The 69608-nt window shown below is 54.7% G+C and overlaps 3 protein-coding genes across 7 annotated transcripts; all 3 read right to left on the bottom strand.

Annotated features, from left to right (window-relative positions):
* Positions 1-16240: 16240 nt before the first annotated feature.
* Positions 16241-17029, bottom strand: LOC103692726 (keratin-associated protein 5-9-like). Its single transcript, XM_008764996.1, has one exon. It carries the CDS (start codon positions 17027-17029, stop codon positions 16241-16243), a length of 789 nt encoding a protein of 262 aa, XP_008763218.1.
* Positions 17030-34919: 17890 nt separating this feature from the next.
* Jag2 (jagged canonical Notch ligand 2) lies at positions 34920-57525 on the bottom strand. 5 transcript variants are annotated; one of them, NM_001414899.1, is made up of 26 exons: positions 57124-57525; positions 56589-56939; positions 49575-49632; positions 47852-48103; positions 47694-47754; positions 44301-44431; positions 44100-44219; positions 43831-43944; positions 43479-43592; positions 43215-43328; positions 43078-43124; positions 42792-42965; positions 41918-42068; positions 41687-41839; positions 41497-41610; positions 41179-41292; positions 40966-41079; positions 40760-40876; positions 40308-40335; positions 40144-40229; positions 39533-39646; positions 39327-39442; positions 38689-38937; positions 38017-38148; positions 36707-36863; positions 34920-36548 (listed from the first exon to the last, which is right to left on the bottom strand). In NM_001414899.1, exons 1-26 carry the CDS (start codon positions 57187-57189, stop codon positions 36052-36054), a joined length of 3744 nt encoding a protein of 1247 aa, NP_001401828.1. In that variant the 5' UTR covers positions 57190-57525; the 3' UTR covers positions 34920-36051. The 5 variants fall into 5 exon arrangements, with proteins under 5 accessions (NP_001401828.1, NP_001362232.1, XP_063117643.1 ...); XM_063261573.1 differs by having other exon boundaries at positions 34936-36548; positions 41933-42068; positions 57124-57320; NM_001375303.2 differs by lacking the exon at positions 57124-57525 and having other exon boundaries at positions 56589-57123.
* A 4643-nt stretch (positions 57526-62168) lies between these two features.
* On the bottom strand, positions 62169-69157 carry Nudt14 (nudix hydrolase 14). The gene is made up of 5 exons (NM_001106760.1): positions 69005-69157; positions 66275-66318; positions 65796-65860; positions 65347-65584; positions 62169-62484 (listed from the first exon to the last, which is right to left on the bottom strand). Exons 1-5 carry the CDS (start codon positions 69083-69085, stop codon positions 62244-62246), a joined length of 669 nt encoding a protein of 222 aa, NP_001100230.1. The 5' UTR covers positions 69086-69157; the 3' UTR covers positions 62169-62243.
* Between the last annotated feature and the right edge of the window lie 451 nt (positions 69158-69608).

Raw genomic sequence — 69608 nt, forward strand, 5'->3', positions numbered from 1 at the left:
GGACCAAACACCTCAGCCCGACCCACACCTCCTTCAGCGTGGCCATCGGAAGGTTCGAGCTGAATACGTTCTCCCAGAGTAGCAGCCATGAGACCAGCTGGCCTCCTCTGGCACGGGGACAAATGCTGGGGAAGCTAGCCTAAAACCTAAGTCAACACTGTGGCCACAAGGGGGCACCCAGCTCCATAGATAAGGTTGGGGACCATGTCCCTGGAGCGGGAGAGGGCTCCCGAGGTATTGACTCTGACCCCACAGCGCCATGACAACTCAGGGAGGTTGTATTGTGATACCATTCTCACACTGAGGATACATGCCCGAGAAAGGGGCAGCATCATTGCCCCCTGACACTTAGGAGTGGAAGATTTGGGCCTCAGAATTTTCCATGTCTACCCTGAACCAGCTTGCGTCCAGTTTGCTGCGTGACTCCAGGAATGTCACTTGATCTTGGGGTGACGGTGGTGTGAGGAAGCAATAATTGGACCCTGGGACCAGGGGTCTATCCTCAGCCAGCACAGGGGTTTCAAAGCTGCTGTCTACAGGCGGTGCCTAGGTCCTTCTAGGGGCTGTAAGGCTGCCTTCAGGAGATTAACTTCATGCTGGCAACAGCTCGTTGCAGGATGTTGGCGCGTCTGAGCGGGTTCTAGTGTGCCAGGGTCTTCTGCCCCATGCAACTGTAGAATACCCACCTAACAGTGCCCTCTCCCCACTGTGGCCTGCCAGCCTAGAGTCAGTACAGCAATCTGGAAAGCCTACTTCTTCAGGCTCCAGGGGGCCAAGTTTTCCTTAGAGTGGACTGGTAGTGTGGACACCCTTTGACCCTCTTGCCTAATGCCACCCAGGGCAGCCAGAGGGGGCAAGGCCTGGACCTGGCAAGTTTGCCGCCTGCCTCCCAGGCTGCTGGAGCTGAGTGCTCGTAACGCGGTCTTTCCCACGCTCCGTGATGCCAGTCTTGGCACTCCAGCTCCGCCCCACCCTTGCCTTGCTGGGCCCCGGGCACCCGGAATGTGGCTGAAGATTCTGTCCCCCGGGGCCACGGATTCCTGTCTCAGTGGGTGTGGGCGGAGGCCCGTTTTCCGCCCTTTGATCCCCGCCAACTCTGGCTAGCGGGCCACGCCCAAAGCCTGCCAACCCGGCCCAGGCGCGAGATGGGGGCGGGGCTAGTCTCAGCTTCCCAGGCTCTCGAACTCTGGTTCCTAAGCCTGCGGGTTCTGGCTTTACCCAACTACCAGTAGTGATTGGCTCCTTACTACCGGATGTGCAGCCTGATGCCCAGCAGGGCTGCAGCTGGACAAATGAATTCGAGACTCGTCTAGCACGGCTCCTCGCGTAGTCCCTGTGAGCTGGGTGATAGTTTGCCTATCTCCAATCTCTCTCAACAGCTAATCCTGGGACATGGGGTTGACTAGAGGGAAGGAGAGGCACCCTCTAAGCCCAGGAAGACAAGGGCAGCATCTCAGGACCCAAGTGGATGGGCTAGTTTCGGAGTCCACCAGCGGTGTCCAGAGGTTATGGAAGCTCCTGAGATGCGCAGCCCTATGGAGAGCCCACTTGCCTCAGTTTCCCCATTTAGTGGATAGGACGACAGTCATGAACATCCTGTTTCCATACTTGTGGTGGTTGGAGTGGGCTTTGGACTTGCTCCACCCTTTCAAGTGGCCTGACTACGCATTTCCAGTCGAGCCACGGAAGCCATCTGGCATTAGACTACCTAGAGCCTTGGAGGGCCGAGTCTAGGTGGGCCTCCCTTCTTCTGTGGGCTACCTACAACGGGTTGGCATCAGTCAATTCTGCCAACCAGTATCTACCTGGCCACCGAGTGCGAGAGTCTTGCCACGTCCGTCCAAATAGATTGTTGATGTGGAAAATCAGAGTAGGAACTCCGCAGGGTCCTTGCCTCCCAGGTTGGTGGTGAGAAAGGACACAAGGAAGGAACTCTCAGCCAGGGAGAAGGGGCCCTAAAAGGGTCCACTGGGTGCAGGAAGTTTCCCAGGGAACGGAAAGACTGTGTGGTGGGACCCTTGAGCCACCCAGGTCCCGCGTGGCCGCTGACTCCCTCGGGACAGAATGGAGGTGGGGGGACGGGGCCGCAGGCAGATTCCAGCACGGGGGTCAGACAAGTCCGCGCCTGCGCGCCGCCCGCCGGGTAGGGCGCCGGGGTTGGGGGTAGGGCGGGGAGGAGAGGACCCTGATCGCGACACACCCCCAGCGAGGGCGGGGAGGGACCCAAGAGAAGCAGGCGGGAAGCGGACAGCGTGGGGCAGAGAGCAGGGGTGCGGCGGAATGCGCCTTTGTGCGCGCCGTCCTTAAGCTTGTTCTGGCGGGCCCAGTCGACCGCGCTCCAGCGTCCGCCCCCGGCCCGGTGCATACCTGGCGAGGCTGGGGTGCTGTTGGGCGGGGTTCATAGGCTGTCTCAGGTCTGTGCTGCGCCGCTGCTGCGGGCTGGAGAGATAGAGGATCCCTTCAGCAAGAAGTGGGCCCTGCCAGGAGCCCTTCCGATGGCTGTAACCCCTAAGCCCTAGCCAGCACAGGCATGACCACCTATCCTGTGATGCAATGGACTGACAGGCCCTCAGAAAAGTGGGTAGGCTAGCCTAGGGCAAGGCTTCCGCGACTGGTCGCCAAAGTCATGGGTGTCCAGAGCCAGGTGGCTTCTGCAGCTCATGGCTGTAGAGGGTGACCAACTGAGATCACTGTTGAGTAGAGAATTTAGTGGAGGTCTCTGTCGTTCTGAGGGACGAGGAGCTGGAGGCAGCCGGTAGAGCCCAGGAACTCGCGGGTGATGCAGGCTGTGGGGAGGGAGGCCAGCGGTGGGTGCTGGGAGCACTTAGAAAGCTTGATCATTAACGGAGCATTTTTGGGATTGTGTGTTTCATCCCCCATGCAAACCTTGCTAGGGCCTCAGTCATTGACTTAAGTTGTAGCAACCCTGCGGTGACCTAGGGTAAACACCTCCCCCCCCCCCCCCCGCCTCAATGGGCTTGAGGGCTCAGCTGTAGGAAAACCGGTGGTCTGGGCTCCCAGCTGTGCCCCTCCCTCCCACGTGCGGACCACTGTATGACCCATCCGTGTGCAGACTCCGGCTTAGCACTGGATGAATCAATACCCCTCAGAGAGATCCTTTCACAGGAATTTTGGGTGGCATCGTGGGTATAGTAGGGCACAGAGGAGGGAGAGGCAGGAAGTGCACATAGGGTGCGGCCTCTGGGCTGAGTTAAAAGGCAGAGAGTAGAGAGGTACAAGGGTGGACCAGGAAAAAAATGTGTGGAATCCTCAGGTGGAAAATGGGGTGCAGGGTGGGGCCCGGGCTTTAGCAGCTGGGAGCCACAAGAGGTATTTGAACAGAGGAGCAAGGTCAGAGCTGAAGCATGGAATGGTCACCCTGAGCAACACTGGAGCATTCGCGTAGTCTGAGCTGCCCTCTAGTCTTCAGGAGGGACCTTTGTGCCCAGGAACGGCCCCTGCATAGTGGATGTTTCCAGATCCCTACAATGGTCCCCCGCAAGGCTCACCCACTGTCCATTGCACACCAAGCCACGGAAGCCAGTCTCCAGAATAAGGATTGTTTGGTTGCAAGGCAGCCCAGACTGGCTTTAAACTCACTGTGAATTCAGGACTGACTGTGAACTCTTGACCCTCCTGTTTCCATCTCCTGAATCCTGAGATTATGGGTGTGCCACACCATTTCCGGCTGTAGAGTTTCTTGAAGGGCATCTCCTGCTGGTGGAAGGTGAACCTTCACACACACACACACACACACACACACACACACACACACACACGGCCATCACAGATACCCTCTTGGTTTGTTGACTGACTTTTACACCGATGCTTTGACTTTTTTAAACGTGATTTTCTTGGGAGAGTAAAAAGCACAAATTCCTTCCCTCTGTGCTTCTCTGTGAGTTTGTGTCAGTACTGGTGAGTAGTCTACCCGACTGAACATTGGAGTGCCATGGTGGTCAGCTGTGTGTGCCCGCGCAGCCAGCAGCCACCAAGGGTCTCACCCACAAGAAGAGCAACAGCTCAGAGCCATAGCTGTCTCCTCCATTGGCACCGAGTGTGCAGGTGACAGTTTGAGAAGGAAGAACCCTGGGCCTCAGACCTCTGTGGTTGGAGCTGCTTTCTAGAACCCCGGTTCTGGACCTTCCCCAGTAAGCTCATATGTACTGAGTGTTCACACTCCCAGCAGATGTGTGCATAGCTGCAACCCTCTGACAGGCAACGGTGTCTTTCCTGCCACGGGCTGAGTTCCCATGTGCCTTCCTGCCTGATTCTTGGTTCTCCCTCTTGCGTCCAGTCTTCTGCACGGATTTAAACAGATGTGGAACCTGCAATCAACGTGGATGGCAGAAGCGGTGCCATCACGGCTATGCCAGACCTGTGCTAGCATTCAGTGCCATCACGGCTGTGCCAGGCCTGTGCTAGCATTCAGTGCTATGGAGAGTTGCTTAGAGAGTCTTCGGGAAGCTGGCTTGACACCGCAGCTGTGTCTCTGAGAGCTGGCCCTATGTGGGGACAGTCCCCATATCCATGTCTCCGTGGCCTTCTGACTTCCAGGGAATCATCCTTGCCCCCTGCCCCCAGACCATCCCCCAGCTTTCTCTCCAGTCACTTCCCCTAGAGGCTCTCCCCTCTGGCCCCTACCTTGGTGCTATACTCTTATCACCAGCCCTGCCCCCTTCTGACCAGTGAGTCTCCAGGTGACTGGGTCTCATCCCCACCTCTTCCAGGCCTCCCCATCTGAGGCATCATTCCCAGACATCGGGCCAGAGCCGTCTACCCTCTCTTCCCTATCACATCAGCCGTCTAGATATGCCCACTGAGCACATGGCCCAGCCTTAACCTGTCACCGTCCTACCCTGACGGATTCTAGGCTCCCATTCAGCGCTCCCATAACCTGTTGCTGAGTTTTTCCTCAGCTTTGGAGCAAGCCTCACTGGGGCATTGACCACATCCCACAGCGTGATGCCCTCCAAGGGTCTGCCTCACACCGGACTTCAAGCTTAAGACTCTTGCCCTAAATGACGCTGACCTTCCTCCAAGTGCCCCTGTGTGCCTTGAACCCCATGCTCCAGCTCTACAACTCGGGTCACTGCCCCCTGCCCCGGGGTGAAGATCAGCATAGCAACCCTTGCTTCACTGTCCTGCCCTTGCCCTCTGACTCCTCACTCTTGTTATGCTCCGCCTTCAAACTCATAAAAAATATCGTTTGCCCCCAAAATGTGGCCCTCGCTGAGGGCCTACAGAATGAAAGCTGTGTCCTGTGGGTGGGACACAGCACCCTCCAGAAAGGTTAAATGACTAGCATGGTGTCACACAGCGTATCGCACAGAGCAAACGACCCAGTGAAAAGAAGGAACCCTCTGGAAGCTGAAGACAGGCCCCTGCCTTCCTGCTCAGGGAAGAGCTGGCTCTTACTGACTGTCCCCCTACACACACACACATACACACACACACACACACACACACAGGGCTGAGCACCTTGCCTGAATCAGGCAGGGGACATGCTCCAGCATGCCTTGAATTCCCGCCTAATGGGCTGGGAAGAACTCAGGTAGGCCTGGTCACCACCTGATGTCTCAGGAACTCAGGCTGCAGAGGGGTGGACAGAGACTCCAACACAGCCATTGGCCTGTGACCCAGTATGCGCTGAGGGGACTAGGACATGCCATTTGCGTAGTCTTAGTCCCAAGAACACGTGGCAGGGCAGCCTAGGAAGGACCTGGGAGTGGCTAGGTCTGAGCACCTCAGGTGGGACGGGCCTGAGCCCAGCCCCCGGCTCACCAGGCACTAGGACAAATCTCTCCAATGAGGCATCTTGGGTCAAAGGTAGACCCCCATGGGGCCAGTGGTTTTCTTGTTCTCAAGCCTGCTACTCAATGCTTCTTCCAAGCCTCTAAAGCCACAGGAATTTGGGCAGAGAAGCCAGCACACTTGGCGAACGCACCATAGCCTGGAGTGTACCCTGGCAACCTGGCCCCATCCACTGAGGAGGCAGAAAGGTGCTGTCTGTTCTAGCCCTGCCAGGGGCCTGGACAGAGATTTTTTTTTTAATTGTTTGTTTTGGTTTTACATTAAGGAGGTCTGGGTTTTAAGTTTAATTCCTTAACATTTTACATTTTCTTTCTTTCTGAAAACAGTATCACTTACACGTGTTTTAGTCACACGTGCATTTTAGTGCGTTGAAGCGCGGTCGACATTTCTTTTTTTAATGGACAACCTTGCTGAGACCTGATGGGTGCTGATGGGTAATCTCCTGGTTGCTCGGGGCTTTCTGTGGAAGTTATCACATTTACTAAAAAAAAAAAAAGATCGGTAAATATGAAACTCGATTTTGTTTCCTTTCCTCTGATTTCCTAAACTCCTGAAGACTTTTTCTCTGCTTGCTGCATTGGCCGGGACACCCAGAGCATTGCTGAACACTGAGGGCCAGCATCCGTGCACACCTGCGATGCTGGCCCAAGTTCGTCCCACGGGAACATTCATTCTCTCCATTGTTTATTCTCTAGGGTCCCTTTCAAAGTGCCACCTATGGAGTGTACAGACACTTTAATTCTGCACAGGTGAAGCAGTTTTGCTACTTTCCTTCTTGAACCTGGACAGTCTCCATGTTATTTTTTTTAGGACTTATTATGTTTAATTATGTGCACGTGTCTGTATGTGGGCATGTGCACATGAGTGCAGGGGCCCATGGAACCCAGAGTTGTCAGATCCCCCAGAGCTGGGACGACAGATGGTTGTGAGGCACCTGGTGTGAGTGCTGGGAACGGAACCCAGGTCCTCTGGAAGAGCCTCAAGGACTGCTAACAGCTGAGCTGTCTCTCCAGCTTGACTTTGAGATTTAATATATATATATATATATATATATATATTTACATTTTGTTTTGAGACAGGGGTTTTCTGTGCAGGCTTTTCTGTCCTGGAACTCGCTCTGCAGACCAGACTGGTCTTGAACTCACAGATCTGCCTGCCTGCTTCTGTTAGGATTAAAAGCATGCACCACCACTGCCCGGCATCTTTGAAATTTTTAAACCGTCAGCAGGACTGGCTGATAGCATTGTGTTTCCCTTCTCAGCTCTGTAGTGGCTTAGTAAGGTGGGTTGGCCTGCTCTACTGTGTATATACATTACCTGTCCAGAGGGTTTGGGAAACGTACCTTGTAACTCCTGCAGGGCTGGGGCTATAGAAAACATTTCATCTCAGTTCAAGGTTTCTAGCCCACCTTTGATCACTCAGTTCCCAGACAAAAGGCACAAAACCTTTATATTTATGAGAAACCTTAATGCACTAGAGCTGGGCAGATATCTACCCTCTAAGCTATTAAAATCTATTTCCCCACCAATAATCAATAACCCGAGTTATAACTTGCCACGTTCCATATGGGCAGCTCTTAACTCCAATTGGCCAACCCTCACAGCCATGTTTCCAAGACTCCCCCAGCCCATGATGTCTTCTCTTCCCTCTTTTGTGGTCTCTTCTCAGACCACAAAGTCCCACCTCTTTATTTAACTGATGGTTTTAAACTAAGGAGCAAGGTCACATGGTATCACTGCGTGTGTGAGGATTCTCTCCTCCCTGGGGGCGAGTAGACCTTGGGGGCCAGTATTTAGCATTACCGTACATAGCAAATGACCAAACCACAACGTACGTAGGTTTGCATGTCTACAAGTATCTGTGTGTGCATACCTGTGTTGTAGGAGGGAATTCACTCCTTAAATGATTGTTAAGCCATGTATATTTAGAAGTCTTTTCCTAATTCTGGCACCTCTTTTACCCTGAATGTTTTTGAAACGGGGTTGTTACAATGTAGCCTTGAAGTTACCGTGGGACCTTAAACTCAAGGCAATCCTCCTGCCTTAGTCTCTCAAGTGTCAGGATTATAAGTGTGTGCCACCACGCTTAAGCACTTTTTCAGTTTTCTATGTCCCTGTGCAATCTGCCTCAGTTTTCAAACGTATTTGCATGTGGCCGTTTCTAACGAGTCACCTGCAGCTCCTGATCTCGTGACTGTACCTGTTTCCTCTCCACCCTGCGTTTTCTGGTTTCTTTTTTTTTCTCCTGAGACTTGAAGTAAGCCTTTATGACCCTCAGCTGTGCGCCATTTCTCTTTTTTTCCTCAATGTGTATTATTATTATTATTATTATTATTATTATTATCATTATTAGCGTCTGTGTGTTTGTGCATGTGGAGCCCGGAGGTCAACATCAGGTGTCTTCCATCTCTATTCACCTTATCCTGTGAGACAGGGTCTCTCGCTGAACATGTTGACCAGAAAACCTCGGGCTCCACCTGTCTCCACATCCCACTCATGTGGGTTCGCTGATGTGCATATCGCATCCACCTTTTCTATGTAGGTGCTGGGGACTTGAACTCAGGGTCTTTTTCTGCTTTGCTGTGGTAAAAGGGATCCTTTTCGTGTCGTCGTTCTAGCTACCGAATCCCCTTGTGTGATTATTAATGATTACATCGCTCTTGCCCTGGTGCAGCACTGAGGTTGTATTTGTAATAGAAATTCTTCTTGCACTTGGCAGGGGTTTGACTGGATCCTCTGAGAGAGTGATGGTGTGTTTACTCCTGGTTTGTCTGTTTTTTTTTTTTTTTTTTTTTTTGTTTAATACAGGGTCTCTCTACATAGTCCTGACTGTCCTGGAGTTCACTATGTAAACCAGGCTGGCCTCCAATCATAGAAATTACTCCTGCCTAACTCTGCTCCTGACTTCTGAGATTAGAGGGTGGGCCACCATGCCCAGCCCCTCCCTGCGGTCTGTGAGGATGTTTCTTTTCCTTTTCCAGCTGCATGAATGTTAAGTAACAGGGACAATAGCAGGCGCTTTCCCCCCTGTCCCTGGCTGGTATTACGGTGTGAGAGAGGATTCTGTGGAGAGTGCACGTGAGTGCTGACCATCACAGAGTGCCTGGCTTCATGCTGACCATCCTGCCTTAGGAACCAGGAGTTCACTTATAGGCTAGACAGTGGCACATGAGTTCTGTGTCATCACAAGACTTTGCTGCTGATGTCCTAATAGAAGACAGTGGCAGTCAGAGCAGAATTCCGAGGTGGCCATAATGGGTAAAGAAGAGCTTTCTAGAACAAGCAAGAGCTTTGAGGGAGCGCACAAGTAGGAAACCCCAATAGGGAAAGGAAAGGACAAAAAAAAAAAAAAAGACTAAATAGAAACCAGGCACGGTGGCGCACACCTTTAATACCAGCACTGAGGAAGTAGCAGATGTCTCTAGTCTACATAGAGAGTTCCAGGACAGCCAGGGCTACTCACTGAGATCTTGTCTTAAATCAAAACAAGACAAAACACAACACAACACAACATAAACAACACACTGAATAGAGCTGGGCATGGTGGTACATGCTGTGATCTGACTCATCATCATGGAGGTTGAGGCAGGGGGATGGTGAGTCCAAGGCCAGCCTGGGCCTCACATACGCAGAGAATCACCCTTCTCTTCCTCCAGAGTGCGGAAATCCTAGGCACCATCAGCAAGACCAGACCTAAGAACTAGAATTCATCCCATAAAAATCGCTCGTGTCCTTTCTGACCGGAATAGGTTGGAGAACTGGTATTCCCGCAGTGTGAAAAGATCTTAAAAAAAATCCTGGGCAAGTGAGAGAGGGGCACGCGGCAATCATGTCCCATAAGGTATACCAGCTCGCCACGGGAGATGACTGAAGGAGGATGTCTGCCCTGGATCTACCGGTGAGAAAGCTTTAGACCAAGCCAAACTGTAAACACTCTAGGAAGCAACTGGCAATTTCAAGTATTGATATAAAAGTCAAGTAAATACACGAAAATTGTCCCGAGGCTGGAGAGATGGCTCGGCGGTTAATGGCGCTGACTGCTCTCGAAGAGGACCCAAGTTCTTTTCCCAGCACCCATAACAGTGGCTCATGGCTGCCTGGAATCCCCGTTTTAGGGGATCTGATACCCTCCTCTGGCCTCCAATGGGACCAGGCACACATATGAGGAACAGACACGCAGTCAAGGCAAAACATTCATCCACTTGAAGTAAATAAAGATATAAAATTAAAAAAAAAGAATTTGTCCAGAGAGAAGGCAGTGACGGGGAAGGAAGAAGTGGCAGAGGAAGGATGCCAGTGGGTCCCTGCCTGTACTCGGTGTCACTGGGGAATCCGATACCCTTGTGTGGGATTTGAAGACCAGAACAGTCGCACGCCGGGCTGGTTTCCAGTTAGACAGCTTCATTCTGATAAAATGTTGAAGATTCGAACGTGGAAAGTGCATCCCGAATGTTTACTGTTGGTGGTCATTGGTTTACCAATGCACTCTTAAGTGCGCACACACACACACACACACACATGAGCACACACACATGAACACACACACACACACATGAGCACACACACATGAACACACACACACACACACACACACACAGGAATGCTTAGAAACATGGCCGTTTGTCCGTTCAGCCTTATGTAAATTTTCAGCTGAATGAAACAACACATCCGACATTTATGTGAGGTTTTCAAACATCCCTTTAAGCGCATTTTCTCTTAGCAGATTTCGAGAGATGTTCCCAGCCCACACTCTCGGGAGTGAGTTTTCTCTCACACGTTGCTTGACCCTGCTTATACCTCCACACTGAAGTTAATCAGTGCAAAATTTTACGATATTGTTCTGCACTTTAAAAGTTTTGCTCAACTTTTATCGAGAAATACTTTTAAACCGGAGTGTGATGGCACACGCCTTTAACCAAGGCACTGTGGAGACAGAGGAAGATGAACTCTGTGAGTTCAAAGCCAACCTGGTCTGCATAGTGAGTTCCAAGGCAGCCAGGGCAATGTAGAGACCCCGCATAAACAAACAAACCTTAAAACATGCAGAACTCCTTACTATTGTGTATTCCGGACAGCAATGCTTCATGTTGTGACAAGGTTAGACACTTTAAAATGTACAGTATTCTGGAAGCTGGAAAGACAGCTCAGTGCTTATGAGCTGGTTTCTGTTCTCATTAAGGATGCAAGCCCATTTCTATCGCCCATGACAGATGGCTCATGACCACCTGTAATTCTAGCTTCAGAGGCATCCAATGTGCTCTTCTGGCCTCCTTGGGTGCCTACGCTCTCAGGCACACTCCCACACATGAACACACACACACACATGAGCACACACACACATGAACACACACACACATACACGAGCATACACATATGAGCACACACACACATGAGCACACACACATGAACACACACACACATGAACACACACACATGAGCACACACACACATGAACACACACATGAACACACATGAGCATGCACACACACGTGCACAATTTTAAAATAAAAGTCAATCTCATAAAAATATGCAACATTCATGTGAAATTGTCTGGGTCTGACAAGCTCTGGGATTGCTCTCGGCAACTGGCCTCCTTAATTGGTATGCTTAAATTTTTAGGTATCTTCAGGCATCTGTTGTAATATAATTATGATTTTTTAATTATAACATGTTTCTAGAAGATCATCTGTTTGAACCAGGCTTTATTTATTTGGTTGACATTCAAAATGTTCTCTTTCAATTAACCTTTTCTCTCTCCTTCTCTCTCTCTCTGTGCCTGTCTCTGTCTCTCTGTCTCTCTGTGTCTCTCTCTCTCTCTCTCCTCCCTGTGATTATTTTCTTCTTTTGTGCATGTGTTTTAACGTTTCTCTTTCTTTCCTTGGGTTTTTCTATTTCCCTATTTTGATTTTTGTTCCAAAGAACTAGCTCTTAGATCTGTTTAACAGAATTCTAGTCATTTTTTTCCTCTTCAGATCCATGCGTTTTTCTTTTATCTCTACTATCTGACCTTTAAAAAGCTGCCCAGTATCACCATTGTCTACTTTGGTACCAGCATCCCATCTGTATTAGTCCAATGTCCGTGATGATAACCCAGCCCCTGAGGCTGAATGCTTTAGAAAGAAAAAAGGTTTACTTAGCTCACAGTCCTAGAGGCTATGGTTAGTTTTTGTTTGTTTGGTTTGATTTCTAAATAAATTTGTTGTTTAAATTTTTAAAATTAATTTATTCATGCGTATGGGTGTTTTGTTGACTGGTATGTATGATGTATGCCTGTTCACCATGTGTGTGCCTGGTGCCTACGAAGGCCTGAAGAGAGGTTAGATCTCCTGGGACTGGAGTTACAGTTGTGAGACTTGTGGGTCCCGGGACTCACACCTGAGCCCTAAGGAAGAGCAGCCAATGTTGACTGCTGAGCCATCCGTCTAGTCTCCTTAGACGGCTGGTTTTAATTGTCAGAATGACAAGATCTCCAATCACCTGGGAAGAGAGTCTCAGTGCCGGGTGTCTAGACCAGGTTCACGGGAATTGTCTTGACTGTGTAAGTTGCTACAGGAAGAATCAGCCTGAAAGCAGGTAGCACCATTCCTGGTTTGGATGTGGGTTATACAACAGTGGAAAAGGTGAGGTGAGCTACCTACTGAAGAGAGCTCGCATCTCTTGACCCTTGACTGCCGATGTGACGAACGGCCTTGACTTCCCTGTGACCGTAGGCTGTAACGAGGGGTTATATGTTGAATGAATAATCTCTCTCCTGGGTTATTTTTATCACAGCAACAGAAATGAAGCTAGGACAGAAACAAAAAGTCCAGGGCTAGGCAGTCTCATGGACTGTGGCGAGGGTTTGCTTGGTTCATGTCACGGTGTGCTTTGTATGCCATGGGAGCAGTGGGAGGTGGGATGGGGCTGGAGAGGAGATCACAGACAGAGAGCCAGAGAGATAAAGAGCCCTACAAGAACTGAGACAAGGTACCTAGGAAGCGCAAGGCCCTGGGTTCGGTCCCCAGCTCCGAAAAAAAGAACCAAAAAAAAAAAAAAAAAAAAAAGAACTGAGACAAGGGGTTGGGGATTTAGCTCAGTGGTAGAGCGCTTGCCTCAAAAGCGCAAGGCCCTGGGTTCGGTTCTCAGCTCCGGGAAAGAAAGAAAGAAAGAAAGAAAGAAAGAAAGAAAGAAAGAAAGAAAGAAAGAAAGAAAGGAAGGAAGAAAGGAAGGATGAAAGGAAGGAGGAAAGAAAGAAAGAAAGAAAGAAAGAAAGGAAGAAAGGAAGGAGGAAAGGAAGAGGAAAGAAAGAAAGAAAGAAAGAAAGAAAGAAAGAAAGAAAGAAAGAGAAAAAAATAACTGAGACAATCCCTTCATGGGGGCATACCCCAAATGAACTAAGGACCTCCCACTGAGCCCCACATCTTAAAGGTACCACTACCTCTTAACATGGCCACTGAGTACCAATCTCTCAATCCATGAACCTTTTGGGAAAAGACCACACCCAAGCTCTGGCAACTCCTATTTGCCCCCATTGGAGGGACAGCTACCCACACCTGAGGGACAGCTACCTAGGTGTCAGAATGTCAAGTGTTCCCTTGTCCCTCAGTGTCTCTGGCATCCTCTTGGAGCATAGTAGGGGTGATGACTCCTCTTCTCTGGTTGGAGCGTCCTTCTCCAATATTCTACAGTATCCCCAGCAACTCAGTCTCAGCCCTGGAGGTCCCTGGCAACCAAGAAGAAGGGAGGCAACACCTCCTCTGCTAACTCCAGCTAGCAACACGGGGTGTGGGGAGGGGAGCGAGAGAGAGAGACCCCGGGCCCACGCGCCCCGTCTTCCCTCCCACGCAGCCCCATCTTCTAGCCCTATAAATGGCAAGCCGTGCAAAGCGTTTGATGTGGAAGCCTTCTTTTCCCAAACTAGGTTTGTACTTATCCCTCTGGGACGTGCTGGGATCTGATGCTAATTGCAGGTTTGCAAGCAGTGAGGGTGGCAGTGAGGAAGTGTGAGGAGCATCAGCACCTGCTTGCAGGGTAACTGCATCAGGTGAGGTCAGGGTGAGGTCGCCTGACAAGCCAAGGCAGGCTGGGGGCTGGGGAGAAGGGCACCTCCCTCTCTGTCTCTCTCTGTCTCTCTGTCTGTCTCTCTCTGTCTCTGTCTCTCTCTGTCTCTGTCTCTCTCTGTCTGTCTCTCTCTGTCTCTCTCTCTGTCTCTCTCTGTCTCTCTCTCTCTGTCTCTGTCTCTCTCTGTCTCTCTGTCTCTCTGTCTCTCTGTATCTCTCTCTGTCTCTCTCTGTCTCTGTCTCTCTCTGTCTCTCTCAGTCTGTCTCTGTCTCTCTCTCTGTCTGTCTCTCTCTGTCTCTCTGTCTCTCTCTGTCTCTCTGTCTCTCTCTGTCTCTCTGTCTCTCTGTCTGTCTCTCTCTGTCTCTGTCTCTGTCTCTCTGTCTCTCTCTGTCTCTCTGTCTCTCTGTCTCTCTCTCTATCTCTCTCTCTGTCTCTCTCTCTGTCTCTCTCTCTCTCTCTCTGTCTCTCTCTGTCTCTCTCTCTCTCTCTCTCTCTCTCTCACACACACACACACACACACACACACACACAGAAAAAATTCTGGAATCCTTCTCTGCCAACCAATACTCCAACTCTCCTGGGAACTAGGGAAGGGGTGTGTGTGGGATTCCATCTGCATCAACCCTGCATCCTTCCTGCATATGCCCAGGAGCTCAGCAGCCTTGAGCTGCAGTGACTATAGGACCCCCACCCCCACCCACAGTCAGCCAATCCTCACCCTGGCTCCAAGTGCCACTGACCTGGGTTCTCTTTGTGTGTCAGGTACACTAGATGATCGGTTTGATCGTTTAGGTCACTGTCTCACCATTGTAGGCTGTAGGTTCCAGGAGAGCTGTCATCTGCAACCAAAACCAGCTGGAACCTAGCCACTTCTGGCTCTGCACATTGAAGGACTTAGGCTTCCCTAGGGTCTAACAGCTGGCCTCCCAGCATCCTGTGACTTCCACATAGGGCATAGGGTCCAGGCTAAGACGGGCTCGGGAGTGTGGATAGGAGGGGGCAGAAAAAGAAGAGCACCGTGCTCTTTCTACAAGAAAAGGGCCTTGGCTGTCCCTCAGAAATGGCTAATCACAAGCCATTTCACCACCCATGAATGGGAACCAGTCTTGTGACCAGTCTTGTGAAAAAGACACATTCGAAGGATGGCGAGGCAGCTGCTGCTTTGGTGCTCCCAGGGGATGGAGGCACGTGAACAAGCAACAGCCAGCCCCAGACAGAAGCCCGAGGCACTCCAGAGCTAAAGCTAGGCACCTGGCCAACAAGAACCAATCAGACCCCATAAACATTCTGACAGCAGAGCCAACAGTGAGCCTCGGGTGAACCCTTGAGCATTGGAAGGCCGAGGCCCTCAATCACCGTTCCTGTCTGCGCTAAGGTTTCAGAGACAGGTACGATCTTATCACACCCAGACCCTCTTTACATAATGTGCATTGTCTCCCACTCTCAGGTGCAGCCCAGTGCCTCACTTCTTTTTTTTTTTTTTTTTTTTTTTTTTTTTTTTGGTTCTTTTTTTCGGAGCTGGGGACCGAACCCAGGGCCTTGTGCTTCCTAGGTAAGCGCTCTACCACTGAGCTAAATCCCCAGCCCCAAGTGCCTCACTTCTTGAATCCAGTGTATGTACCCCAGAATTTCATAACAAAATTCAGTGGTGCCTGGGCACTTTAAACAGAAACACACACAGAAAGTTACATGTTGATGGAAGGGGCTGCTGTTGTGTTCCTGCAGGAAGCTCCTAAAGCTGGAAGGCAAACAATACTAATAGCTTCAGGAAGTCCCTGAAACTGACCAGATTCACTAGGGACTACCTTGCTAGAGTAACCAAGAAAAGCTGAGGGTCCCATTCAGACTAGAAGTAAAGACTCAGACAAACCTAGAAGCTCAGAAGATTCAGACTCAGTCCTGGGAAGCAGAAACTAGCGAAGCTGCCTGGAAAATGTTTCAATCAGTGGAGGCTCCTGGAAAGTTTACTCTTCAACCTGTTGAACAGCCTTCAGGCTGTGCAGTGTGCTTCATGTTCCCAGCTTTGTGAATCTTCACCCTTACTGGGGTGGCCTTTGGTGATGCAACTGTGTCATTTCTGCTCCTGTAAGTGACCCCTAACCCATACTCCTGAAAGTAACCCCAATAAAACTCATGGTTCACCAGTTTAGGCTTTGGTTGTATCTGTAATTTGATCTGTCATGGTTCCTGATCTGGGGTGAGTAGAGTGTGCTTGGTGTCTTCCCAGGAAAGGTTTTGTCATTCAGCAGAGGCAAAGGAGACTGAGTGGAAAGGGACCTGATGTTCATCGATTGACAGCTCCATACTGGCGAAGTGGGAAGAACCCCCACATCCATCTGCACTGCATCACAGCAACCTCAGCTCATCTGCACTGCATCACAGCAACCTCAGCTCATCTGCACTGCATCACAGCAGCCACAGCTCATCTGCACTGCATCACAGCAGCCACAGCTCATGTGCACTGCATCACAGCAGCCACAGCTAATGTGCACTGCATCACAGCAGCCACAGCTCATCTGCACTGCATCACAGCAGCCACAGCTCATCTGCACTGCATCACAGCAGCCACAGCTCATCTGCACTGCAACACAGCAGCCACAGCTCATGTGCACTGCATCACAGCAGCCACAGCTCATCTGCACTGCATCACAGCAGCCACAGCTAATGTGCACTGCATCACAGCAGCCCCAGCTCATCTGCACTGCATCACAGCAGCCACAGCTCATCTGCACTGCATCACAGCAGCCACAGCTCATCTGCACTGCAACACAGCAGCCACAGCTCATGTGCACTGCATCACAGCAGCCACAGCTAATGTGCACTGCATCACAGCAGCCACAGCTCATCTGCACTGCATCACAGCAGCCACAGCTCATCTGCACTGCATCACAGCAGCCACAGCTAATGTGCACTGCATCACAGCAGCCACAGCTCATCTGCACTACAGCACAGCAACCACAGCTCATCTGCATTGCATCACAGCAGCCACAGCTCATGTGCACTGCATCACAGCAGCCATAGCTCATCTGCATTGCATCACAGCAGCCACAGCTCATCTGCACTGCATCACAGCAGCCACAGCTCATCTGCACTGCATCACAGCAGCCACAGCTCATCTGCACTGCATCACAGCAGCCACAGCTCACTGGCAGTGCATCACAACAGTCCCAGCTCATCCGCACTGCTCAACCCCAGCTGGCTTTTTTATTCATTTGTTTCCTACAGAAATTAGCAATTGATCCTAAAATTCATCTGAAAGTGCCCAGACACTCAAAAGGAAAAATAAAACAGCTCTTGACTTTAAAACGTACTACAGAGGGGTTGGGGGGATGGCTCCGCTGGTGAAGTGCCACCACGCAGGCGTGAACACCTGAGTTTGGATAGCAAGCACCCATGTAAAAGTCTAGGCACGGCAGCATGCAACCGCCATCCCAACAGTGAGAGGCAAGTGGGTCCCAGCTCAACGGCTATTAGCTTAGCCTACCCGAGAGCTCCCAGTTCAATTAGAGACATTGTGTTAAACTGTAAGTGGAGAGCAATCGAGGAAGACATGAAATGTCTTACTCTGGCCTCCATATGCATGTGCAAACGTGTACACGAGCACACACACACATACACACACACACACACACATACACACACACACGAACATATAGATTCAGACCACACACAAAAATTTTACTATGGTAAATTACAGTAATAGACACAGTGTGATCCTCCCCCATTACACACACACACACACACACACACACACACACACACACACACACACACCCCAAATAGACATACAGATCAATGGAATAGAACTGAGAGTCTGGAAATAATCCTTCACATGTATGGTCAGTTGGTTTTCGCTGAAGAATGCCAACACACAAAATGTAGAACTCAATGCTAAAAATAAAAGGCCAGGAGATGGAGAGGCAGCTGAGCACAGTACATACTGTTCTTGCAGAGGATCTGAGTTCAGTCCTCAGTGCCTACATTCACACCCATGTATAATCCCAGTTTGAGGGGATCCAACATCCTCTTCTGGCCTCCTTGGGCACCTACACTCTCAGGCAGGCGCGTGCACACACACACACACACACACACACACACACACACACACACTCACACTGTACAGACACATACATTAGGCAAACATTCGTATGTATCAGATAAAAATAAATAATCCTGCTTCCAAATGGCTAAGCACTTGGGAGGCAGAGGCAGGTGGATCTCTGTAAGTTCAAGGCCAGCCTGGTCTACAGAGAGATTCTAGACCAGCCAGGGCGACTTAGTGAGACTTGAACACACAGGCAGATACTTTTAAATGGCTGCATTGGTAGAGAAATTCAAATCAAAGCAGGAGATGCCGCATCACGCACGGGGGAGTGGCTTTGGGAAGAAGACGACAGCGAGGACTAGGGAGGCCGTACAGAGGCTCGTGTGCTGCTGGAGAGGAAGCCATGGCACAGAAGATACTCTGAAGCCATTTGCAGATCCTTCCGATGTGAAACACAGATTCCCCACAGGACCCAGCAGTTGCACTCCTAGATGTTGAGACAGGAGGGATGAAACATCTAGGCCTGCATAGTCTTGTTCGTGAACGTTCATAACTGTGTTACCAATGATCACCGAAACTGGAAAGTCCTCAAGAGTGTTTCTCCTGGTGACAGACAACGTCTGGCCCACCCCACAGAGGCATCCGACAAGGTTCTGGTCCTGGTCTGCATATCATTATGCCAAATGAAATAGAAAAGACAATGATTCCATTTATACAAAATGCCCAAAAAAGGCACATCGGAGACAGGAAAGCTGTTTGGTGCTTCTGGATCTGAAAGTGGACACAGGAGTGATGGCCCATGAGCAGGCATTTGCCTCTGACTTGTGGAGATGATCTGAGGTCAGACGGTTGTTACCGGGTACAACCCTCAATGTGTGAAAGGTAATTTAATTGGACGTCTAAAACAAATTGATTTTACAGCATGTGAAACATACTTCAGAAAAACTGAGGAGGTAAACAAGGGAAGAAGCAGAAGAGAGAGGACGAGAGGGAGGGATAAAGAACTGCCTAATAACCCTTAACGCTTCCCTCTCCTTACCTTGGTCAGTTCACAAGAACAAATTCAAGGCAATCACCTGGTGGGTGGTTAAGGCCTACCTGGCACCTAGCTCAAGGCCAACCAACTTCCTGAATTGAGGTGCAGTCATTGTCTTAGTGAGGGTTTTACTGTTGTGAACAGTCACTATGACCACGGCAACTCTTTTTTTTCTTTTTGGATATTTTTTATTTACATTTCAAATGTTACCCCTTTCCCCAGTTTCCCGTCCACAAACCCACTATCCCATCCCTCTCCCCTTCTTCTATAAGGGTGTTCCCCCTCCCAAACCACCCCCCCATTCCTGCCTCCCCCGCTATGTACACATTTCCCTGCACTGGGGGCGTCCAGCCTTGGCAAAACCAAGGGCTTCTCCTCCCAGTGGTGCCCAACAAGGCCATCCTCTGCTACATATGCAGCTGGAGCCACGGGTCTGTCCCTGTGTACAAGGCAACTCTTATAAGGACAACATTTAATTGGGGCTGGCTCACAGGTTCAGAGGTTTAGTCCATTATCATCAGGGTGGGAGCAGGGCAGCATCCAGGCAGATGTGGTGCAGCAGGAGCTGAAAGTTCTACATCTTCATCTGAAGGCAGAAGTGAGCTGCCAGGCAGCTAGGATGAAGGTCTTAAAGCCCACACCCACAGTGACACACCTACTCTAACAAGGCCACACTTCCTAATAGGGCCACTCCCTGACCCAAGCACATACAAACCATCACAGTCATCCCACTTAAGGTCACAAGGGCCAGCCAGGCCTGCAGATAGCAGCGCCGAGCCAAGCCTTGCCGAATGCTCAGGCAAATATGCTCAACTACCATGCCAAGGTGAGGCTGTATTCAGTGACATGGCAATGTGGCCACTAACAGTTGATTGAGACTCTTTAACTCCCGGCACTTGTTTTGGGGACTGTTTGCATCATGCTATGGGGTATTGAGGCTGTAACGTACACGTAAGTCTATTGATGAGAGCCACTCCCAAGCGGAATAGAGTCTGACTCCGCTTCCCAAGTCTCTGACCACATCTGGTCCCTCTCTTCCCCTTTTGGTCTGGGTAAGTTAATGAAAACTCCCAACTGCTGGGCCTGCAGCAGGAAGTTAGAGCCACAGTAACTCCAGTCCGAGGGAACTCACCCTATTCCATAAACATCTCCCCACCCCACCCACCAAAAACGTCACCCACCTCTCTATGGGAGCCATCTTGGACTTGGGTCTGCCTGCTCCCCAGTAAAAGGCATCGTGAAGGTAACCGACCGCTGCAGCAGCTGGATTCTGTTCTATACAATCTACAGCCGTGCTCCTTCCTGCTCAGCCTGGTGCAGGGGAATCAGTATTGGCTGGTTCTGAGGGGTTAGAGAACTCAGGAGGCCTGGACATGCTGCCCAGGGACTTTCAACTGTTGCTATAGGATTAATGTGGGATCCTGTGTCCGCTCCGCCACGGGGCTTGGGCTACTAGGGGACGTTGGACTAGGGAGGTTTGACCATGCTTACCCCATGCCACTGCTGGGCGGGTGTTGAGGTTTAAGAAGCCGTGGGACACTACTGGCATGGGGGGTGGAGGGGGAGCACAGTCTGAGGCACCGGACAGCTGGAGCTGGCTCAGGGGTCCCCAGGCCTGCAAGGAGGCTGGGGCTGTCAGGTTCTCAGGCTCTTGAGCATCCAGGCACCGCTGGGATGCCAGGGAAGAGTTGAGAATGGAGTGGGGGCCTGCGAGGCTGGATCTAGCAGGGGGGCGGGGAGGCGAGGGGGAAAGAGGGGAGCTCCAGCTGGTCCTGCTGGGCTGGATGGTGGTGGTGGACTGTAGGCTTGGTGGCTGCTGCAGCTGGGAAAACAGGGAACAGGGACTGTGTGGTGAGGAGCGCTTAGGTGTAACTTGCAGATTCCCAGACACTGGGTGCAGGTGACTGAATAGAAAGTTGTGCAGGCTGAGCAGAGACAGTTCTGGAGTCAACCTGGGAGCCATACAGGCAGAGGAGGGAGGACACCTGATCACAGACTTCTCCACAGCAATCAATACTCAGAGCTCAAGCGCTTGCTGCCAAGCAAGAACCTTACGTCACTCTTTTAAAACAGGCTATGGTTGGCAGCAGGGGCGGGGGCCCTACACATAAACTTAACAGCAGAGCCGAGTGAAGCTCTGGGAAACCCCCTGTTGCTCTGACACAAACAGAGCTGACAAGCTACGTTGGACAGTTACTCTTTCGCATGTGTGTGAGAGTAAGTTTTGTGAGTCTGGGCCGGAGTCTGGGCCCACTTCTCGTCTGGGCAGAGCACGCAAACCCAGCCTGGCTCTACAGTTTGGACCATGGTTGCAGACAAAGGGAAGCCAACAGGAAGGAACATCAAGCCTGGAGGCTCCTTGGCTATAGCCAGGGAGGGTGGGGAGTGAAGAATGGGATGGAGCCGCCTTTACATGGCCTGGGTCAGGCTGTGCCAGAAGCTCCAGGAGCTAGGGAGAGCAGAGATAAGATCCTCAGGCTAACACAGGACTCCTGCAGGACTTGTCTTAGAGTGGAGAGTCACTGGAGAATGTTATTATTTCTGGAGGAGGTGAGAAGGTGAGGGTAGGGGCAGAGGAAGAGGAGGAGGAGGAGGAAGAGAAGAAAGAGGGGGAGGGGGAGGAAGAGGAGGAGGAAGAGGAGGAAGAGGAAGAGGAGGAGGAGGAGGATGAAGAGGAGGAGGATGAAGAGGAGGAGGATGAAGAGGAGGAGAAGGATGAGGAGGAAGAGGAGGAAGAGGAGGAGGAAGAGAAGGAGGAGGAAGAGGAGGAGGAGGAGAAGGAGGAGGAGGAGAAGGAGGAGGAGGAGAAGGAGAAGGGGGAAGAGGAGGAGGAGGGAGAAGAGGAGGAGGAGAAGGAGGAGGAAGAGGAGGAGGAGGAGGAGGAGGGAGTGATATCATCAAATCAGAATAGACATCCTGAAGGCAGGGCCAGGCTGATTCCTCAGCCGTGGTGAACTTCTAAATGGTGGGCCAACCTCTTTCTCTCTTGTACCCCTAGGGGCTGAGGGGAACTGGGTCATCCCAGACTAGTCTGACTGAACTCCAGCTATTCCTAAGTAGAAGGAGTCACACAGAATTACCACTGTATGGCTATTCAGACTGAAGGGGAAAAAAAAAAGCAGTTTCGCATGGTTCGTCTTGACAGAACCAAAGGCCACCTAGCTGGGCAGGCCAGCAGTGTGAGCGGGGTGGGAGTCCGTGGTCCTCCTTTCTTTCCATCCCTCCACAGGTGGGAAGCTCTTGGTCAGACAATCCTGGTGCTCTTGTGCCCGCCTACTACCTGCTACACTCAGGCCGTGCATAGACGGACTCTCTCCTGGCACTTCCCAGCCCTGCTGATGCCCAGGGCTGCTGGGGTGGGGGTGCGGGAGGAGGATTCTATCATCTCCCAACTCCCCTGTGACAGGCTCCAACTGGTTGGCGTAAGAGCCGGGTTCTCCTGTGTATAAATCAAAAAGCAGTTTTGGAGGAGACTTGGCAGCACGGATTCTAAATGCTTTGTGACCTGAAAACCCAGCAATTTAATGTCTAGGAATTTAAACAGCAAATTGGCCAGATGACTCAATCTTCACCTCCACCAACGAGGCTCGGGCTGTTTCTCAAAAGCAGAGACAAGCAAGAGACGCCAGCAAGGCTGCAGAACACAAGGTTAGTGGGGGGAGAAGGGGTCAATGGCAGGGAAAGAGGTGGCATCAGGGAGAGATCCTATGCCAGTAGCAGCAGGAGACTCAACATGCCCAGGATGAGTGTGACAGACGTCCTCTGCCTGTCAGTGGAAAACCACAAAGTGTGAGCTGAGCGTGACGAAGGATGAGACTGTATGACCTACGTCGTGTAGCCTTGCATGGTGACAAACAGCACGTAAGGAGGACAGAGGACCATGCATGGGGGACTGCTCTTGCTTCTGCACAGTGGGATGAGATTTCTGCCCCCAAACCCAGTCTCTGTACTTTTCTGTCCATTAGCAGCTTTCCCCAGATGAGCGAGTGCTACTTTTTTTTTTTTTTCCGGAGCTGAGGACCGAACTCAGGGCCTTGCGCTTGCTAGGCAAGCGCTCTACCACTGAGCTAAATCCCCAACCCCGAGTGCTACTTTATAATTGGAAATGAGTGAGCTGATTTCAAAACTGACGACAATGACTGCACTGCTTGTGGGAAAGCCACAGAGCCTGAGCGAAGAAGGGAGGACCAAAGCTCGCTGGCAGCTCAGAAGACTAGGCTTGTTACAACAGTGCCAGCTCAGAAGTTGATCTGTGCAGAACACCAGATCTGAGCAGGGGCTGCAGCCACTCAGGAAACCAACCAGACACTTCTCATAAGCCAAACAGGAACTTCCTCCACCAGCAGCAAGGCACTGACCAGGAAGAAGCAAAAACACTGTCCTGGAGCTGGAGAGAGGAACCCTGAACGTCAGGACTCCACAGAGCAGAGGCTTCAGAATGTGGGAGTGGGAAGCAAGTTGTTGGTGGCTTCTCAGCCAGGACTCTCCTGGAGCCTGTCAGGAGGATACCCCTCTTTCATGAACTTTTGTCATCTGAGATTCACCAGGTTAGCACAACTTGTAATGCTAGGGGCTGGGGATCATCACATCCGAGACCCCCTGGGGAGAGGGACGTCCAGAGCGTTGAGCCTTCCTGAGAATCTGCCCTCAGGAAGAGCTGCCAATCAGAAAAGTACCCGATCCCACGCCCAATCCAGGATAATAGGCTAAAGTGATGTTCACCAAGGCCAAGGCCACTTGCTGGGCAGCAGGACATGTGCCACGTGTCACCGCCACAAGCACCGATGGCTTGCTAACTGCGGTTCTCTTGCACGAAGTCCCGCAGAGGCAGAGGCAGCCTGAGAGCCAAGGAGGACAGAGGCCGGGGAGAATCCGACAGGAGCTCCTGCGGTTGGAACCCAGCTGGGACACACATGCTAAGGTTCTCTCCATTAGGGAATGAGCCCAGTGGTCAATGAGAGTGTAGAGTCCTAGGAAAGGGTCCAAAGGAGCACCAAGACCCAAGCCACCCAAGGAAGAGTGAGTACCCGTGACCGGCTGTGCCGTAACTGCGCACAGCTGAGGAAAGGCTCTCTGAGCTCAGGGTCATGACAGTAGGAACTGAGAACTGTGTTTGGCGGTGCCAGATATCCTAGTGCTTGAAACACTGAGGTGGGGGAATCCAGAGGTCTGGCAAGCCAGGGCTATACAGCAGGATGGGGGGCGGTGCTGGAGGAGGGAAAGGGGAAGAGAAGCAAAGATAAGAGAGGGGAGGAGGGGCTGGGGATTTAGCTCAGTGGTAGAGCGCTTACCTAGGAAGCACAAGGCCCTGGGTTCGGTCCCCAGCTCCGAAAAAAAGAACCAAAAAAAAAAAAAAAAAAAAAAAAGAGAGGGGAGGGGAGGGGAGGGGAGGGGAGGGGAGGGGAGGGGAGGGAGAGGTCCCATGATATGGCTGAATGAAGGAGCTCACCCCCAATTCTGATGACCTAAGTTCCATCCTTGGGACTCACAAAGTAGAGATAAGAAAATGATTTCCACAAGCTGTCCTCTGACTTCCTCACACACACCATGGTGTTCGAATTTGTGCCCACACCTACACACACACACACACACACACACACACACACACACACACACACACACGGGGGGGGGTGGGCAGGGAGGGGCAGGGAGGTGGAGGGAGAGGGGAGAAGGGAGGAGGGGGGAGAGGAAAAGAACACAATAAAACAGTTCATCCAGGAACTTTAACCACTCCCAAAGGGTAACACTCACTCATGAGATACAGAACAGAGGGATAAAGAAGGGAGCAGAGGAAATGTCAATGCACCAGCAACCAAGTGTCCTCCCTAACCATGTCAAACAGCAAGCCACGCCATCAAGAAGCTCAGAAAACGCCAGTCAGGACAAGTGCTGTCGTAGTCACGTTTCTATTGTCGTGACAAAACTCCGCAACTAACACAGCTTATGGAGGGAAGCATTTAACTGGCATCAGAGTCCATGATGACGGAGCAAAGGCCCCGCAGGAACAACTGAAGGGTCACATCCTGATCTGTAAGTAGGAGGCAGAGAGAAGTCCACGGGGAGTGGCGTGAGTCTTTTGAAGCCTGGAAACCTAGGACACACCTCCTAATCCTCTCCAAACTGTTCCACCAACTGAAGACCAAGTCTTCAAACCTATGAGCCTACAAGGGCCACTCCCACTCACACTGCTAAGAAAAACACCTTCCTTCAACTCTGAGCCTCCTGCTTACAACGCCCAGAGTGTGGGGAGACGAGGCCGACTGCAGGAGGGTGCCTGCAGAAGCCGTGCCCGGTAAAGCAGTTACCTGAAAAGGACTCCCACACTCAGCAAAAACGGTGAGCGAGAAAGAAACTGTCCAAAGATCTGGACAGACGCCTTGATGAAGAGGACAGATTGCAGACAGCAAGCAGAAGGATGCTGGGCTCCCATCACTGCTGTTTAGTGAAACCCGGGGGATGTCAATGTTTGTAGCCGCTGGGTTTATAATTACTGGAACCCGGAAGCAACTGGGGTATTCTTAAAGAGTAATGGGAGAATAGGTGTAGTCCATCCAGGGGGTAGACCACTACTCCTTAGCAGGAAGAAATGAGACATTATTCCTGGAAAACATGGGGGAACTGAAACGTATGTGACTACGTAGCCAGACAGTCTGAAGAGACTAGACCCTGTGTGATCCCAACACTAGGATATTCTGACAAAGACAGAAAACATCCCCAAGATCAGTGACTTCTGGGGGCTCAGCACAAAGGGTTAAATAGGGGCTCCCTGGGGAGAAGATACAGAAGATACAGGTCCCTGGGAACCTCTACTTCAGCCTGATTTTATTGTAAACCTAAAAGTATCCCCAAAATAAAGTTTACTAATTTAAAGAAAAACGTATAAAATACACTCAGCCTACAGTGTTTACACTCTTGGACATTTGTTCCAGAGCAGTGAGAAAATACCTTCTCACAGACATGTGCACAGTCTAATAGACAGGTGCTTTATTGGTAATTGTCTGCAAGAGGAAATAATTCATGCCCTTTAATAGCTGAACAAACCTCGGTTAGTCCACATAATGGCGTAATACTCAGGAGCAGGGAAGGGACATGCTGTCCACGTGTGCAGTAATCTGTGTGATTATTAATGACTCGAGGAAGAGAGCCAGCCTCAAAGGTTATTTACTATATAATTCAACGTATCTCTAAAGTGACAAGATTATAGAAGCAGTCAGTCAGCTTTCTGTCGCTGTGACTTTTAGAAAGAATCTGGCTCAGGACTCCTGAGGTTTCGACCCAGTCATGGTTCCGTTGCTTTTAAGCTGTGACAAAGCAAGGACATGTGGCAGAGGAAAACCACTTCTCTCTCGTGTCAGCCAGGAAGCCGAGGGGGCGGGAAGGTCTCTAAGATGCACACCCCTGTGACTCACGTCCTCCAGCCAAGCCCCAGCTCCTGATGGCTCCTCCCGTTAGGACCTCTTCATTGACTCCATGGTGAAGTTGCTGCCCTGTGAGTCAAGCGGCTCAGAGCTATACCCTCACCTCCTGCTAGAGATGAAGCCAGGGGCTTTGGGGGATACTTTTGACCAATCCATAGCAGATGAAGAATGAGTTATCAGTTGTCAGGGCCTGGTGAAGGGGTGGAGATTGTGACCCGTGACTGTAAGGGACAACAGTGGTGTTCTCCTGTCAGCAGCTGTGATCACATCCTGACACAGGGTTGGCTGTCCGACTGACTCCACACTCATGACGAAATGTCATAGAAACCTGTTATTTTGAGAACAGGAGGATGTTAACAGGTAGTTTATAATTGTGTTTCTTTCTAAGGGGGAAAAAGCCAAGGCTGACACACAAAGTTGCACAGGGTCTGGAACAAGTTTCTAGAAACAATTGTCTGCCTGTGCCATAAATGAAGCCTTCCTAGCCATTCTCATTGGCTAAAACCCACTAGGAAAGTACTCATTTGATTCTGGACTTCAGCTCTGGTCGCCACACTGTCTTCTAGTTTTTAAAGTCCTTTTATGTGTACCCAATTAAAAAAAAAAAAGGTCATAGAAATACACAAATGGAGGCCAGGAGACAAGTTGTGAGGCCCTGAGGAAGCCTGAGGAGGCCTGAGAGCTGGGCAGGACGCCCCCACAGAGGACGGCAGGCATACATGCACTTCTGCACCTTCTTACAAGACACGGAAGAAGAGACAGAGCGATGGCTCAGTGGTGAAGAGCACTTCCTGCTCTTGTAGAGGATCGGGGTTCAATTCCCAGCACCTACATGGTGGTTCACAAGCATGCTCATCTGCCGTGCCAGGGATCCCACACTCTCTCTTTTGACCTCAGTGTATGATGCGTGAAGTCAGTTTGAAGGAAACCAGATCTTCAACGCAGTGGTAGTCACAGTCGAGCAGCTGTTTGTCACAGACAAAACTAACTCAGGTGGGCAGTTGACTTAGGGGTTAACCAAAATCTGACCCCCCCAAATCTAATTATAAAAAAGGGGGAAGGGGTTGGGGATTTAGCTCAGTGGTAGAGTGCTTGCCTAGGAAGCGCAAGGCCCTGGTCCCCAGCTCCGGGGGGGGGGGGGGCGGGGGGGGAAGAACCAAAAAAAAAAAAAAGGGGGGAAGCTGGGAGTGGTGACACATGCCTTTAATCGCAACCTAAGGAGGCAAAAGCAGGGGATCTCTGAGTTCAAGGTCAGAGTTCCCGGACAGCCAGAGCCACACAGAGAAACCCTGTCTCAAAACAATAAATAAACAAAACAAAATAAAAGGGGGCAGTGATGTGGCTCGGTGGGTAAAGGTGACCACCAAGTCTGGCAACCTGAGTTTGATCCCTGGGGCATACTCAGTAGAAGGAGACAACTGTCCTCACCTTCTCCTTAGGCACTGTGTATGTACACTGTTGTGTCTGTATGTGCGTGTGCGTGTGTGTGTGCATGTGCGCGTGCGTGTGATTATGTGTGTGTGTGTGCGCGCGTGTGAGACAGAGCATACTTGAATAAATAAGTGTAACTTTTAAATAATAATTCAGGGCTGGAGAAGGGACTCCATGGTTAAGAGCACTGGCTGCTCTTCCGGGGGACTTGAGTTCAACTCCCAGCACCCACAGGGGAGCTCCCAATTACCTGTAACTTCAGTCCCAAGGGTTTCAATGTCCTCTTCTGGCCTCTGCAGACACACACTTGGTGCACAGACACACATGCAGGCAAGACATACATACATATAAAATCTTAAAAGAACATAATAGTTCTAGACAAAAGAACTGGTAATGGTGATTTGTGTGTGTGTATGTGTGTGTTTGTGTATGTGCATGTATATGCGTGTATGTGTATATGTGTGTGTCTGTGTGTCTATGTTTGTCTGTATCTGTGTGTGTATATGTGTGCATGTGTATGTGTGTATGTATGTCTATGTATGTGTGTATATGTGTGTATGTGTGTATGTGTATATGTGTTTGTATGTATATGTATGTGTGTGTGTCTGTGAGCATGTTGTGTGCCTGTGCATGCCAGAGATGTTTATGTTCCCAGGCCCATGGATTGTTGGGATGATTGACTTCAGGTTACACAGCTACACACAGCTCACTCTCTATAGGCTGAATGATGTGAGAAAGGGATCCTTCACTGCCCAGCACAGTGTAAAGTGTCACTGTCTCAGAGACCCGCAGGCTGTTCAAACCCCCCCCCCCAAAAAAAACAAAAAAAACATCAAACAGTGGGAGGGGGCAGACTCCAGAGTTCCAGGGACAGACAGACAGACAGACAGACAGACACACACACACACACACACACACACACACACACACACACACGAGCACCTCTAGGCTGCCATGTGGTACTTGGGGACTTCAGAGCTCTGGCCCCTCCTTGGCTATCGGTACCCCTATTCTTTGTCTGAAGGCAATGACATAGTGCTCTCTGTGTGATTCAAGTGCCCCTACTTTTGCTAGATGACTTAAGCCCTGCTATACAGGTCGGTTGCCTGGAACTAAAAGAAAATTATGTGTGGGTAGTTTGTAAAAAGAAAATAATTTTAATGGTCTGAATGTGGTTTTCCACATTTCAGGTTTCATCTTCGAAACTTACGGAAGTCAGCCCAGTGATCAAATCCCTTGTTATGGTTTGGAGCCAGGTTGGGGGTGGGGTGTTTGTTTGGGCCTGAAATTCACTAAGTAGCTCATGCTGGCCTTGGATTTGCAGCAATCCTCCTGCCTACCCTCCTGCCTACGCATCCAGAGTGCTGAGATCACAGGTGTGAGCCAACAACACCCGGCTCAGATAACTTCACAGGAAGCTGTGCTGTGAGCGTGATTGTAACAGCTTTGGGGATATGCATATGCCAGCCTTTTGCCTGTTTAAAGTAAAAGCTGGCTTGCTTTGTCATGCACTGGGAGAGTTAAGCAATGCTCTCAATTGTAGTGTAGTTCTATCCACCCCTTGCCTGAGAAGGAAGTCCTGTGCTCCGTTACTGTTACTGAGTGGACCCTGGCCACCTGCTAGCTGCTCTATGCTTCCTGTCCTGAGTATCCACTCCAAACTGCTCCTGAAGGATGGTGCAGTGGTAAGACGGTGACTAAACCAGCCTTGGGGAGGAAAGGCTTTATTTGGCTTTCAGACTGTAGTTCGTCATCAGGGAAGGCCAGGATGAGACAGTAACTTGGAGGCAGGAACTGGAGCAGAGAGCACAGAGGAGTTCTCCTCATGGTTGCTCAGCCTGCTTTCTTGTACAGCCCAAGACAACCTACCCAGGGGCAACAGTGTCCACACTGGCCTGGGGCCTTCAATCAAGAAAATACCCCACATACCTCCCCACAGGCCAATCTGATGGAGACAGGCCAATCTGATGGAGGCAATACCTCAACCTGGTGGAGACTGATTCTGGTTTGTGTGGGTTCATTTTGTGTCAAGCAAAGTGGCCTTCGGCCCCTGGCGGCTCTCCCTAAGCCCAGTTTTCAGCTGTTTATTCCAGAGCTTTCCACTTACTATTTTCAGGCCACAGGGGACCCTGGGTACCAGGAACTATCTATCCATGGAGAAGAGGGTTCGAGCCATCTGAAATCGGGTGACATGGCCCTGCTTACTTAATTGGCACCAACCAGGAGTGCACACTTAGGCACCCATTTTCCTCACAGATTACTAACTAGGTTCTTCCAGGCCACCCAGTGTGCCTTGTGTGTACATCAGCCAAAGACTTTGTTTCCTTGTCTTTTAAATATCACTTCGTAACCAGGCACAGTTGGTGCACACCTTTAATCCCAGCCCTCTGGAGGCAGAGACAAGTGGATCTCCATGAGTTCGAGACTAGCCTGGTCTAGATAGTAAGTTCTAGGCCAGCAAAGGCTACATAGTGAGATCCCGTGTCTGTCTGTCTGTCTGTCTGTCTGCCTCTCTCTCTCTCTCTCTCTCTCTCTCTCTCTCTTATAGAGAGATATGATATAGACTTATGTGTGTGTATATCACTTTACCAAACCCTTTTCCATGCTTCATAGAAGCCATGATCACCAGCTGGGAGCATCTTAGAGGTCAGGTAGGCCTCAGCCTAGCCAATGGGTTCCTCCTTTCTGCTTGGTGGGATATCAGCTACCGAGGCTGCTCATTGGCTTGTCCACTATGTAATTATCTTTGATAATTAGGTTGGACAGTCCTCTCCTTTGCAGATCTGTCACCTGCAGTAGTCACAGTGCCTCCTCACCCGGTCACTCTCTGGCCAAGCACCTAAAGACCCTTGTCATCCCAATCTAACTCTGAGGAGCCCAGAGACTGCAGAGGTGTGAAATGCACCATCCCCCTGAACAGAAATTCACCTGCCTCTGCTTCTCAAGAGCTGGGATTAAAGGTATGAAACGCCATGCCCAGCCTCTGGGCTTGTTTGAAATTAGCCTCTCCATCCAGAGTTCTTTCTTCTGTGAAATAGAACTAGGCAGACACTTCTCTTCTGGGTTAACACCAGTTAAAAGCCAAAACCCTGCACCTGAACAGATAGGCCCATGTGACCTTTCCAGCCCCAAGCAGGTTCTCTTCCCTGGTGCCCCTCTCCCACAGAAATAGCTTAACCTGGGGTTTCTCTAGCCTAGAGCCCCCTGCAACACCCCCTGCTTAGTACTGCTCACTCCCTGCCTGCTGCTGCCTTCCTCTGAGAGCGTACCCCATGGGGTATCTCTTTCCCAAGCTGTACCCTAGTCTCGCCTCTGCCACAAGCTTCTGAGTCCTCTGGGGTAGGAATCAGAAAGAATCCTGTAGGGCAGACCCCTTCCTCACAGGACCTCACTTTCCCCTTTGCACACTGGTATAACCCAAACCCCAGATGCCATCAACCTGAGATCTCCAGCCCCTACAGACCTGGACTTCTTGGATGATCTAAGCCAGGGACTGATGGAGAAAGGTAAGCCCAGCTGCATTTAGGAGCGATGACGTCCATCCTGAAGTCACTACAGGGCCAAGCCAGCTTGCTTACAGCTTAGCCTGCAGGGGTTAATGGGCCCAGCTACCCTGGGACCAGGTTCCCATGTAGACTCTCCTCACTGCTCCCTGAGGCTGGTTTCTTCGGGGATTCTGCAGTCAGAGCTGTCGCCAAGCAGAATGAACTGGTGCGGTCCCTTGGGCCAAGTGCCAGAGAAGCAGCCAGGAGGGGGGCCCACTTGCTGCTCACGGCAGTGTGAGAGTAAGAGAAGCATGGACTCGTGCCCTCAGGCCTGTCCTATGCCCACATCAGACTGCCAGCCAGGACTTGGTTCCCTGGGTCAGGATGGCAGCTGGGACTCAGACTGTGCAGACTCCAGATACGTGGGAGCAGAAGGGCAATTTGACCTCAGCTCTGAGGAGGATTGTGTTTCCGTGCTGGGCTAGAGGCTCTCTATCCTGCCATCTAGACTGCAGTGCTGGCCACTGAGCGTGGGTCACCTTACCTAGAAACAGTCGTGGGAAAGGACGAGGCTGTACGTTTTGCTGGAGGAGTGAGAAAGCACCCTCGGTCTACACCCTAGTCAGGCACCCCGCAGAATCCAGACCCTCAACTCTGGAGGCACACAGCCCATACCTGCTGGGATACAGGAAGTCCCCGTGGGTGCAGGAAGCCCCTCAAAGCAGTCCTGTTCAGTGGCCTGCCCCCACACCTATCTCTCCACTATGCGTGGCTCAAATGTCCTTTCCTGGTGGCTATTCTGACCACAGTCGTCATCTCGTACAACACAGCATTTGATGTTTAAGGGCGAGAGTGTCAGACCGTGCTAGGATGCATGGCCTCCAGACCCCAACTGGAAGCAGATCTAAAAGGCAAAGGGCAGACTCCTGAGTCAGTTCCAGAGGTTTGGCTTGATGTGAGGACTGGGGAGCACGGCTTCCTCCAACTTGCCCACGAATTCAAGCAATCTCTCTCTTAGGTTCCCAGGGATAACAAGTAGGACAGGAGGAGGGGCCTGTGGTCAGTTTCCCGGTGGTACATACCACAGTAGGTTCCTGGCAACAAGACGGCTCTAGGGCAGGGAGCAGGTACATCTGCAGCTGGGCCACAGTTCATTCCCAAATTTTGCTCTTCTTCGTCTGGGCAGCAGGATTTGTAGATAGAGGAAGAGGAGCAGTGTCTCCAGTCAGACGGTCACCTTGGAGACTGCAGCGTTCCAGGGACGACACGGATTTCTCTTCACTAAGCCAGGGCAAACCCAAGGCCAGTAACAGCCTCAGGGTGACAGTGCAGGCAGACAGCTCAGCATCTAAGTGAGCTTTCCTCTGGTTGGCCTTCCTGAGGGATGAGCCTCTGTGGAGCTGACTGCCTGGCTCTGCAGAGGCGATGGTCTAGTGTAGGAACAGGATGGCCCTGGGTCGAACCCTTGCCTGCGGGAACCCTGGTGTCAGATGAATGGCCTACATTCCGCTACAGTCAGTGGCCACAGTGAGAGTGGAGACTCCAGACTGAGGGAGCTGTGGAGTGAGCTAGGGAATCCAGACCTGTTAGCATAGCTATGAGCACGAGCTGGCTGTAGCCAGTCTGTTCCCATCCCAGCTGGGTAGCAGGTTACCTGAGTGGAGACCAATTCCCAGCCACTGACAAAGCCTGGCTTGAGCAGGGAGCCGTTTGTCAGAAAGGCCTGGACCCTGAAGTGGACCCGAGACAGTAGACAGTAGATGTGGCAGAGGTGCGGGCCTGCAACTTGTGTACATGTGGGCCTCTAGGGATGCCAGCTCTACTCGTGAACTCGATACACACATCACACGCGTGCCACTCCCACTTTGGCTTCCAGCAGCACCTTACCTTGGGCAGGCATGTAGTAGACATCATCCTATGAGCCATCCCTGACCTATGGGGCCTTCCCTGGCGCCATTCGGGCAGCCAGGAACATGCATACACACCCTTTAGGAAAGATTTAGCAGCACGCGCGTGCGCGCGCGCACACACACACACACACACACACACACACACACACACACACACACACACACCTGCTCGTCCTAAAACCGACCGTATTCTCATGGTACTAGGACTACCATGACAGGCCTTCTACCCAGGACTCTCGGCCGCTGATACCATTTTCATCCTCTGTCCCCCAGCTACATCTGGGCTGTGTACGTGTGCTCACATGGGGAGAGACGTATGGGTGTGTGTAGGTGCACACACACTGTGAAGACATGGAAGCCTGAGGTCAACCTTGCAGACCTTCTCAGAAGCCGTCCACCTTTAGTTTGAGGCAGGGTCTCTCGGTCAGTAACTGGACTCGGTTCCCACACTTCTGCAGCAAGGCGGTACCAACTGGACTCTCTCCCTCTCTTCAGGATCTGGTCATCTTCTGAGGATCATCTTCTAGTTCCACGGTATCCACTGAACTTACATGAAGCTTTCATTGGGGGGGTCCATATTCTCTTCCTTTCTGTGGGGTCTGCTCAATTCCAGCCTGTCAGTTCTTCTAAGGCATCTGCTTTGAGCACGGTGAGCAGCCTTGCTCCATGGTTATTGACTGAGAGCCCTACTGTGCACACAGGTGTCTCTGCAGTCTGTCCTTCAGGCTTCTGGTTACAGGCCAGGCTTCCTGTTGGTCTGAGAGTCTTCACTGTTTGATGACCTTATAAAGTCATCTATGAGGCCAGTGGGTAGAATTCTAGGAATGGGGGGAAGTTGGTATTCATTTCCTTCATGCCCTTGAGGGCCTCAAGCTTACCATTTAAGAAACGTGAAGCCTAGGGGCCCCTTTTAGCCAGTATAACCATGGGAACGTAAGTTTCACATCTTACCGAGTCAGGATGAAGACCACCCTCCCCGGCAGCCTTGCGTCTGGACTGCGCAGTGCTATTGCTGGTCTAGCACTGCTCCAAAGAGGTTGGTGGGAAGACGGCAGGTACCGTGGAGACTCATCACATACACTGCAGTGTAGAGAAACAGCACAAGGCATCTCCAGAAACCCTGTCAGGAGCCAAACCAGCTTTTTACCCAGCAAGAAGTATGGTGAGACCCTTCCTCTCAAGAGCCAAGCGATCTTTCTGCTCCTCAGAGCTGAGGATGCTGGCTTTGCTCTTTACCTTCTGCTAGCCTCTGTCCCAGGAGGCAAACACTGTATACAAGCTGGCAGGTGGTCCCTGGATTGGCTCCCAACACCCAGCCCCAACTGAGGCCACCACTGCTCATTCCTTAGTTCCCGAGTTAGATTTAAAGACAAGAGGGAACTGGCCAGAAGTCTGTGGCGTCCTTGGGCTTCCTTCTCTCAAACCTAGGGTCTCTTAGACTTGGTGAGTTCATCGTTCCTGATGGTGTCCTATTCCATAAAGCCCTCTTACTGATGCTTAGAGGTAGGAGGCCAGGCAACCACACTCCCCATACCCTATTCCCCAGGAGGGTTCCCCCAAACCGGTGTCAACTACAACCGGACTCCAGCAGTGCCCGAGCGACAAGTCACCCACTGTGCTGAGGTCAACAGAACCACCCGACCTCAAGGATCCCACATCAACGTGGCCCAACACCCAGGCCATGTCCCACCTCTGCCCGTGTCCTGGCTGCACGTAGAGAAAAGGAACATCACCCAAAGAACAGGGAGGCCAAAACGTTTAAGTTATTAAATCAAATATACAGAGTGATTCATTTAATGTGTACATATTTACAGAAATGCACTTTCACAAGGAGGGTGGCCGGGGCCGGCAGGTGGGCAGCGGCCTGGTGCCCACGGCAAACGCTGACAGCTGGGAGGGGGTCTGTGTGAAGGCACTTGTCACAAGCTTCAATACTGCCGCCGTCCCTGGAGGGACACCGAGCAGTTGGGAAGGGCACTTCTGAAAGCACAGTTGGAGATCTCTGGAGAGTTCTGGGCAGGAGGAAGCAAGGACAGCAGGCTGGAGGGGCTAGCCGAGGCATGGGCCAGGTTTGCTTGCGGCCTTAGGCCACACCAGTGACCTCCAACCCCATTGACAACCACAGGTGCCACCAACAGCTATGGTAACCAGCATCACACGGGCCACCACGGGTCCCACTGACAGCTACAGGCCAGTCCAGCAGCCAGTGCCACTGACGGCCATGGGTGTCACTGACAGCCAAGCCACAAGCCAATAGCCACAGATGTCCCTAACAGCCACAGGTCCCACGGACATCCACAGGCCAGGCCAATTGCCACAGGTGCCACTGACAGCCACAGGTCCCACTGAGAGCTACAGCTAAGACAACAGCCACAGTCCCACTGACAGCCTCAGGCCATACTGTCAGCCACAGGTCCCACTGAGAGCCACAGGCCACACTGAAAGCCACAGATCTCACTGAGAGCCACGGCCCAGCCCACGGGTCTCATGGGCTTTTGGGCCTTGAGCTAGAGAGAAACCCAAATGAGGAATAAAAAAGAAGATTCTGTAAACAGCGACAGCCCGTGGTAACAAACATTATACGATTTGGTGAGAACACAAACACGCCCGCCCTGCTCTCCTGCCACAGTGCGTGCGGACACGGAAACCTTACAAAAATAGCAGTGATCCGAGAATACTCCGTTGTTTTCCGCCTGACAGCCACTGAATAATTTATACAAGGTTAAAGAAACGTAAAAAATAAACATTTGTTTTTTGTTTTTGGTTTTGTTTTTTACACAAAATAAAGAAACTATGCACACGGCCTTGGCCTCCTATGGTCCGGGAGGCAGCGTGGTGCTGGCAAGGGTTCTGGGTACCAGCCTGGAGGCTGGCTACTCCCTGCCAGCACAGCGCACATCCTTGGTGCTTCTGACGGCGCGGTTGTCCACTTTGGGCCCCGGAGCCCAGCAGGCTGGCCTTCCCAGGGAGCAGCTGGGGTCTTTGGTGAATTTGTGTGAGAGGAACTTCTCTGCTTCTGGAGAGTCCCCATCTCCTCGGCTCAGCTCCTCATCCTCCTCGTCCTCCCCACCAGCCCCGTGGCTGGCCGGCCCAGGCAGTGCCTCGCCTGCCCTGCGGGGCGGCGGTGTGAAGTTCTTGCACTGGTAGAGTACGTCCTTGTGGCCCCCGGTTCCCAGACCACTGCTGCCTGGCCGCTCAATGGGGTTGCGGATGGGATTGAGCGGAGCCCACTGGTTGTTGGCGCTCTCGTCCCGTGGTAGCCGGCTCCTCTCACGTTCTTTCCTGCGCTTCCGTGTCCACCACACGCAGATAACCACACAGGCAAGCCACAGCACACTGAACACGCTACACAGCACAGGTACCAACAGACCTAGAGAGAAGGAGAGGAGGAAAACATCCCATTGGTCCACACAGACTGAGCAGGGACTCTCTGGTTTCCACAATGGAGCTCGGTGGCAGCGGACACCTCATCCCTCTGAGCAATTCACACCGGTCTTGAGTCTGCGAGCCCCCACAACCCCAGCTTACCTGTGGAAGAGCCACCCATAACAACTGTTTCCACCTTGACCTCGGTGACAGCCAGCAGCAGTGAGCTGTTTCCTCTCTGGGTGATGGCAGCCACGATGGCATGGGCTGTGCTCTGGATCAGGCTGCTGTCGGGCAGGTCCCTTGCAGGGCTGAAAGACTGTGGCAGAGGATGACACTGGGGGGACGGCCCAAAGGTACCCCCCTTCCTACATCCCAGGAGCCTGTCATAGCCACTGCCCAAACTCTGATCGGGTCCTAGCCATATGTACAGAGGGCTGCCACGGGTAGAGCTGAGTCCGTGCTGTACTACACACGGCAAGGATCTGAACGGGCTTGGAGAACAAGAAATGGGAAGGTCGGTGAAGTTGGATCTTGATGTAGAGATGCGCCAACCCAGATAGATGTGGCCCGGCCCTGCCCCTCTCAAACACTTGTATCCTGTATGTGGGCTGCAGGGCTTTCTCAGTCCACTCAGCTCCCAGATTTGCACCTGACAAGCTACACCAACAAAACCAGCCACGCAACTCTATCTCTTCATGTGTGCTGGCGCCCAACCCGCGCCCAAGCAGTTTTCTCTTCTCCCCTCTCTCTGAACACTGTACGCTGCCATCACTGCATTGTCGCAGGGCTGCCTTGGTCTCCTGCCCCACCCACCCCTTTGCTAACCCCAACCCTGCCTGACCTAGGTGGTCTGCCCTCACCCTGGCTTTCATGGCTACCACTTCCGGAGGTCCTCATTTCAGAGTTCCAGAGCATCCTCTCCTACCTCCTTCCGCACGCTAGGCAGGGATCTATTCTAGACCTGATATCCGCGGCTCCAGAAGCCAGGCAAAAAGGAGTGGCTCATGCCACGTCTGAAACTGTTTCCCACCAGCCTGGTACCCATCCTGTCACCTCTGCCTGTCAATTGGTCCACCCAACTCTGTCTTTCATACCACGCAGCCAGCACTGCCTCTAAAGGACAAGCTCCGGTTACCATCACTGGGCCCTAGACCATCCTGGAGATAAACGCCAAACCCACATCCTTGTTTCTTTTCCAGTTAAGCTGCTGACCTTGGTGGTCCCTCCTGCTGCTGTCTATGTGCATACAGCTTCCCACACGGCCCCACTCAGCTGTGGAGGTGCCTGCAGGGATACCAGATCTGTCTCCTATCTCAGTTCCCTCCCAGCCCCCGACCCCGGTCTCCATCCCGCCATGTAAACGCCTCCCCTCCTCAAGTCTGCCACTGTCCTGCAAGATGCCAGAGTGTCGCACGCAGCCACTGAGGATCTAGAGGCCTTCTCAGGGCCGGTCCCCACCCCACACTCACCACAGCCACCTCCACGGCACTGGCCCCTGAGGATGCGCGGTCACAGAGCAGCAGGAGGAGGCGGTCTCGTGCCGCCGCCCTCGTGGCGGGCAGGGCTCGGATTCCAGAGCAGATGGCGCCCACGGTGGTGCCCTGGGCAGGTAAGCAACATGTTAACAGGGTCTGGGGCCAAGATCTGAGACCACTCGTCTCTCTACTGATGGGGTCAGGGGGCTCCATCCAGGAAGCAGAAGAGGGACAGTGGGAGCCTATCCTGCTCCTGACCCAGTATGTCTGTAGGCAACGGGAGGAGCTCGGAGGAAGTAGGGGTTGGCAGAATGGGCACTGTGAGGACCAAGCTCCTCTGTTCTAGGGAACAGGCAGAGGATGGGGATGGGGCACTATCAGAAACAGGGACTATCCTTTGAATGGCAATCCAAAGTAGAATGGCCCACCGTTTAGGCCCTGCCGTCTAAGCTCCTGGAACACTGGACACGTTAGCAGTCTTGACTGGACCATCCCCCCACCACCCACCTCTCTCGTTCAACAACGCCTAGGCTCAGTGCTTTCTCGTGTGAGCCCACTGGTGGCCATCTATCTGGACATCCATGGGCTTCCGGACTAATGTGAGCTGAGCCATGAGTAGACTATTATCATTCTAGGGGTAAGCGTGGGGATCCTGGGACCACAAACCTGAGGCACTTGGTCACGGTTAAAGTGCAGTGTGAGGCGAGCACAGTTGTTGTCCAAATGAGTGGTCCGTGGCAGACAGGGGGTGCTGGGGGGCAGAGGATCCTCTGCTGTACACTCCCCCCAGTTCTCACAGGGGGGCTGCAGACACTGACCCATGGCCTTCTCCCGGCACTGCTGCCCTGGTGGGCACTGGGCACTCAGAGCACTGGGCTGAGGGGACAGCAGACAAGGCTTCCAACCACACCACACCTGGAAGAGACACACCCAGGAGACACATGTGGATGGGAGGCACAGACAGGCACAGGCAGCCCAGAGAGACAAGGCATGAATGAGTCGGTAAGTTTCAAGCCAGTGTCTCTACCACCCAGGGGCCCGCTCTAGGGAGGCCAGCAAAACTCTACTCCAGAAAGGACTTTCTGTCAAAATAGAAAGAGCTAGGCAGAACTTAGGAGTTCACCAAGAAGAGAGGTAGGCCCAAGACCTCCCAGCTCATCCCCTAAGATGGCCCTCAGGAGTGGGCAGCCTTATTAACCTACACCCCGCACCCTGCACCAGCCTCTTGGTAGCTGAGTGAGCCTACAGGTTCAGATTACTCAGGGTCAGAGTGCAAGAGGGGGCGGAGGAGGGGCTGACCCCACCTTGCTGCAGTCCCGGTGGCCATCCAGGCAGCGGCAGCTGTTGCAGTCTTCTACCCAGGAACTCCCATGTGGGAAGGACACGCCCCGGGACCAGCAGGGCCTCGTGAATATGACCACTGTGGTGAGAAGGAGGAGGTTCAGCATAGTATCCAAGCGAGGGAGGGTGGGTCTGGTGCGTGCCCTGGCCACGGTCACAGGCAGCCTACCTTCCTGGCATCTGGGGCCGGAACGTCCTGGTGGGCAGCTGCAGCGGTACCCATTGATCTCATCTACACACGTGGCTCCGTAGGCACAGGGTGAGGACTGGCACTCATCGATGTCTGCAAAAAGAGCGGCTGCGTTCTCAGGGGTGCGCACCCCACACGGGGACCAGGGTGTTGGCGAGGCAGGGGGCTGGAAGGTTGTACCTCAGACCAACCAACTGACCAACCCACAGCTACCTAGGCTGCCACTCTCTCTGCCAGCCTGAAGCCTTCTAACCCTCAGGTCCTCACCCTCCTCCACTGCCTCTGTGCTCCACTCTCTCTGAGGTGGCCGCACCCACAGAGGCATCCCAGCAGTCAGAGTGAGCGGGAACATTCCACCCTGCAGCCCATCTCCCTCTTCCCAAGATGCAACTGGCTCTTCAGGAAGGAACTAGGCGCCCACAGGATGCAGACATGAGAATGAAATGGGAAGCAAGAGAGGGCTGTGGCCACATCATCTATCGGGACATGGGTGTTTATGTTCCCCAGCTCTTGACACTGGGGTTGTCAGGAGGGGGGGCCCTAGACAAATCCCCCAATCCCAACCCCTTCTATCCACCTAGGCTGCTTACTGATACGGCAGTCAGGACCCGCAAAGCCAGGTGCACACTCGCAGCGGAACCAGTTGACGCCATCCACACAGATGCCTCCGTTGTAGCTGCAAGGGAGAGGGTGGCCATAAGGGGTCCCCCATGATGGGCCCTGCCCCCCACCAGCCTCCTGGGCCGCCACTCACCAGGGCAGAGGGTTGCAGTCATTGGTGTCTGGATTTAAGGGGAAAGACAGGGCGGTTATTTCAGTACACATTTGCCCAGCACACCTCTGCAGCAGATCTTTGTGTCTGGGGTTCATGGGTAGATACTATCCTGTCCATACCAGCCTGGCACAGCCAGTGGGATGGCTCAGGAAGGCTCAGGACCCCAAGGCAGGCCACCAGGAGTGGGAACTATAGTTGGAATGGGACCTGTGTCTTAGCAGGAGCCCCAGGCTGCAGAGTGATGGCTCAGGGGAGGTAGAAGGACATATGCAGCTCCTGCACAGGGGCTGAATTAGAAAACAGCAGGGCAGGTCTCAAGAGTATGGATGTGTGAGGTGGGCAGGGGGAGGGGTTGGTCTTCCAGGAAGTCGGAAGAAGTGAAGTTAAGCAGAACCCACAGGCCTCCCCCACCTGAAGCCCCTCCAGCTCACTGTGTGTGCAGGTGCGGCCCTCCCAGCCATCCCGGCAGATGCAGGAGAAAGAGTCTCCACTGCCCACACAGGTGCCTCCATTCACACAGGGATTGGGCACGCAGCTGCTGTTCTTGGCTGCAAGGAGGGAGAAAGGACTTCTTGTGATGCCTGGGTCGACCCCAACATGGCTGGAGGGAGGCAGCCAGCCCAGGCAGGGTGCTCACCGATCGTGCAGGTGCTGCCCTTCCAGCCTGGGGGGCACGCGCAGCGGAAGGTGTCGCCGCTGTCATAGCATGTGCCACCGTTGCTGCAGGTGTAGGCGTCACACTGGAACTCGCCTGCAAGCACACAGCCGCTCAGCGGGCAGGCCATATTGACCACAGCAGGGTCCTGGCAAGCGGCCCCTCTGCTCGTTTGCAGAAACCCCGGGCACTTACGTGAGTGGCAGGTCTTGCCCTTCCAGCCATCATCGCAGACACAGTAGAAGTCATTGACCAGGTCATAGCAGCGGCCGCGGCTGTGGCAGGGGTCGGGGAGGCAGTCGTTGGGATCTGGGGGGAGGACGCCGGTCAGCGGGGGTCACCGGCGCTGGGGAGGGCTTCACGGAGAAGAGCGAGAGCTGGGCCCAAGCACATGGGAGCCTGGGATTCCACCCCATGACTTCAGGCCCATGCAGGCAGTGCTGAGTAGGACACAGGGGGTAGAGCCAGGCCTTAGCCAGGGGCAGTCCAGGTAAGGCAGGGGTGCAGACTCACTGATGTCACAGAGCTCTCCTTCCCAGCCACTGGGGCAGAAGCAGCGGAAGGAGTCCACTTCATCAATGCACGTGCCCCCGTTGCGGCAGGGCTGACCCATGCAGTCGTCGATGTCTGCAGGAGAGGTCAGGTGAGCTGTCCCCGTGGCTGGCCAGCTTGCCCCACCCCGCCCGCTCTGCGCACCACTCACTCTCATGGCAGTAGGTGCCCGTGAAGCCGCTGTCACAGATGCAGGAGAAGTTTCCCCCAGGCAGGCTGACACAGTGCCCGTGAGGACCGCACACGCCGGAGGGCGCAGCACCATGCGCCCTGGACCCTGCCTCGAACCCACAGCCATCGATCACTGTGGGGAAGAGATGGACAGGGATCAGACCCATCTCCACCCAGGTTCCCACCCGGCCTGAAGGGCTGCATCCCGCACCTCTACAGGCCCCACCAGGGCATGTCTCCCTGGGCACAGAGCAGTTCTTGCCGCCAAAGTCTTCTGGGCAGGCGCAGTAGTAGTCATCCTCAAGGTTGTAGCAGCGAGCACCGTTGAGGCAGGGGTTTGGTTCGCAGAGATCCACGTCCACCTGCAGATAAAGGGTGTCCCGCTCCTGATAAAGGCACTGTTCAGCATAGACAACCAGGCCTCTGGGCCTCAGACCCAGCGGTGCTGAGCTGAGCTTGAAGCTCCCGCCCGCCCGAGAATGCCCGAGCACCATCAGCTGGACGGAAACACCTGTGGGCCACCAGCCCCCTCCTGCCGCCCTCGCCTCCACAGCAGCAAAGCTTCCTCTGCCTCCCACAGACAGCATCCGGTCTTGGCTCCTCCTGTCGGCAGGAAGGCCAGCTTCTGACCCCCATGTTGCCAGGCCGCCTTCAGAGCCAAGAGAGGTCCTTTCTACAGCCAGTACCACCATGCCCCGTGGACCTGAAGCCAGGCCTGGGCCATGGGCCGCTAAGAAGCCTGTGAGTCCAGAGTAAAACCATGTATAGCTCAGGGCATGGGTGGTCACCCAACAGGGGTCAGGGGTAGCAGCCGTGAGGAAAGTCACCTGTTTCTTCCCAGGCCCACCCTTGACCCGTGATGGCCCCACGCCATCAAATACGTGATTCTGCCTTTGGGGAGAGGGTCTTCTTGCAGGCTTCCCCCGTGGAAGGGGGTGAAGCATAAAAGATTGTCCAGACAAAGGGATGAGCCGGACTTTGGTGATACTGTGAGCACCCTCCCAGACAGGCTTCGGAGTACAGAGTGGGCAACACTCCCAGCACACCGTGAGGTGGCTCCCACCAAAGCCCCTCTAGGTTACTACCTCACAGAGCGGACCAGAGAGGCCCCGTGGGCAGTGGCAGCGGAAGCCATCCACCAGGTCCTCACAGATGCCACCCCGACGGCAGGGGCTGCTGGCACACTTGTAGTACTCTAGTTCGCAGTGACGACCTCCGAAGCCCCGTGGGCATACGCACTGGTACCCATTTACCAGGTCCTAGGCATGTGGACAGGTGGGTGGGTGAGCGGGCCTCATACAACCCTCCCTGATCCCTTCCAGCCACCCTCCACCCTCCCAGATTTGGCAGGACACGGGGCAGCCTCCTCACCTTGCAGGTGCCCCCATGCTGACACTGCCCATGGCAATCGTTGATATCTAGAGACAGAAGGGCACGTGGGCAGGGTCAGGGGGGCCCTCTGTGTTCCCCAGCCCCACCCACCTGCGCCGCTGCCCACCCATACTGACTGATGTGGCAGTTGGCGCCCTTCCAGCCCGGGAGGCAATCACAGTAATAGCCGCCAATCAGGTTTTTGCAAGAAAAAGCATTAAGGCACGGTTTCCCTTCACACTCATTGGCGTCTGTGAATGAGACAAGGGGAGCTGTGGGGCTCCGGCCCCACTCACCCACTGTGACCTGCACCTGGCACCCGCAGCCCCAGTAGTGCCAGCAGTAGCAGACGCATGCACAGCACACAGCCCATGCACAGATGGCCCCCGGGGAGCCCTTACCCAGCTGGCAGGTAGCCCCCACCCACTGCTCCGGGCAGATGCACTCGAAGCCGTCCACCTGATCCACGCAGGTGCCACCCGCCGCACACGGATTAGAGGCACACTCATCGATGTCTGCAGGGGTGGGGAGAGAGAGACAGTTGCGGCCAGCAAATGGGAGGGCGAAGTCAATGGCGTGGGGTGTGGTCAGTGAGAGTAAAGGGACGCAGTACACGGGGGTCTCAGTGTGCAGGGAGGCACAGTCCCATGTAAAGAACCAACTGTTGTTTGGCCACGGTGTCTGTCTGCCGTGCATTCAACCACACCCCCAAGTGCTGCCCACTCCTACCTTGTGAAGCCCCCAGACACTCACCAAGCGCACAGGTGGGTCCACTCCATCCCGACGGACAGTGGCATTCAAAGCCAGACAGCACTTCGTGGCAAGAGCCCCCGTTGGCACACGGGTTGGAGGCGCAGGCGTGCTCAGCTGCAGAACCAGAGCACGGGTACAGTGATACCCCACAGGACTCAAGCACTCCTCCCCAAGCCCACGAGACCCAGAGTTCACTGGGGTACAGCCCACTGTACCCCAATGAAAACCAGGCTCAGCCAGGCTCCACGAGAAACAGCATTCCAACGTACCCCGTTCGCAGTTCTTGCCCAAGTAGCCATCTGGGCAGGCGCAGAGGTATTGGTCAGGCTCGGCGTTGATACAGGTGCCTCCATTGACACAGGGGTGGTGGCTGCCACAGTAGTTCAGGTCTGGGCACAAAGGCAGGGCTCTCAGGGATGGGCCTGGCTTCAGGGCTCAAGGCCTGGCCCTGCCCACTGCCCACCATCTACCTTTGTCACAGAGCAGGCCACCCCAGTTGGTCTCACAGTCACAGTGCCAGGGCTCCACACAGCTGCCATGCACGCAGCCAGGGTAGGGGACACATTCATCACAGAACTTGCCCTGCCAGCCATAGCTGCACCTGGAGAATGGAGCAACAGCTATCAGCTGGGCAGATGAGGAAGGGATATGGGAGGCAGGCACACGAGTGCAGGCCACCCCTATTGGGTCTTGGCCCTAGAGAGCAGCTCTAAACCAAGCAGGGGTTACGGGCCGGTGGCCGGCCTCAGTCACGGGCATTCCCGGCCACTGGCTGAGATGGTCTGCCCAGCTGTCCCGTCACTCCCCCCTGAGCTATTCTAGGACTCAGCTCTGAGCCAGGCCCCACCAGCAGGCGCCTGGAAGGAAGGCCCAGCCGGGGGAGGCCCAGGGGTATAGTGCCAGGTCCTGCTCACCAGGTGCTGCTGGGGCCACAGCAGCAACCGGGATCTAAGAAGAATGAGAAGGATGAAGAGGCATCAGGAGAGATCCAAGGGCTCTGTGACCTTGGGTGCTGCCCATACCCTAACTGCTATTCAAGGGCAGACAGAGGTTCCTCTGACTCCTTGTAATGTCCGACCCAGGGAGGGCCACGCTGAGTGCAGCTGAGCCCAAAATGTAGACTCAAATGAAGATCTTGTCAGAAGCCATAATCTTAAGACCTGGCTCTGACCACACTGTGGATTAGTGTCCCCTCCGGGGAGTCCCTCAGGATATAGGTAAGTGGCCAACACAGAGCCAGCAGGTGAAGAGTACAGGGCTCCATCCAGTAAGGCTGCCCTCTGGGCCCTGGACAAGACTCTGGGGGCCCCTTCCTTAAAGGCTAAGGTCCTGCGGGGCAGGAATGACGTGCAGGCCGCGTCACTTCCACGCTGACACCCGACACAGGAGTTATTTTTATAGAAGGAAAAACCACAGCCCTTCCTGAGCTACCCTGGAGCCACGCACACAAGCAGTCATCAGCCCGGCTCACCCAGGCTCACATAGGGAAACTGAGGCTGGCCCCAGGATCCAGCCCAGAATGTCCAAGGCAGGTCCCACGGTTGGTCTCCCCGCTCTCCTTGGGAGTCTTCTCTCCAGGTGATATGGGGAGGTTGAGGGCAGAGCAGGCTGTGACTAGCCCTGGATCGTCCACCAGGGAACACCAAGGCTTTGAGCCCAGACCCCGTTGAGTCCCAAGGGCAGGTTCTCCACCCTGGGCGGGGCCACCCCACACCAGACCCCACCTTGTGGCTTTCCTGCCAGCCATTCCAGGGCCTGGGGAGGGTGGCAGGAAAGCGAAGCCATCTCCGCAAAAGCATCCGGTCGGGGAGGGGCGACCTCTGATGAAACCTGAGCTCTTGACAGCAGGAGGTCACTTGGCCTCACCCTCTGGCCCACCGCCCCTTACCCCTGCTCCCTTCCCCGTGCTCCTGCCTGTGTGCTACCCACACACAGCCTTCCTGCATGGTGGGGAAGTTGACTCATCATCTTTCATCTCCCTCCAGGACCAACCACACGGGGATGCTGATACAGACTCAAGATGATACACCTTGGGCTCTGGTGTGGGGTTAAGGGTAGGCTCCTGTGTTTCTCCCCATGCCCAGCTCCAGCACACTGCTCAGAGCCAGGCTGTAAAAGACTACCCCCGGGGCAGAGAGCTATCCACATGGACAGTTTCCGCTGCCTATCCTGCCCTCATTTCCCACCTTGGATGTGGCTCCTGGTATAAGAAGCTGGTCCATCCTGAGCCAGGTGCCCCTCATACTCGCTGCCTTGAGTCCTCCTAAGCCTTGCCTGAAACCACACCGTGTGCACGCGGCATTGGGGACTTCTCCCCTGCACATCCATTTCATTCTGCCCAGCAACCAGCCCAGCAGCTGAGCGCATCACCATCCGGGCCAATGCCACCATAGCCCCCAGCCCACCTCAATTCCCCACTCCCTGGCTATCTCCTTTAGACCAAAAAGTACACGTGCCTTGTTGTCCTCATCAGAAGAGATCCAAGGGGTGTACCCATGGCTTAGAGGGCACCTGGGGACAGTGAGAACCAGGATGGCAGAAGGGCCTCACAGGCCTACAGCTGTGGCTCCACCAGCCTGAGAAGCCCATCTTCATCCCTTTTCCTACACCCTCCAACCCCGCAGGGCGGCCTCCCCAATGCACACACCTCAGAGTGTAGAACCTTTGCTTCTCTCTCTCCTCTACCCCACTAACTTGACCTCACCACCTCCATAATACTTCCGGAGCCCCAATGGCTTCCACTCTGCTCTAGGCTGCAGGACCCCCTCTAGGCTCCTTACCAGTCTGTCTGCGGGCCTCCAAGTGCTACAGGCAAAAACATTCCCAGCCCCCCTTCTCCACCTGACCTCTGCCACATTCTGTGTTGCCTTAAGGCCAGGTCCATCCAAACCACCCTGTTTTGTACGCACTGGCCTGCCTCTCCCACAGCCATCCCTACCTCAGCCACCACCGCTCCACAGTTTAGTAGCTCAAGCTAACAGGCTTGCAAGGTACTGCTTGACCGCACCCTCTCACTCCTATATCAAACTCATCATCAAATCCCTGCTCCTGAGAATGTCTGCGGGTCCAGCCCGCCCCGCCACCCCACTGACACATCACTCTCCTTTTGCAGCCTCCCATATACCTTGCTCCTCACTGCCACACTGTGTGGATCTCCTCAGCCTCTCTTGATAGGGCCCCTCTTCCCCCTGGGCCTCTCTCTGCAGAATCATGCCAGTCTCTGCCACTAGCACGCCACCTTGACTTGCTACTGTGCTCGCCTGGGCAGCGGACTCCTCACATTTATGTAGCATTCATGCAAACATGCACACATGCACACCACATACACTCACCACCCACCCACACACACAAACACACACACACACTCATGAACACTTGTATATGCACAAACACTTGTGTACAAATGCAAAACATGTGTGCACACGTGCATGCACATACATATGCACAAACACATGTGCACACACTTGTACGAGCACATGCATGCATGCGCATGCACGCGCACACACGCCTGCATGCGCACACACACGTGTACAAATGCATGCACACACACATCACTTACACGCCACATACATACAGCCCCTTAACCTCTGCCTCTTAGTGATGTGACAACCTAGGGCTACCCTCCCTTGTCCTATGGAGAAAATGCCACTGGACACACCACATGCTCAGGACAGTACTGCCCCCTTCACCATGGAAAGGGCAGGGCTCCATTCCAGCTCTATAGCCTCTGACTCCCTGTGTGGTGGGCAGCTGGCATGAAGAGGCACATACTCCATGGCCTGGGAAAGGCCACAGGGTGCCCCAGCTGCTGCGGGCTCAGCAGCAGCTCAGGTGAAGGAGAGAAGGGCAGGCGTGGTGCTCACCTGCACTCCCCAGGCACAGTGCATCCCCCGTGGAGCAAATTACATCCTTGTTTACACACGGCTGGAACAGAGGGGCAGAGAGAGGCACAGCTGCAGCCAGCCATGCTAGCCCTGCCATGTGCCCGTTCCCATCCCACCCCGGGACACAGACCCCTCACCTTCTTTGCACTCCTTGCCCATCCAGCCATCCATGCAGGCCTTGTTGCCGTACTGGTCACAGGTGTAGTGGCCGAAGAAGTCGTTCCGGGGCCGGCAGAACTTGTTGCAGGTGGCACTGTAGTAGTTCTCGTCACAGCGCACTCGGATCTGCAGCTCCAGGTGTGCCACGTGGCCGCTGAAGTGCAGGCTCTTCCAGCGGTCCTCAGGGTTGATCATGCCAGCATGGGACACCCGCTCAATCAGCAGCTCCTCTTTGGGAGCAGCCGAGTTAGCCAGCAGCAGCGGCTACCCGGCAGTCCCCCAGGAATGCCACACAGACCCTACCAGGCAGCCTCAGGGACAACAGGGTGGCCGGGCACAGGAAGGCTGCCACCCCTGCAGGAGCCAGGGGCAGAGGGACACAGTCCAGGCCCCCACGAGAAGGCTGGGCAGAAGCTCTAACCAGGACCCTGTAAGCTAGCACTCCCGTCCCACTCTCACAGAGATAGGGTCAGGAGGGCTGTCCGCCCTAAGCTTCCTTCCACACTCACGGGCACCACACCAGCCCTGGGTCACCTTTCTCTCCTCCTTCCTGTTCTGCCGCTGGCTCCCAGAAGCACCCTACTGATCCACCCTAAGACAAAATTCTGGGACCCTAGGTCGGACTTTCCACAGCTGGGCCTCCTGCTGCACGGAAGCAGGCTGTCCAGCACCAGCCGCTGCTGTCTGAGGTTTTCTATGGCGGCTGCTCCTACAGTCCTCCTGCTCCACGTTTTCCTCCTACAGCCCTAGCTGGGCACTCAGTGCCTTGGGCTAGACCTCTGCCAGTGGGCTTTGTACTTTTTGTTAAGACCCCTGATTGCCTTCCTTGGACCTTGGCTGACCCCTACTCTGAGCTTCCTGCTCTCCCTGTTTGCCTATCCTTGGCGACATCACTGGACCTGGGTTTCATCCTGATCATTGTGCATTGCTCTAGAAGGTCTCAAGGGTTACATGTGATCATAACCTTGGGTCTACTCTAGCAGCCACTCCGTGCCTCTACCTTAGCCCCTCAAGCTGCCTACTTCAGCCTCTCTGTCCTGATGCACTCAGCACCCTCTTTGTTGGCCTTTGTTTTGGCCTTGCAAACTCTTGTCTGCACGGCAGCCAGGACAATACATCCCCAGGAAGAGGCTCCCTACTCCAGGAGCCTGCTTGACCTGCGCCCAGCCTTACTGACTGCTTCATCCCCCAATCACAAGAACTCTACCCTGATCCTCCAATATTCACTTTGATCTTGTCTCTGGGCCTTTGTACTCTACTCTGCTCGAGGAGCTTCCCCATTTGTCCATAGAAAACCTCCACCTCTCCACTAAAAGGCTGAGATGATCCCCCGGCCACATACACAGACCACACACAGAACAGCCAGCTTTGAAGCGGTGACCCTCAAGCTTCATGCTCTAATGTTCTAAGACAGAGAAAACATCACAAAGCCAGAGAGCGGCTTGAGGGTGTCCCATTCCCCGGGGTCACCAACATGGGCCTCAAAATTGTGCCCTGAAGACACCAGGAGAGAAGGAGCAAAGCCACAGGTGTGGAGAGCTCCTTTTGTTGGAATAAGACCTTCTAGCCTTTTGAGTCTTTGCTCCCTAGCAGACAGAGGGCCATGAAGCTGGTCACAAGCACTCTGGCCCAGGGGACCAGAAACTCTTGCTGGCAGTCTCCCCCCACCCAGCCGCTTCCCCCAGTACAGGGCATACTCACCATCTGGTGTGGTGTCATTGTCCCAATCCCAGGCCTCCACGATGAGGGTGAAAGAACGCTGCAGATGCAGAGGGGAGCTGGTCAGGTGCCTGAGGCTCCCTCCCACCTGCTGCTATACAGGATGGGGGCAGGGAGCAGGACCCTGGCCATTTTGACTCTGGGCTGCTCAGGCCTAGCAGAGAACTCCTGTCCCGAGGTTCTGCGGTACCCTCCCATCCCCATCCACTGGCCTAGCTCCTCTACAGACCCCGCAGATTATCCCTGGCTGCACCTCTCTGGAAGCTTTGGCTCCTTGCTCTTGGGGTCCCCAAGGCCCAGTTCAGCTCCACCCTGTGCAAGCTCCTGAAGTCAGCAAAGGGTGAAGGGAGGGAGGGGCTCAGGCATCTGTGGGCAGAGCACTTCCATTGGGAATATATCCCTGCACTTCCCTGAGGTCTGAGCTGGAGTTGAAAAATCACATGGTGCTATACGCTTTAAGCCCACTTGAGAGGGAGGTCCCCTGGCTACACGGCAGTCACTCTACCAGTCTCGTGGAGGGGCTACCCAACAGAAACAACAACAGAGACTACACAGTCAGTCTCATTACTGTCACCCCAGGGCAAGGGTTAGGAAGGTCTCTTGCTGTACAGGTGGGGGATACTGAGGCTCAAGAGGCGTCGTGCTGGGCACAGCCTCAGTCCATAATCATGGCTGGCCTTCACCATCTGTCCCTCCTGCCCCAGGCTATGGTGATGAGTACTGCTGTGATCCGTTACCTTGGCAACAGAAGACTGCCCTTGTGAGAAGGTAGTCTGAGCCCACCCTGACCTTAGGCACCCCTTCCTCTGCAGCTTGCCTATGTTGAGGAAACCTCGTGCTTTCCTAAATGGTTGAGAGTCACTGGCCATTCCTCAGCCCTCAGAACCCTCCCCTCCCCAAGACTCACTGGAGCCCCATCTAACCTGGGCTAAGCTCTAGGCTGGCTTTCTAGAACTTATTCCCTACTCAGCCAGTCATAGCCAGCCTCACAGGGCCTCTGTGTTAGAAGACTCTGTCCTTCCCCTATCTGTTGGCACCTCAGCACGAACACTCTCACCTCCTACTCTGGTACCTCCTCTAAGCGTCTGTCATCAGACATAAGGCCTGTGCCATGTGAACAAGGCCAAAAGCAGGGGTTGGGGATTTAGCTCAGTGGTAGAGCGCTTGCTAGCAAGCGCAAGGCCCTGGGTTCGGTCCCCAGCTCTGAAAAAAAAAAAAAAAGAAAAAAAAAAAAAAAAAAACAAGGCCAAAAGCAGAGAGCCACTGGACCCCTGCTTCCAAGAAGCCACTACCAGGTTCCTTAATACCATCTGAGTCCTCCTTAAATCCTCTTCCCTGTTCCCATTTCCCATTCCCACCCTAACCTGCTCCTTTCCCTGGTTTCTCAGCAAGCCTCCTAGCCCTATGCACAGAAGCCGTAAGGAATCCCTACTGGGCTCTCCTCTTCTGACTGGCTGCAGGCTCTCCAGGGCTCTCTACACGCCGCCCTAACCACCTGGAAAGCCATCCTCAGGGCCTCTGTTTGGCCAAGGCTAGCTCCCTGGAGATAAACGGGGTCCTCAGTCTCTTCCCAGGCCTTCCCTGCCCCTTCAGTCCTTTACCCGCCTACTCATTAGAGTGCAGAGCAGAGTTCAGACTGCCTACAGCCCCTGTACCAACAGATGGAGGCAGAGAAAGTGAGGGACAGGCCCAGGTCATAGAGCCCCAGGAGAAATAGGCCATAGCCCGAGGGAGGAAGAGGAGCGATAAGAGGAGGAAGAGAGAGGTGGAAGAGGAGGAAAAAGAGGAAGACAGAAGAAGAGGAGGAACAGAGAGGAAGACAGAAGAAGAGGAGGAACAGAGAGGAAGAAGAGGAAAAAGAGGGGGAAGAGGAAGAGGAAGAAGAGGATGAAAAGGATGAGGAAGAAGAAGAGAAAGAAGAGGAGGAGGAGGAAGAAGAGAAAGAAGAGGAGAGGGGCTGGGGATTTAGCTCAGTGGTAGAGCGCTTACCTAGGAAGCACAAGGCCCTGGGTTGGGTCCCCAGCTCCGAAAAAAAGAACCAAAAAAAAAAAAAAAAAAAAAAAGAAGAGGAGAGGAGGAGGAGGAAGAGGAGGAGGAAGAAGGGGAGGAGGCAGGGCCAAGAGAGCAAAGAATGTGGAACAGAGAGGGCCATAGCACAGGGTTCCAGAGACCTCACTGGATCCCATCAGAACAAGTGGGCAGTAAGATTTGAGGCCATCTGGTTTTACACTCGCTCAGCTGTTGCATAGGAGCAAGGAGCTGATATGCTGTGGTCAGAGGACAAGGCCAGACTGGGCCTGAGATCACTGCCATTGCTGCTGCTGCTGCTGCTGCTATGGGCCAAGCCCACCAGCTAGGTTCAGAGGCAACAGCCACAGGGCAGGCGTAAGATTCCCTGCACACACCTGCGCTTCGGATGATCCAGGGAACACTCCCAGGGAACCCACGCCAGACACACAGGTAGGGTTACCAGCACCTCAGCCTGAGCCCAGGGCTCCGGTTACCTGCTCCCGAGGGGATGTGGCCCGCCCGCCGCCCGAGAGGGCCTGTCGCCCGCCAGCTGGGCTCCCTACACCTGGATGGCAGGAAGTCATCCAGAGAGAACCTGAGCCAGCAGGCAGGCAGCACCTGTGGCTTCACCCCACCTGCCGCAGTGGCCCCCCAGCTCCTCCCTTCCCCCAGCTTCCAGTCCCACATCCCTTACTACAAATGGCTGTGTGCATCCCTGCCTGGGAACCCAAATCCTACCAACTGACAGAAGGATAAAGGCGACTGGACTGGGCTGGAAACCTGTAGGATCTTGGGGCTCTTGAGTGGGTGGGGGGGCTGGGAAGACTGGAGGACTGTGGGAGAGACAGAGAGCTACCACCTGCCTGGGCTCACCAGAAAGCAGTCAGAAAATCCTGGTCCCTCCTCCTAGGGCAGCCCTCCTGGGTCACCTGCCTGACAGCTTCTGGAGTTCTATACAGTAGAGCCTCTTCCCAAAGGACACACCCCCAGCCAAGTCCATCACTGCTCAAACGTCAAGTCTAACTGTAATCCCCTCGCCCAGTGCTTGCATAGAGCTAAAGGGACAGCAGACAAACACAGGAAAGGCAGACTGAGGGCCAGGTGTGCCACTTGGCCCTGTGGCCAGGGTACTCAGTGGCCCGGCCTCAGGTACAAGGCTTGTTCTGCTCTGGCTGGCTGTCTTGGCTCCTGAGAGAGCTCAACGCTTGCTGCCAATGTACAGAGCTGTAAGCACAGACACATTTCCTGAAACCAGAGCTTTGAAGAGGCCTAGGCCTCTGTTACCTTTGTCACCCAAGCGATAACCCACCCTCTTAGGCTCTGGGTCTCTGGAGCACGGGAAGAGACAGTAGGCCAACCCATGCCTGAGCTTGGACAGGTGCACCCCACATCCGAGACCAGCCAAGGCCTAGCCTAGGTGCCCTGGGTCACCCGCTGCTGGTTCCCAGGCTCCTGCTGTGAGGGAATCAGCCAGCCTGGGATCAGGATGGATATGGGACACCCAGCTCAGGATGGGGTGTATGGACAGGGACTACTAGTTCAGGCCTCGGTCTGCTAATAATGATTCCTTCTGGGTTTGGGGGTGATTACGGTCCCTTACTTTCTTGCTGCCAATGTCCTCTAGCCTGAACTCTGGCCTGGCTCCCCAGAATCTCCTGGTGGCCCAGCTCATTTCCCATTCCAACCCACACGTACAGCAGTCACCCCTCGCCCGTTACACTGCAGCTGCTTCTTCCATTCACTCCTGTGGGCCAGGGACTTAGGCCCAGTCCACTTCTATGTCTGAATCCTCCACTGGCCAGGTTAGCACTTTCTGCCTCATGGAGCCCCCCACGTTGCTGGCTACGGAAAGTCTTACCAGGCCTCATGCTACGTGGCCTTGATCAAGACACCCAACCTGTAAGGGAGATGGACCGTCAGGTACAGAACAAGGGAGCACCTGCCCCTAGGTGCAACCAAGGAGGACTCTTGGTCCTATGGGGAAGGTGTGAGAGGCACGTGCCTTAGTGTGGGCTATGCTGAAGAGGCCATTGTCCTTCCCAGTCCCAAAAGGCACAGAGGGCAGGGTGGTCCTTCGGTGTACACGAAAGGCACACATTCTAGAATAGCCCACCTTGGTCAGGTAGGGTCGGGCCCTTTGTCTGTGCTCCTAGATCTGTTCCAGCACCCGCGGCCGCCACTACCTACGACCACCTTCAGCCCTCTGTCCTACTGACCCCCTTGCCCTGCCTCCTTCCTCAAGCATACACATGGCTGCGTGCTAGACAGCCAGTAGGGGGAGAGGAAGCACAAAGCTACATTGGGGACTTCAGGAGAGGGCAGACTGGGCAGCCTCAGCTAGCTTCAGGAGCCCCAGTGTAAAAGGCACTGTCTCTGTCTCAGGGAAGGGCTGCCAGGTTTGACTCTTCCTGCCTCAGAAACCAGGGCCGCCTCAGACCCACTTCCCTCCCACTCACGACCCCAGAAGCACCACGGAGCCCACACTCTACTGTGCCACCAGTCTTCCGGCTCTGACAGTGCATAATCATCGGCCTGTCCCCAAGGAAGCAGACTGGAGCAGGGCTGCACCCTGGGCTCAAAAGGCAAGCCGGTCCAGGCAGGCCTGCAGGTGAGACCTCTTCTCCTTTGGCAGCCTATCCCTAGCACAGCCCTCTAGACGGGCCAGCAACCACCTTGCTCCTCATTTAGCCAACGGGGACCTCCCGAGTATGCCAGCCACCAGACCCCAAAGGAAAGCTTCCGCTCTTCTCAGAACTCTCCACCAACCACCTGCTCAACCCACAGAGCTCAAGCATGCGTGCTGAACGTGGCCTCCCCGCTGCTAGGTATAGGCAGGCACCAGAGCCGCTCCAGGGAAAACATACATCTCCTGAGGCCATCTGCAACATGCACAACTGATGGGGGTTGCTGCGGATTTCCACATCGAAGAATCCACTCAAAGAGGCTCTGAGACACACGCGAAGCCACAGCTACCTCGGTGCAGGCATAGCTGTGAGAAGGCTGTGCCTGCTTGCCTTCCACACTGACCAGTCTTTCCACAGGGCCCTCCACCAACCCCAAGGAACCCAAGTCCCAGCTGGTTCTTGCTGTCCCCGGGTACCAAATGCTCCAGTGGGCACCTGGATTCCAAATGTACCCTGGCCTATGGGACAGAGACGAACTTGTGGCAAATCAAGCAGTATGGCCGCAGGGCTGTTGCCAAAGAGCGGAAATACCAAGGTATTGGCATCACGGCACCAGCTCCGTGCCTGGCAGCCAGGTCATGCGGCAAGACGGGAGAAGGGGAACCAGGACTGCCCCCCCAAACACAAGATACCCTTCAACCTCCAAACTGGTATCCAGGCTAGAAACCTGCCTGCTCCTGAGGCATCTGAGGAAGGCAGATGGGAACAGAAAGTTAAAATGTCCCCAAGACCAAGTACCAAGACACGAAGGAAGGCAAGGGCCTGTCCCATCCCGTTCCACACCAACCGGCTGGCCAGCGGGGCAAAGAGCCACGAGGGACACGCGTTGGCCCGCCACATTCCTCCAGGCCCTCCCTGCCCCCACACCCACTGCTGCCAACTCGAGCAGAAAACACATCCTCAGGTAGCGATTTGGAGCCACGCTGGCTTGGGCCCAAGTGCAGATGACAGGCTGTCGGCCCTGCTCAGACCTGCCTGCTGTGCTGCTGTGGGGGCGAGGGGGGCAGGGCCAATAGTAACTGCCTAGGGCCCCTCCCATGCCTGCCCCTGCCTTTTTCCAGCTCAAGGGTAAACTTCCTATCACAAGCCCCCAGGGTCCAGGATACCTGGCTAGGCAAGGGGACCCTACATATGGGGCAGGAGCCTAGGGGAGAGATACCGATGGAGGCACAGGCTGGGTGGCCTCAAAAGAGAGCTGTCCAGAGCTCAGAGCAAGAGCAGAGCAGGGCAAACCTGCCCATCCATGCCTGGCACCCAACGGAAGTCTCTTTCCGGACCAAGGCACCAGGTAGACCCACTCCCATGGCTCTTCGTAGGTGGACCAACCCCACGCAAATCAGTTAGGGAAGCTCTTGGGTCATTGCCTGATACCCCACTCTACTCCCTAGTCCCAGGCCTCCAGAGCCACCCTTACCAGCTGCTTTTAACCGTATTCACATTCACGTCTGCGCCTACCTAATTTCACACCTGCAGACAATCAGATATGGGTACCATCCGGGTCCAGGAAGTGAATAAAAGCAAGGCTCCCTGCTCCCAGGCCTTTCCACCATAGGCACCGGACCTGTCTCTCCCAAAGCTGGATCCCCACCACCTTTCTTCCTAGCATGCCCAGGCTTGGGTTCCTGCCTGACCTGACCACCCCTAAACAGACAGGATGCTTCCCAATTCCAGAAACTAACAAGCAAAATAAAACATCCGCAAACAGCGGTGCCACAGAGGGTTACGACTGGGAGCCTTGTTAGTGTCTCTTCCCTTTCGGAGGGGGGGGGGTCTTTCCATCTATAGCAGCTTCTGCCAACACACACAATCAGGCCATCCCTGCGCAGGTCCCAGGCGCCTGTCCGTGCCCCCGGGCATCCAGGAAACTGCAGGGCAGGAGCAGGCTGGCCGCGGGCCCGGACGGCTCCGCCAGGGCCTGCCCCGGACCAGCCCCAGCACGCGCAGCGCACATGCCTGCACAGCCTGCCGGGCCGCAGGCGCCTCACACCTCCCCACGCATTGACACGCGCAGGACGACGTAGGCACACTCCGAGGGCCGCCGTGCACGCGGACCTTGGCCACCCCACCCCGTCGCGACCCCAAGCCTATCGGGCCCCCGGGAACCCCGCGCGCCCACGTGGCCAGGCGCGAACCTGGTCGCCAGAGCACGCGCCCCAGGCCCGCCCGCGGCGCGGCGCCCCCTGCCGGCCCCGCCCCGTCTGGGCGCGCGCGGCCCGCACCCGCGCGGCCGCAGGTGCTGAAGGGACCGCGGCGGGCGCCGAGGCGCGTAGGGAAGCTGAGTGCGGGGGAGGGGCGCACGTACCGGCCAGGCGAACTGAAAGGGAATGACGACGAGGCCCGGGTCCTGGTGGCCGCCGGTCCGAGACCGCGCGCGCGCTCGGTCTCCCGCAGCGCCCGCCGGCGGCAGGTAGAAGGAGTTGCCACCCAGCACGGGCGTGGCGCCGTAGCCGTAGCTGCAGGGCCCCGTGGGCGTCACCTTGGCCTGGTACTCCTTAAGGCACACGCGCACGTACGTGTCGCACTCGTCGCGGCCGCAGCCCCCCGCGCGCGTCGTCCGGCCGTCGCCGTCACAGCAGGCGCCGCTCAGCAGCTCCCCGTTCACGTTCCGCAGCGCGCTCAGCTGCAGCTCGAAATAGCCCATGGGCCGCGTCGCCTAAAAATAAGGCAGCTCAGAGTGCAGGGAGGCGCGGGCCGGGGTCGCCGACTCCACCCCGCCCCCACCCTCGCGCCGTTCCTAAGGCTCCGGACCGCGGCCGCTTGTGCGCCGCCTGGCCCGGAGGAGCGGCCCGGCCCGGTGCGCCCCGTCCGCGCCCGTCGCCGCCGCGCGCCCCGCTCACCTGCACGCATAGAACCAGCAGCAGCAGCAGCCGCCGAGGCAGGCGTCCCCAGCCGCGTGCCCGCATCGCCGCCTCGACCCCGCCCGCGGCCCCGCCGCCGCCGCCCGCGCCCGCTATAGCCGCCGCGCCGGCCTCCAGCGCCCGCCCGCCCTCCGAGCCCGGCGGCGCACAGGCGGCGGCGGCCGCACAGGCGGCGCGGGCGGGGTCGAGCAGTGCGCGCGGGCTGCGCGGCGGGCGTGCAGGGGAGGCGGCGGCTCCGGCTTACTGCAGCCGCTCTCCGGCGGCCGGCCCGGCTCCCACCCGGCGGCGGCGGCGGCGGCGGCGACGGCGGCGGCGGGTCCTGGCCTCGGCTCTGCGCGCCCGCGCTCCCGGCACCGCAGCCAACAAGTTCGGGACGAGACTGACAGCTCGCTCGCCCATTCGTCACCCGCGCACCTGCATATGCATGAGGGGGCGGGGCCTCGCGGTGGGGTGGGGCCGTGGGGGGGTGCTGGGGGCACCCCGAGCTTTAAAGGAGGCGAGGGTGCGGTCTGTGCGCGGGGCGGCGGGGCGCAGGCCACCGGGCTGTGGGTTCTCCTGCGCCCAGGCTCGCTGAGGTGGGGCCTTTTCTGCTACAGAATTCTCGCCCGGGTTAACAGCCTGGGAGTGAGTGGGGCGCCCCCTGAGGTCACTGCCTTGATCCCCTCCCATCAGAGCGCAGCCACTCTCGCGCTGCTCTTGGTCCCAAGGGAGATGCTGCCTGCTGCACACATTAGGATTTTGCTCCCACGCAGAGTGGGTGGGGCCCGGGACCCTAGCGAGCCCAACTCCTGGTGCGCCCCCTTCCCCCGAGGAGTTTCCCCCCAGCTCCGCAGCCTCCTGCCACTTTCACTCTGGCTACAGGGGGCGCTGCTCCCCTCCGGCGCTCAGCCCTCCCTTCCTCCAAGCGCACAGGTTGAGTAGCCGGTCAACTAATGCTCCTTCCTGCAGGCTGTCCCCAGTTCCAAGCTGAGGTGGTGGCCATCGCCAGACCCTTTTATCGTCAAGGAATGTGCCGGCCAGAAGTCCAAATTTAGGGGAAAGAAATAAAGAATAGAGGTCCATGTCAAGACAGCTACTTTCCAACAGTCTGGAAGTCTAGGTCACAGAGTCTGGGGGACCCAACCCTCCACTACCATTTCTTGACCCTGTTTCTAGGTTACCATTTCCTCTTCCACATGTCAGTGCCAAGGGTTCTTTGTCTGTAAGCTGCCTCTCCTGCACTCAGCAGGGCCCTTTCCAACGCCAGCGGTTAGCCTCAGTGATTGGTGATGTGCCCTTCAAAAACCCCACAATAGCTAGGTTCTCATGTCCCCCAAGGCTCCTCTCCCTAGCTTCTCTGACTGGACCAAGTCACTGCCAGCCAGGCAGGGCTTCCTGGAAGAAGGAGAAGTTCTGATGCTGGTGAATCAGAGGCACAGTAGATGGAAAGTGGATCAGGGGTACTGCCCATTCTCCTGGGCAGTGCCAGGCAGCCTACACAGTGAACCAAGCCATGGAAAAGCCTTGTTCCAGTTCACCTACCTGCCCTACCGCTGTGTAATGGCCATCCAGGATCTCCCACAGAAACAGTAGGCCTGAAAAGATGAGCCAGCATCCCCTACCCTTGGAGCATTCCTAGCTCTGTCTGCTCAGAGTGCTCCCCTTCCAACCTGAGCCCGGGGGAGCCCACAGGCAGGTAGGGTAGATGACAGAACAGACAAGAGCCAGGCCTGGCTACACCCAGAATAAGGCCCCCTCCCCGACACCGAATAAGGGAATTGGTGTGTATTAAGAGTCTTCCTGTTTGCATCCTTCAACAGATATTCCCTTAGCAAATTCAGCATCACCTTCCCTCTTGCCCAGAGACAGGAGGTCACAGAAGACAGACAGCCTTCTTAGCATCCAGCTTTGCCTGTGTTCAGTCAAGCTGTGAACTAGGCAACCACAGCCCTGGTCTACCTGCAGGGGCCTCTGTCTACAGAGGAATGATGGCTTAGACATGTTCTGTAGACAAGCAAACCGTGAGAGTCCAAACCAGGCCAGGGCTCCCTATGAGACCCGCAGGTAGGGCCAGCAAGGGGAAGAGAAGGAGCAATATGCCCAAGTTCTGGGGCTGAGGGAACCTGACAAGGGCTCGTGAGGACAAGACAGTCCAACCAAAGCGGGTGGTGATCTTGCAGTCTTCCTGCTGACCATCAGTGAGAAGTCACGAAGACCAGGGCTGGGATGTGCCACACCGTGACTTACATTTTCACGAGGTCCCTGGCTGTGGCATGGAGGGGTGGGAGGGGAGGTCAGGGTGATGCTCCAGTGCTGATGAAAGGCACGGGCATAGTCAGGACAGTGACTGTCGGTGCAGGGGCTGAGGAGAGGGAGTTTAGCATGGAGCTGCAGCCCCTCCCTGCGGGTACCTCTGTGTTTCCTGCTGTCAGCCAGCTGTAGGAGGACAGGCCGGCAGGCAGAGCCATGGTGTGCTGACAAGGGCTTCTGCGTGGTTTCCTGACTCAGCCTACCTGCCCCCACCCCCACCCTGAGCTCAGAGCTGTGGGTGCAGTGGCCCAGGGAAGGGGTTCTTCCATCTGGCCAAAACACGGGATTCACCTTACACACTGGTCCAAGGCAGATATGCCACCAGCACACCTTGGAAAGCAGGGAGATGTAGTCAGCCTCTCCTATCCATCCAGGCACTTTGTGAGTGAGACCTGGGTCCCCTTGGCCAGAACAGCTGGTGGATATTATGGCAGAATATTCAATATCTGGGCGACACCTGCCGAGTCCAGATGTTATCCCCACAGTGGTAATGACCTCCTCCTGTCTTCAGGGAGCCACAACCTTGCCTGATGGTGACCAGGAAACGCTTAAGGTGTGAAAGGTGGTCACTTGCATTGAGAGGGTCCCTCCCATGAAAATCCCCTCTGCACAGAGTTCTGCAGCCCTTGGGAAGAACTGCCATGGGCACCCTCCTAACCTTGTAGGTTGGTTTTTTGTTCTTTTGTTTGTTCGTTTGTTTGTTTTGTTTTGTTTTGTTTTTTGATGCTGCTCCCAGTGTACTTGGGGGCTCAGGATCCCTAACCTGACTCTGTTGGGGGTCCTTTTCAGGAAGGCCTGCATCACCTACTGGGCACAACACCCTCTGGGCTCCCACCTGGCGGCTCTAAGATTCCTAGCACTAGGGGGTCTGGACCTTTTCTGAATGGGTGCTTGGGTTGAGTTGGGTGGGCACAGAGGGGGGCCTGGAGACAGGGCTGAAGGATGAGGCAGCCCAGGATTTGGACGGAGCTGGCTGGGCTCTGGAGTGAGCTATGCTTCCGCCCATGTCCTGTGATGCTAAATATAGCGTCCAGGGAGGGGAGTTTCCGGTTACAGCCCCCCCACCCCAAGCCGGGAAATCGATGCCAGCTCCATTAGGCCAAGGAGCGGTGCCTGCTGACCTGCCTGTCAGGCTGCAGAGCTGAGTGAGGGACTGGACTCTAACCAAACCCAGGTGCCCTGACTCCTAACCCATCCTTCAGGCCTGAGCCCTCCCTCGCCCAGTGCCCACTAGAAGCCCCTCCGACAGCCAACACCCAAGGGCAACCCTGAGAGCCACAGGATTCTGATGGTGGGCATTGGGCAGCTGCAGAAAGTCAGGGAAGGGCATACATGGTAGGGACTGGGTCGATTCCTGTCCCGGGAACATCAGGGTGAAGCTGGGTCACCGGGCCCCCCCTCTCCCCGTATTTAGCTCCTGGTCACACACTATACACCTAAGGACCCTTCACTAAAAGCTTGTCTGACTGGGCCTCACCTAAAGCTGCAAAGATTTGCATACAGGTGGTGCTGTGTGAGCAGTCCACATGTCACAGCCTCCGCAGGGTGGTGCCTCAGTGTCACACCCACCTGGGGCACAGGGAGGGGGTGAAGCCGGTGTCCCTCACCTTCCAGGGCGGGGCGGGGGACTATGAGAGGAAAGAGAGCACCCATTCCACCTCAGCACGCCTGTCTCAGTGACGACAATTAGGACTCCAACACTTCATTCAGCTCCTCGTCTCCTCCAAGGGTTTGCTGGGACCCAGAGCTCCAGGACATGCGCTCATCACCTGAGCGCTCCACTGTACTGACCGGTGGGGTGGGGGTGGGGAGGGATATACCCCTCCAGGGTACCTCACTGCTGGGGGGAGAGGGGAGGATCAGTGGTCCATGACCCAAGGAGGTCATACAAGATGCTGGCTGAAGGGTTTGAAGCTGGTCCTCTGTTCTGAACCTGACCTTATCCTGAGACAGACCAAACAACAGGTCCCTCGGATGTTGCCTGAGCACACCTTTCACAGATGGGTCCTAAATATGTGCCTGTGGCTCATGCAGCTGGCTAGGTGGGACAGAGTACTCTTTTATCTTGTGCTAGGCACTCCAGGGACCTGCAGAGTGGCTCTAAGCTACGCATGTAGCCCTACCCTCAAGCCAGAGAGCCTTAGGCCAGCAGCATTGTGAGCTGTCACACTCCCAAGGCAGTTCTGCGTAAGAATCAGGCTGCGCACACCAAGATGACTGCCCTGAATCCCCATGATGACCTGGCCTACAGACATTCATGTCCTGAAGGCCGAGAGAGGTCTCCTCCCAACTTCCTATGGCTCAGAAGACGTGGAGAGGGTACTGGAGACAGCAGATACAGAACACCACCAGATTGGAGTTCCTGGGCAATGGGAGTGGTTCTAGTCCAGCCCCAGGCATGGCAAGGACCCTGTGTTCTGCCCAGATCAGGGAGTACACACTCTCTGGAATTGGCAGTACTGTGCCCATTTCCTCTCAACTGAGGCCTGTCTCTACTCCTGTGGACACGGTTCATGTTATGCACGTGAAGAGCAGCCCCATCCAAGGTTGAACACCTAGCCTGGTCCCCTCATGAGCTGGCTATTCTGCCTAGGCTCATGCCAGCCCACAGACAACCATCTGCCTCCCACTTGCACCATCAGGAGAGGAACAGAGGACTTATATGGAGACCTTGCTACCCTCCAAGGCACTGTTCCTCACCAAGGACACAGTGCTCAAAGCCAGCGGACATCAGTAAAAATTACACATGCTTTATTGAGTGTGCAGGGCATGAATGAGTGGATGGGATAGGCCTGTCCAGCCCCAGGGTCTCACTGGAGGCTCAGATGGGGAACCACCTGACTAAAGAACCAGGAGATAGCGAAGATAACACCCAGAGTCTTGGGAATGTCAGGGTTGTCTGCAAAGGCCTGGGCGTCATCCACATTCAGGTGGACCACTTCGATGAGTTCTCCCTCCTCAGCCAGGCCTCCGCCAGGCCCACCTCGCTGGGCATCTGTCACCTCCGCGTAGAACATGGTCTGCCTGGAGCCAGTCAGCCCTACTCCAGACCTGTCAGGTAGGACGGGGGACGCTGAGACACCATGCTGGCCCTGCCAGACACCCTGCCTTCGTGCTTCCCACTCTAGCTTCCTGGTGGTCAGAACTCTGTGTGGCTTCACCCTTCCCAAATACCACCCCACCGTGGGTATGTCCGTGTGTGTGTGTGTCTGTCTGTCTGTCTGTCTGTCTGTCTGTCTATGTGTCTGTGTGTGCCTCCTACAGTGGGGGAACCTCGTGCATGTTGGGTATGCCGGCTATTGTGTGACAGAGGTAGCCATCGAGGGCACGGAAATGATTTTTAAGATGGATTTGATATCCTGGCTGGAGCGATGGCTGAGCTACCAGTGGCTAGGCTCGCCGTCAAACTGTCAAGATGAATATGACGACATCTGACATTTAGCGGAACACAAAAAATGTCAGAGGCACCTTATGTCATGGAACCAGGACTTGTCTGACTAGCTGACTGAATTCAGCCTGAGGGAGATGCATGGATATAGAGGCCTGGTCTGATCAGGCAAGCTCACAAGAGAGCTTCATGCTCAAACTTCGAAGAGGTCTGCTAACTCTCTGCTGGCACAGAGACCAGACAAGCTGCTGTGTTGTAAGAAGACACACAGCAAGGACCTGCAGGCATCACTAAGATCTGAAAGTGGTTCCCAGTTAGCAGCTAGTCAGAAAACAGCCTCTATCCCATAGCCACAAGGATCTGCTACCTTTGCACCTGTGTGGACCGTGGAGGCGGCAGGCATCTCTGAATGCAGATTATGAGTGGGGGATCAGGGACTTTGGACACGGACTGCGCATATACAGAAGCCATGAGGTGAGAAGCAAGTGGTGTTAGAACCTGTAATAGGTCCTTAGAATCTGTGAGGCCCCTACCCAGGACTCCTGCTGTATTCAACCAGAGCCTCTGACTTCCATAACTGCTAAGGCCCAAGCCAGCCCTATCCATATCAGAGTTTTCTGACTGGCTGGGGAGCCAGGGACTGGATGTGGGGGTGGAGGTAGGGAATCTCACAGCAGGACAGTTCATGGAGGCAGGAACGAGCTGGAAGAAGTCAAATCCTCCCAGTACCCAAGAGGAGGACCCCCACCCCAGACTGACCATGCCCAGCCACTTTATCCCCACACACCCCTAAGTGAGAACCCACTTTTCTGGTAGTCATGGCTGTACCTGTGACTGAAATCAGCCAGTCTGTGCAGCCTCCGGTCTCACTTTCCCTAGCTAATGAGGGAGCTGGCCCTAGCCTAGGCTGGTTCTAATCTCATTTACAATGTAACAATAAGGGAGGCCCTGGACCCCCCTGGGCCTGGCCATCTTCGACTATCAAGGGAGTGGACTGGCTTACCTCTGGGGTAGTAGGCAGGGAACCAGTAAGTGGGTGGGCTCTGGGCTGTTTGGTCCCCATACAGGCCACAGGGACAGCTGCTCTGATGTCATTCAGCCTCACTCTCAGTCACGCTTCCTCACAGACATACCCTCCTCTTCGAAGTATAAATGGATAGGGTGTTCACTGTCCAGAACACTCACCGGCTGTCCAGTATCGTCTTCAGTCAGGACACAGCCAGAGAGAGGTCCTTCCTGCCTATGAAACCTCTGAACTGTCTACCAGGACATCTACACAGGCACACAGACAGACAGACAGACAGACAGACAGACAGACAGACAGACAGACACACACAGAGAGAGACAGACACACAGACAGACACACAGACACATAGACACACACAGATAGACACACAGGCACACAGACAGACAGACACACACATACACACACAGATAGACACACAGACACATGCACACTTCTTCAGTCAGGACACAGCCAGAGAGAGGTCCTTCCTGCCTATGAAACCTCTGAACTGTCTACCAGTACATCTACACAGACACACACAGACACACACCCACACAGACACACACCCACACAGACACACACCCACACAGACACACAGACAGACACACGCACGCATGCACGCATGCATGCACGCATGCACACAAACTTCCCTCCTGCCGTCTATCCCTGTCTGTCCCACACACAGGCCAGATTCCTATCACGGTCAGGCTCCTTAGGTTCCCCCTGACCTAAACACTGCCATGTTGGAAGTTGAAGGGTTCAGGCATTACTGGCTGTCCACATGGAGGATATAGCATAGGACACAGGCCAGCCCTCCAGAAGTAAGATAATGAACACTCTGGATCCACCGCTTGGTGCTACAGGGTGAGGTCACCAGGGATGGAGGCAGGAGGGCCCTGGCTCCGTTAAGTGTGCCAGGAGAGAGGTGGCAGGGACTCTGGTCCTTCTTGGTTGAAGGTGGTCAGAAGTACACAGCCTTGTTGGGGGGTGACAGGCACCATGCGACCTTTTTTCAGCCCTAAGATCTCAGCAGGGGTCAGGAATGCACACAACATCCTAAGGCAAGGGGTAGCTTCCCATTTGAGGAAGGAAGCCCTGGTTGGCCGCCTGAGGGAGGCATGAGTGGCTGGCACCTGGGCTTCAGTAGGGGTAGTCCCTCCTCCTTCTCCTCCCCAGGACTCGTCCTTCCCTCATTCCTGAGCCACCGGCTGAGAACAGAGCTGTGACTCACCCCACCCCCAGCGCCCGGTGCTTAATCCCACAGGAAGTGGGGCATCTGTCGACAGCAGCTGCCACCCGGAGCCCAACCCCACATGGCTGGGGCTGAAGGGTAGGGGCACGGGGTTAGCAAGCTCCAGAACCAGCCTCAGGTCTGGCTCAGCCTAGGATCTGAGGCATGGTCCACCAACCCTCTTCTAGTCCCATGCTTGTACGCCCTTGGGGACAGGGTTCTCATCCACGGCCCCTCTTATCCCTTGGACCACACTTGATAGCATTCCACCCTGCCGAGCCTCCTTACATGTACGTGGCAACTCTGCGTAGATCGGCGGGGACCAGGTGATAGCCACACTCTTCCCAAGCCTCCTTGCAGGCCACTTCTTCCAGTGAGAGCTCAGGCTGGTCCACAATACCGGCACAGAGTTCCACCATCACTCCCGCTGAGCCAGGCAGTATTTGCTGAAGCTCTTGGGGCTGGTCCTGGTCCACAGATGTCAGAGACCCTGGGAAGTGACGCTCTACCTCGCCTGCATAGACAGCTGGTATGGGGGGGTGGGGGGAGACACAGCCACAGGGTGGTCACCTCAGAGTAGTCTACTCTGGGCCAGGCATCTCTTGCTGGACCTCAGTTTCCCCTGTAGCCACCACAGCATCAGCATCCAGACCCTCAGGATCAAGGAAGGGCCTCATCTCTTTCAAGCATGCTATAATTCCCCTGTTCCTGATTCCTGTCCACCCAGCTGGTCTCACCTGGCCGGAACTGCTTCACCAACACCAGGCTTCTCTGAGAAGAGTTGAACATGAGAATCGTCACACTGAGTGGGGGAAACAGAACTCAATAAAGACACATCCCCCTCTCCTCAGAGCCCTGGTTTCCATCCTGCTATTCTCTCTTCCCATGACAGGCCTTGCTCAGATGGGAAGACCACACAGTCAGGCTAGGGCCCTGACCTGTTATGTTCCAGCTCACGGGAGAGGGGCAGGGGAGACAACATATTGGGCAGCTGGGAAAGTGGAGGCCCCTGCTGGCCAGTTTCCCAACTGTCACACCCTCATGCTCTGGATCCTGAGGAAGATCAGTAGATCTTACTAAGGGCCTGGTGTTCCCAGCCACTACCTGACTTAGCCAGCAGGCCTCAGGGACATGAGAGTCAGAGACTGGGTGTCGGAAGACACCAAAAAGAGCAGGAACTGGGGAGTTCCTCGGTGGCCAGGCCAGCCCCTCTCACCTGTCATGTGTCTTCATAAAGTCCCAGGACTTCTGGACGCCATCCTGAAAGAGACAGGGTAGCAATCAGGAAGGGTGAGTGGCTGCCACCAACAGATGGAGATGCACAGGGGTCAGACAGACCCATTGTAGCAGCTCCCAGCAGGGAGGCCTACTGCCTGCCTGCACCCTTCAGGAATGGGGACTTGGAGCAGGTGGAGGAGATTGCCCGGGAGGTCAGGATAGCCTGATGTTCTGGGAAAGGTAAGGCAGAAAACTTTGGCAAAGGGCAGGAAAGGCATTTCATGAGGACAAAGGACAGAGGCCTGTGCCGCCACCAAGTGTGGGGAGGAGCTCGGAGGACACAGGAAAAGCAGATGAGATACCCTTAGGCAGGGCAGGGAGGATTCCAGGTGGGCAGAGCAGAAGTCACGCACTCATTGCCGAAGCTCCCGTGCGCCACCGGACAGCTTACGCTGCAGCGGCGGATCTGCGCATGTCAGATGGATGGTAAATACTTGCCCCGCCCTCTTTCAGGCTCGCGTTATCTCTTACACATCCCATAGTCCTGCTGTCCCTGCATGTAGGGTAGCACTCAAGAAATAGATAAGGGGGTTGGGGATTTAGCTCAGTGGTAGAGCACTTGCCTAGCAAGCGCAAGGCCCTGGGTTCGGTTCTCAGCTTCAGAAAAAAAAAAAAAAAACGGGAAAAAAAAAAAGAAATAGATAAGGGGGGCACCCAGAAAGGGCGTCAACGGTGCTTTGTATACAAGGTTAGAAAGATCCCACCATCCCCACAATCCCCAGCATCAAAATGCCACTTGGAAAGACAGTTTGTCTCCTAGGACTGGAGCCAGCATTCCTTCCTGAAGGATCTCTGCTGGTGGGGCGGACTTGCTTAGTCCACCTCTGGGTCATTCATGAGCCCTGCCTAGCCCACCACAGATGCCGGGGCTCCATCCAATCTGCATAAAAAGACAGAGGCCTGGGTCCCAGAGACAGTGTGTTGCCAGGCAACAATTTGAGAGGACAGACAAACAGAGATTGAAGACAGCCACAGGGCTTCCTCGTGTTGGTCTACAGGTGGAGAAAGGTAGACGAGAGAGTCTCACAGGTAGAGATCTCAAATCAGAGAGGTAGACTTGAGCCAGCAGGGAGAGAGATCCTGAGAGGGCAGCATCAGTCTGGTTTCCAGGGGGAGACAAGAGCCAATGTCCCGGGTAGGTCAGGCTGCCCAGGAGGCCGCTGAAGCACCACCTCAAGAGGCGAGCCCAGGCCTGCCCGATCTCCAGCCACCCAGGCAGGCTCCAAAGAAAGCTACCTGCCCAGGCTGCAGTGAGCCTGCCTGTCTTGCCTGCCCCCACGGCTTCCCTTCAGGTGTCACCCTAGGTGACTTCCAAGGACCCTCTTGACTCAGGGTCAAACACTTTGTCAGAACTGTGGGAAGGGCCACAGAAGCTGAAATTGGCCTTGGAAGGGAAAGACAGTTCTAGAATGTGGCAGTGGACCCATGTTGTATAGGGCAGGCCATTGCTGCTCTTGGTCAGTTAAAGGCTGCAGATCCCCCTACCCATGGCAAACACAGCCCAGCCCGGTGTCCCTCAGCTCCCAAGGAAATGCTGCCTGGCCCATTCAGCTATGACTATGGCGGGGCCACTGCCTGCTCAACGGGGCTCTGGTTACCAATGCCATCAGTCTAAGTGTGCTGGCGGACTGCCAGCCAAGTCTGCAAAGCCACCCCACAGCACTTCCCAGGAAGTGGGGGGAGAGTGAACTAGCCTGGGCCATCCACTGCCCATCAGAACTCCAGGTGCTGGGTATGTAAGAGTCCCAGTGGCCACCCATGTCACCAGCCAGTGAAAGGGAAAAGGATCCTGACCTCCGTGTCTCGTCTCTACCCTTTGTTCCTCAATGAATCCAACTGCTCCCTCAAGCCTATACTACCTCTGCTGCACCTAGGGGTAGGGGGGAAAGACCTCCATACAGCAAACACACCAGAGCCAAGGGGATTTTCAGGCTGGGGGCCACAACACTGTCGAGGGATGGAGAGCTGGACAAATGCCAAGCCCTGGGTGGTTTGATCTAAGCTGAAACCCAGGCAGGGTTACGTTGATGAGGTCAGGAAAACAGTGTGTATCAGACCACATAGAGAGTGGAAATAGGTAATGTGCCAGAGGCCTGCTAGGCAGGGCTACGCAGGGTAGGGGAGAGAGAAGACCACACGGTAAGGGGAAAGAGAAGAGGCAGCAAGTAGGTTCAACAAATGTTTTCTGTGTACCTACTATGTACCCCCACGGTGCCATGTGAGATAGTTATGTATGGCCCTGTTGTTCTGGGAGACACCTGGGAACTACGAAAGGCTGAGGAGGCTTCTTCCAGACAGCATACTTTCTGTTAAGGCTTGAAGGAGGAGCTTGAAAGAAGGCGCAAAGGAGGGTTTCTGCAAATGTGGGGTTTCCCAAGAGTTCTTCCTGCCCCGATACCCAAAGATCAAGGGGTCTAACTGCATGAAAGTATCGACAGGCGGTCAGAAATGGAGGGCCAGTCAAATCTTGGAGGAAAGAGAGATTCTCCTCGCATGCCCTTCCCAGGCCATTCCGGGTGGACTGACCCGCGGTCAGGACTGCAGGAGGGCGGAGCTCAAGCTCTGAGAATCCGCTCAGGGCGGAGGCTTGAGCTCGGGGGCGGGGCCGGGCCTGCAACGCAGGGGTTTGGGGGTGAGCACGCGGAGACATGCGAGCGGGGCGGATCACCTGGCGGTAGTGCAGCGTGAGAGGCCGCAGGTAGGGCGAATGGGCACAGAGACCCACGGCCACCCCCTCGATGCGCTCCATGGTGGCGCGGAGCAGTGTCTTCCGCGGATCCAAGCAGGCGGGCGTGTCTACGCACTTCTGGGCATGCCCAGTTCACGCGCGGGGCGGGCCGGAAGGCGGGCCACAGAGTCCAGGTAGCACCTGCAGAGTGCTGCACGCGAGGGAGGTGCTTTCAGATAAGTGCCCTACATAAAGTGGACACGAACTGGGTAGGGTGGAGGAGGGCTTCGAGGTACATGAAGCCTCCAACGGGTAGGAATCAGAGGGGATCACCGTGGTAGGTGAACTGAGCAGGTGTCTGCTTGGCCCGGGTTAGTAACAACCCCACTCCCTTCCCAAGTCTGGGGAGTCAGGGTGACCACTGGAGCATACAGAAGGGGCGAATAGGAAGAAGACTTCTCTCAGAACAAATCTTAAGAGAAAAGGCTGGTGAAGGGAGACTCCAGGAAAGCCCCAGCCCATATAGAGCTGACCTGACCCTGTCTGAGAGAAAGTGCGACTTCCTGTCTCTGACTGTTCTTCACAGAGGCCATGTTGCTCCTTA

Source organism: Rattus norvegicus, chromosome 6 (assembly GCF_036323735.1).
Source record: "Rattus norvegicus strain BN/NHsdMcwi chromosome 6, GRCr8, whole genome shotgun sequence".
Lineage (NCBI taxonomy): Eukaryota > Metazoa > Chordata > Mammalia > Rodentia > Muridae > Rattus > Rattus norvegicus.

Coding starts and splice junctions, on each gene's coding strand:
- LOC103692726 (XM_008764996.1), bottom strand. CDS start 17,029: ATGAGCTGGGACTGTTGTGATGCACTGCCAGTGAGCTGTGGCTGCTGT.
- Jag2 (NM_001414899.1), bottom strand. CDS start 57,189: ATGCGGGCACGCGGCTGGGGACGCCTGCCTCGGCGGCTGCTGCTGCTG. Junction 42,069..42,791: donor TCTCTGGTCCGCTCTGTGAG/GTAGTAACCTAG, acceptor CTTTATCTGCAG/GTGGACGTGGATCTCTGCGA. Junction 39,647..40,143: donor GGGTCCTGACTGCCGTATCA/GTAAGCAGCCTA, acceptor CTCTTTTTGCAG/ACATCGATGAGTGCCAGTCC.
- Nudt14 (NM_001106760.1), bottom strand. CDS start 69,085: ATGGAGCGCATCGAGGGGGTGGCCGTGGGTCTCTGTGCCCATTCGCCC. Junction 66,319..69,004: donor TCACGCTGCACTACCGCCAG/GTGATCCGCCCC, acceptor TGTCTCTTTCAG/GATGGCGTCCAGAAGTCCTG. Junction 62,485..65,346: donor CGCAGAGTTGCCACGTACAT/GTAAGGAGGCTC, acceptor CCTACCTGACAG/GTCTGGAGTAGGGCTGACTG.